Consider the following 62,028-nt stretch of genomic DNA (forward strand, 5'->3'; position numbering starts at 1 on the left):
CAATGGCCACCCAGTCCAACACTCTGCCCACTCTGTCAGGCAGTCAGGAAAGGAGGTCACATACACACATTTTCTCTCACTCCCCCTTGCTTTCCCTTTCCACAACACACATATCTCTTACAACATTGCTTCACACACTCCACTAATACACACATGCAAAAGCCACACACACACACACACACACACACACACACACACACACACACGATAAGCTGATGAATTCAGCCTGTGGTAGAGTTCTGGATCAGCGTGGAACTTATTACACTATAATGTGAGACAGACTAATGAAAACAACAGACAGTCAAAAGAAAGGGAGAAAAGAGGATTTGAGAGAATTGAGAGGCTTGACGAGTTACAAGCCGATGAGAGTCAGGAGAGGACAGGAGAAAACTGAAAACAAAGAAGAAAATAAGATGCCCATTTTTACTGAGGAAAATTTGGAGCGCTGCCTGCAGAGCAAAACCAAGTGACCCATGTCTGCAACTGTGAGGGTCCATGTACTGGTCCATGTGACTTTGACTGTACTTGTCGGCTCATTGTACTGTCAAAACTGTGTGCGCACATTTCAGTTCAAGTGTGTGTGACAATGTCCTCGACATTACAGAGTCATAACAAACCAAAATTGTATGAAAGCAGAAGAGCCTGCTGCTACAATAGCATGTGAACATGTTTTACACGATTGAAGACACACGTTGCATGCATGCAAGAATATTTCATGAGGGCAGTAGGAAGGAGCAACTATAGATCCTAATTCTTTGATGAGTGAAGTTAAGTTAAATCAAATGTTAATGCAAACTAAAAAGTATAAGTTAAATTTCAAAACATTATTTTCATTTAGCATTCCAGTTAGAACATTTATTTATGTGTGTTTGCACATTTGCAAAGAATATTAAAATGTTAGGAAGAATTTAATCAAAGACATTTATAAAATTAAAACAATGTAAATTAATTATTTGCAAGTTCAAATGCTGTACATTAGCTGTAACAGTAAGATGCACAACATCTGAAAACGGAGCTAGTTTTAATGTGATTGTGCTATATTAACTCAGTGCTGCAGTCTAATGTGTTGTAGTGGGTGTACTGTATTATATATATATATAATATATATATTATACATGCACATATATATATATAGTATGTACATATGCTTTACATAGTGGGGGGTCTGGGTGTCTTCCCCAGGGAAGTTTATATGGTGCTAAAACAGTCTCATAAGTATTTGCAAATTCTAAAACACAATTACGAACACAAAGTGATTTGTATTTGTAGTTGTACATCTATGTTGTATCTGTGCCTTTACCTTGTGACTTGTGAAATATAATGCACAAATGAACGCAGAACAGATTTGTATCTGCAAATGCGTAGCTGTGTCCGTGTGTCCATTGTAAGGGAAAGTATGTTTTTTTTTTTGATCAATTTTTTTGTTGTTGTATATATTCAAACAAACAATTGCAAACAATACACTGAGACAAAGGAACACATCCCAGAGTCAAACAAGGGAGGAAAGCTGGGAGGGAGGGAGACAAAACAACACATGCAGAAACAGACACACTAACAGACACAGACAGACACAAGACAAGGGACCAAACACATGCGCAAGTTGATGTACAGGCTGTAGCACAAGGCTCAACGATTCAGCGACGTTGCACCAAGTGTCCAGGGTCTTTCCCAGCACTCCATGAATGCGTGCTGTCAAAAGTTCCACGTACACGACATCCAAAAAGGAAAGGGTCCATGCACACATTGACAAGTCATGTGGTGGTTTCCAATGGGTTGCAATCATTTTTTTTTGCAGCTGTAAGTCCAGCAAACAGCCCGTTTTTGTGTTCCAGAAAGTTGAAAGAATCAAAACATTGACAGTATCAGGCAAAGTAACATTAATCAAGGCGGAATTTTTCGATGCAGTGTTGTTCCTGAGCTGACGAACGAGAGAGTACTCCCAAATCATCTGAAGATATGTTCCTTGTGATTTTATTTGGCAGAAAGTGCATAAAGGGCTGTTAATTATTTTCATGTGGTGCATTTGACGGGGGTGAGATTGTAGTGAATCTGCTGATGGGCTGGGTTGCGTGCTACCTCCGGGATGCTAGACCATACATTATGCCAGTCGAGATTGATACTCAGGCCTTGGCAATCACATAATCAGATCCTCTCAATAGGAATGGCAGAGCGCCAAGATATAACTAAGAACTGATAAAGCCTGGATTCCATACCACAGTTTTTAGGCTGCAAAATGAATAACTTCCGGATTAGGTGGGTTGGGCAAAGGCCACTGCACAGGGACACCATATGCCTCGAGTGCTGATCTTAATTGTAAGTAAGAGAAAAAAGAGGAATGTGGTAGGTTGAATGCATTCTGCAAATCAGATACAAAGGATACAAAGGACCAAAAATAATGTTTGAAGTTGGGAACTGAGAGACCACCATCCTCTTTCCTTCTCTGTAGAGTAGACATCTTAAGACGTGTCAGTTTGCCTTTCCAGATAAATTTAGACACTGCTGATTGTAATTTAGGCCAATAGCCAGCAGGAGGGGAGAGAGGCAGCATAAAGTTCACAAAATGAATCCTGGGTAACACATTAATTTTAACCACTGAGATACGGGCTTGAATCAACATGGGGAGACCCATCCATTTTTCCATATCTTTCAAAACATTGTTTAGAGCAGCCCACAATGACTAAATATCTGAACTGCTTAACAATTGGGATGTTAGCGGAGATGGTTGAGTTGCAGGTAGAGTCATTTAAATGTAGTTCAGACTTTGACCAATTAATTTTAAAGCCTGATAAGCTTCCATCCTCCTTAACAAAGATAGAAGGTTAGGGGAGGAAGAGACTTAAAAACACCAAAACATAGTCCGCAAATAATGATAGAGGATGCTGTGTACTACGAATGCATATTGGTGACACCATAATCGTTTGGCAAATGGCTTGAGCCAGCAGCTCTAGAGAAATGACAAATAATGCAGGACTCAAGGGCTAACCTTGGCGGTAAGCTCTAGAAACTGGAAATAATCAGAAGGAGGCGGGTCCGGTTAAGACTCAGGTTGAGGGATTAGAATATAAAACTTTAATCATACCAATGAAAGTCTTACCAAAGCCCATCACCTCTAAAGCTGACCATTAAAATGACCACTCAAGTTTGTCATTGCGTCAAGAGGGAGAAGTGACATTGGGGTCAAAACTGTCTTCTGCCACATCAACAATGTGGAGAACACGTCTAACATTATCTGCTGATAGTCTCGTTTTTTTGAATCCTGTTTGGTCAGAGTTCACTAATTTTGCCATATGAGACTCCAAACGACAGGCTAGGAGCTTCGCAAAGATTTTTATATCAGTGTTAAGCAGGCTCAGAGGTCAATAGCTAGAACAATCTGTAGGATCCTTATCCTTTTTCAGGAGTAAGGAAATTAAAGCTGTGTTAACATCCCTTGAGAATTCATCCTTTTCAATAGAGAAGTTAATCATGTCATAAAGGAATGGGCCCAAATGTTCCCAAAATGATACATAGAATCCAGGGGGAATCCCATCAAAGCCCAGTGATTTTCCTTTTTGCACACTCTGTACTGCCACTCTTAATTCCTCAATAGAAATCAATCTGTCCAAGCTTGCTGATAACCAGCTGTCACTGTAAGATTTATCCAAAGAAACCTCAGATTCATACAGATTGGAACAAAATGCCTGAAAGGATTTAATTATTTCAACAGGGTCAGTTAATGGCGGGAATATCCGCAAAAGAATCACTGGACCTTAATCTCATAGCGAGAAGGTGACGAGGTCTAGCCCCCTGAAAATAATAGCGATGTCATGCTCAGTGAAATAGAAATTCAGATTTCTGTTTCAGAACGTTGTTTATTTCTTTATTGACTCTAAATATATAACAGTGAGTCCAATCTGGTGAATTCTGCTTCAAGGTTTTTGTTCTTGAGGTCTTAGGCCTTATATTCTTGATTCTTCTACAGAGCCAACATTAATGTCTGCAAATACCTGGAATTCTGCTATAAACTGAGTGATGAAGGATTAATTTTTCAGTAAAGAAGCATTAAAATGTTAAGACAGACGGTCTAGGGTGGGGGTGCAAAGGACCCCTTTATGGTCAGACAATGCCATTGGGAGTAACACCACTTTATCAATTGCGTGAAATAATTGAAGGGATGCAAAAAGGCAATCTATTCTGGAAAAAGATTTATGTCTACCTGAGAAAAAGTGATAATCCTTACAGGTGGGATTAACTGTAAAACAAATACGTATCTATAAAACCCAAGACGCTGGCCCATGATTTCAATGCATTTGTGGCTTGCGCTTCAACTCCCGTGATCTTTGCATGCGACCGATCAATATCTGCGTCCCACACAACATTGAAGTCCGCACCAACAACAAAAGAACAATCCTTTAACTCCAGCATTTGATTGGTGAGCGTACCATAGAAACTGCCATCAAAAATATTAGATCAGATTAGATTAGATTCAACTTTATTGTCATTACACAGGTACAGGTACAAGGCAACAAAAAGCAGTTTAGGTGCAATTAGGTGCATTAGCTGACACAAGTGCAATTTTCCTAAAACTACACTCTATTGTAGAAATCACAATTCTGCCGGCATTGTCTGACCAAGAGGACAAAACTTTAAGCGGAAGATTCCGTTTGACAACAATGGCCACTCCTTTTTTTAGTTTGCTGAGGACTGTATGAACTATATTAACTGCATGATAGAATATTGGCTAAGCAGCCGGTATCAGTCTGTAGCAAATGCGTCTCCTGTAATAGTAAAATGTCAAGGAAAAGTATTTTGTTGTGTGTCATTGGGCATTTTTAAGTGGGTGTATGGAAATCCTGGAGCTTTCTTAGTGGGTACACTGTGTTTAAACCGGCCCTATAAATTTTAAATAGCCACCGGATTAAAATGAAATTTCTATTTAAAAAGGTTTTATAAATGGTTAGGGCTTGATTTTTTTCCAGGGTGGGTCATTTTGGATGGTGATGCATCTTTTTTTTTAAGACACAAACAGAAATTTATTTTTCCCAGGAAATGTGTTTCCCCACTGGGCATTTTTTTCACCCGACCCCTCAGAAAAAAAAAGCCAAAAAAAAACCCCTCACCCATAAAACAAGCAAACTGTGTAATGTCAAGGCATGAGGTTTCCCTGCTGTTTTACAAGCCGTGTTTTCTTAAACCCGGGAAAAAATAGTTGTGTTCTAATTTTTATGGGCTAAATTTTTAAATTTGGGTTTTTTAAAAGTGGCTTTAATATTTTGGCGGAAATTGGGGATCAAACACCATCCACTGAGGGTTTGGGGGAAACGTGGTTTTCGCCCCAGAGTTGACCTATGAAAGCCCCAGAGACGGGGTGCTTCCTGACATTTGCCCAACGCTGGTGGGGAATGAGAGAACACCAAGGGGAGTACATTAAATGTGAGTGTGTGTCTATTTGGCTGAATTTAAAATCAAAGTGTTTTAATTTTTATAGGAAAAAGTGTGTGAGTCAGAGATATGGTGTGGGGGTGTTTTGTGGTTTTTTTTTGCATTTCAAAAACAGCCACGGGGTTTTGGCCCTGTATGTTTAAAATGGGCCTTTTTTCTCTCGCCTTTTTGTATGTGTTGGGCACCCCGGAAAGGGGGGGTTAGTTCCCGTCCTTTCTCAAAATGAGGAACAGGGAAATGGTTCCGTGTGTTTGGTGTGTGTTGTTGGGTGTTTTTCACACAGGAGGAAAAATAAAAATGATGTCTACAAAACTCAAGGGAGAAACAAGGTTTAAAATTTTGTATGTGTGTGGGTTTTTTTTTATTAGCTGCAGGGAAGGGGAAAATTCCTTTGTGTTAAAATTAATTAAAAATAAACATTTTTTTCGACCACGGGAAAGGGGAGACACGTGTTTAAGCCTCGGGGGTAACATTTCATATATAACTGAGGGTGGACAGCATTGTTTTTCTTCGTAAACATTCCCTAAAATATTTAACAACCTTAATTAGTTGGATTATGATGAGTTAATTTAAATTAGGGGCTTAAATCCCTCTGGGTGTCACCTATGACTCCAGCCACACACAGACAGTTATTTGTCTGTGTCTGTGTGTGTGTGTATATGTCATATATACTGTATGGCGTGTTTCAGTCCAGTAGTCACACTGAAGCCCCCAACCCAACTGCTGAAACGTGTATTACGGAGTCATGGGCGTTCTAGTCCATTGCCCATGTCAGGGCTCTCTGTGAGAATATAAGGGGTGTGTCACAGTCACAAAACGATGTAAGGTCATGATACAAGGTAGAGTGGCGCAGCTGTGTGTATGTGTCTGTGTGTGCTTGTCACTTGTGCGGAAGCAATATCTGGTTCATCGCTTTGGCTGACTTTAACAACAAAAGCATCAAGGTAGAGTGGTGCTGGCGTTTGTATGTGTGTGTGTATGTTTGTGTGTGTGTGTGTTTGTGTGTATGTGCTTCAAGAGGAACAACATGCTGTATGAGTAGCTTCCACATAATGTTTGACATTTTGACTGTTACCTTCATGTGTTTCCTTCCCACAGCTAGAATATTCATATGTTAAACACACATACAAAATAGGCTGTAAATAAATCACCTGTCATGAAAACCAGCTCTATTAATTAGCATTTGTCAGATATTTAGGTCAAGGAAAGGTTTGCATTGTAAGCCTTCAGGCTGCTACAACAATACTGAACAATGTAAGGGTAAATGCCACATGGGGACTCTTCTGTCCACAATTAAGCTTCACATCTTACCCACCTGCAACAGGCTTATCCAATATTGAAATCTGCAATTGGCTGATCAAATATTCATACTTGCCACAGGGCTGTAAGCTACTCACATTAGTTAGTTGAGTGGTCTCCCAGGCTTACTGAGAGTTCTATTTCTAGAGAAACTTTTGTAATCTTTAATTATAGACAGAATCCTTTTGGCCCAACTCACTCATCACAGTGGTGGTAAAATGCATTTTCTTTTTTATACATTGCGTTTGTTTTTCATTTGAAAATGATTGTCTGTGTATTGACCTTCAAGATTTCTTGGCAATAATGAAATTGTAGAAAGTCACAGGAAACGTGGGTGGAGGGAGAGTTGAGGGTTATGTCACTGTACCTCAGCTTTATTAGGAATTATACTTAAGGGAGAAATAAGGAAGATGAGACAGTCGGAAAGGACAGAAAGGATGAAACAACTAATGAGGGGCCAGATTTGAACCCCCTTAATGAATCCATAGTGACTGGCTTCATATGCTGACTGCTTGCATGGGTCCATTACAGTTTTTGAGATTCATATCACAGAAAGCCCTTGCTATCTGATCTTATCCTAATATTAAGTCAACATGTTTTATTACCTGAATGACTACCGCCCAGTGGCTCTCACCTCTACCACCATGAAGTGATTTGAGCAGTTGGTCAAAATGTTCATCACTTCCTCCCTCACTGGTTCATTGGATCCACTTTAATTAGCTGACAGACCAAACAGATCTACAGACACCGCCATCTCCCTCACCCTCCACACTGCCCTTGCCCGCATGGACCAGAGAAATAGTTCATGAACGCACATATGGAAATGTGGTTCATGGACTATTGTTCAGCATTCCAAAACTACCCCAAACCAACACACCCCCAAAAAAGTCCCAGGCCCCAGAGACCTGGGACTCAACATGCATTTTCCCATTTTGATTGGAAACCTAAACTTCCTACAAAAAAAGACCAAAACTGGTGGATAGGTAAAACCCCATCCCCAACCCCGTATTCAACCCGAAAACCATCAGAGCTTTGTGTCAGCCCCCCCAGGGTTTGTGCTCAGCCCTCTCTTGTCCCCCCTGTTCTGCCACAAAAATTGCCCCCCAAAGCTCCCACACCCTCATTACGTTTAATGAAGACAAACTCCAAGGGAATTTTCACCCAAAGGCAAAGAGACGCCAGAGGGAAAGGGGGTACTCATGGGCAACATCTCAAAGTTTAGCCAAAATAAAGGGGCGGTTGTCGACTACAGGAGAGTGACATCTCCATCAGTGGAGAAAGTCATCAGTTTTAGGTTTCCAGGGTTTAAAGCCGTGGGGACCCGGGCCCGGGTCACCGCACAGACACCAAATGGGGCTGGGTTTCCTCCGCAGGTTGGGGGGGGTTTTAACCCTAACTTCGGAAAACCCCTGAACTTTTTCAGGGCCCATCAAAGGTTTTGATGATTTCATCACCGCCCGGTTATGGCAGGTGGGACATTTTCAACCTAAGGCTTTAAGAGAGTGATGAAAAAGGTAAACACAACACTAGGACGGAGCTGCTTAAGGAGGACCTTAACCCAGGGGTGGGAAGAAGGCCCAAAAGGGGCAACAGGACCCATATTCCAACCCCCGCCACAAACTGGTTTTGCCGGGTGGGCCCTTTGGCCCGCCCTACCCCAGCATACGGGACGCAAAACCGGCTTAGGGAAAGTTACCCACAGGTATAAGGGCTTGTTTTAAATCATCCCCTTTACACCTTTTTCACTATATTTTCCCTTTTTTTTTATTTAAAAAAGTGTTTACAATGTTCACCCTCTGATAAAATCATCTTTTGAAAATACATTTTACATTCCCGTTAAACCCTTCAGTTTATTTTATTTTCCCTTGATTAAATGGGCTTTATTTCCCGTTTTAAATTTTTTCCCCTTTTTTGAAGTTTTTTTTGTACTTTCAGGTTTGTTTTTGGACCAAAAAACTCTTCCCAAAACCCAAATGCCGGAATGAACCGGGGAAATTTGAGTCTGCTATGCCAGGGGTGGAAATATACATTTTATTCATATTACATCAGAACAAAACATAAAGAAAACACACGATTCAGGACTAGAAGGTATTACCAGGGAAACTGGTTTAGAGTTGAGCACCAAAATAAATTATAACCAAACCGGTAGGCAAAAACAAAAAATACAAACCAAATTAAATCAAATCTCATTAAACAACATTACATTTAACTGCATACAGCACACTAAGTTGCCCCAAACTTACACAAAACACCCATGCAAAATGGTCACTCTACCATTCAGTTCCGCCCCTTTAATACAGCCAGAAACACGAGATATGGCCCAATCAATGACCTAGTGGGAGCGCAATGAATGAAAACATAAGTGGGAAAAACAGTGGTTGGCTCTCCTAATCATGTCTACTTATAACAAAACTAAAACAGAAACACATTAGAATACAGAGTAAAAACTTTAAAAAACCTTTGGCAAAACATGACCAATGTAACAAATCAAGCAAGGTATGACTTGCTTGACTTAGAAGCACGTTCCCCTCCCCCAGCTGAAGACAGGCAGGTGAATGGAATCTATATTTTCAAATCTTCATGTTAAATTTATATTAAAAAAGACTAATATCTTGTTTAAAACGACATTGAGCATACCTGTGCTGTAGCTGATGTGCTTAAACAATCACTCCAAGCTTTGGACCCTCACCACCATAAAGATTCTTATGAATAACAGGTTTAACATGATTTAACTTATCTTTAATAAAATTAACTAAAACATGATTCATGGTGCTAGTTCTAGACATGAATTATTAACATTGGATTTTCAAACACATTTTCTTTTTAAATAAAACCTATTAAAAAAGTAAAAGCCTACCCAATCAAGCACCAAACGAAGGCTGGCCTCAGCTGCTCTCTCAGGTGTGTCTGACTACAGAAAGAAAGATCCAAGTGAGCTTCCCTCCCTCATGTATAGACTCTGCCTCTTTGCCTGGGTCCTTGTGCTTTACCGGCTCTTGTCTTCCCCATCACATTTATCAGATGAAGCCCAAAATACGTTACCAACTAGAAATTGCTGGCATTGGCTCGAGCTAGCTAACGTCAATGGTTGGTAGCGCTGGCTAACGACAACGCTAGCTAGAAGGATTTTGTCGTGACTTGACCTGTAACGCTAAAATTTTGCATAAATGTGAATTGGATGACTATTGGGAAAGCTCTTTAATATATTGTTAAATCACATCTTACTAAGGTGTACACGAAAAAACACCGTTAACTGTCTTGGGTGTCTTTTTGCTGCAGGCTGTCTGAAAAGTTTTATTGTAATTTGTCACACAAAACTGACTCCATACATTATATTCTTTTAAAATATGTTACAAGAATACAGTTGTTAGCAAAGGTGTTTTCTACATGCAGCAGAAATGACAAATGTCTCTTCACTATCCTGGCTCTATTCTCAACGGACTGCACTTAGCACATTTTATTCATACAAGGTGTTCAACGCTGACTCACTTTCACCGACAGCAACCAACATTTTCACTCTGCTTCCATCTTAAGACTTTTAGCTCTGACTGTACTTCTACACATTTTTATACATGACAGCTCTTTAAAGATAACTCACTGTTCCCTAACATAGCGCTACAACCAAGAAATGTATGTTTTGGCCTGCTGCTGCATGCATTAATTATGGCTTCCATGCAAAATAGATTAGATATCCAACTTCATTGAATGGCAGAGGCAGTTGAGGAGTTCATGGCTCACATGACTTTGCCTCATACTCCAATCCAACTATATGGAAAATTAAGGCAATTTATGACGTGATACCATCGTTTTAGTTGCTTGGGGATGTGGCTATTACATCTGTTATCAGAAGGTGAACAACTCAGTGCTGTTGAGAATGGACTGTGATTACTAACAGACAAATGTTGGATTAGGCAGCATTTGTGATTTTTACTCTTATAGCATGTATTTTGTATATGTCAGTGCCTTTCTGTCCATGTGACATTACATGCATACATATGCATGGAAAGCATCTGTATAATATAATGTATTATCAACCAAAGTTTCCTGCACTTTGTCCTAATTGCAATATAAAGGTACATTGCGTAAAACCTTTATTAAAACTACCTAGAACACTAAAGAAATAGGATTTTGGCCTATCCCCACTTTTTAAGACCACACACCATGAAATATAATGAATACATTCTTTAAGCATTTTGTTTGTACTGTTGTGTGACACCATTTCCAATTTAGATATAAATACTTTTTTCATTAGAAATTCCAAATAAGGTTAAATACAGATGGTAAAACATTTGGGAGTGTCTTATATCAGCTTGATGTCATGTGGCCACATTTCATCTATTTGCTAATACTATGCTAAAGACTCACTCCTGTTATTGACAGTCCGTTTACTCATGTTGTTAATGATTAAACACGTGTGATATTGGATACAGTGCTAAAAAATGATAAAAAATGTACTTTCATTTTGAATAGTTACAACATGCACATGGCACCAATTTGGTGTAATGGTCCATCACTTATCCAAGTAGTGCTGTATGTAGCAAAAATCAAAAAAATATTATTATTAAAACTACTATGTCTATTTTCACAAATGTTGAATTCTTTTTCAGTCTTTTACTGTTTCCAACAAATATTGTGCTTTATTTCAGCGAGAACAGGATCTCTGATGTGTCACTGTTTTGGTAATTCTTCTATTTCCCCACAGGACATGGTCTGACTTTGAGAATACAAGGGGCTGTCTGTTGGCTTGTCTCCTGTTGTCTCTTAGCATTTGCCACTTTTAAATGCTCGTTGTACGACAGCACTGACCTGTATTTGTTTTTTGGAATGCAAACTCAAAATCACCCTTATGATGGTGTTTCCTTTACAACCATTTGCCAGAAAAGAAGCGTTACTATGCATCATGAATAAAATATCTAGAGAAGAAGACAGGTTTTAACTGTAACATGCTTTGGGTGCACATTTGGACTGTAGATACAAAACGACCCTTGTGGCTCTTTGCTGCTGGAGATTCATGAGGAATCTGTTCATATTTAATCATATTCATGCATTTTACAGCAGAATAGACTCAAGTCCCCTCTGTAGTCAACGTATCTTTAAATACACCTCTGTTAGAATAGTAAGGCATGCGTAAATATGTCATTCCATGTGATATGGGATGACATTTTTTGTCAGTGGGTGTTTCCATAAGTGAAGACATTTAGTAGGCTTTTAATTTAAGAGTTCTTATCTGCATCTGTGGAAAGAGTGCTTTGCTTTAGAGGCTGTTATCGACCTTCTTTGCCCCTAAAGTGTTGTGCTTATTAGCAAACTGACAAACAATCCATGGCAAATGGCCTCAGTGTGCTGCAGCACATTCACTACCAGCAGGAACACTTTGAACACCTCTCACTTGTTTCACTTTTTATTCACCATATCTTCTCTCACATCTCCTTATCTTTCTTTCTTTCACACTTGTGTGCCTTTATGTGTAGGCTACATGTAAGCTTGATTATTTGGGGGCTGACACAGATCTTCTCTTTCTCTTTCTCTCTCTCAGTTCAGGTTAATTCAAAGATGCTTTTTTGGCATGAGTGTGGATGATACATAATTCTGCCAAAGCTACGTTACATTATTAACATAATTTTCACATAAAAAATAAAGAGAAACAGTCACAAAAAGACAAATATATATTTTAAACAGTGAAAACAGTGTCCCTCCTTTCTTAAGTTCTGACTATTCTGCTTTTTCCAGTTCCACTTCAGGAGTTGCTAGGTTACCACAAGCATGTGACACGTCAGTGGCAATGCCACTTTTAATTTAAGGTTCTTTGTCACATAGTTGTGCAGTGCAGTGCTGCATATGTGCTGTTTAGTGTATCTGCATTTTATGACCTGGTTTAGTTCCCTTTTCCTATGTTTTTGATTTCCCAGAGTGCCATTTTACAGTACACATGGACTGTATGCATATGCAGTTATGGGCTCTACTGCATCAACTTGATGTTGCTTTTAACAATTTCCCAATACGTCCAGTTTCTAGCTTATCTAGACTAAACCCGCTGACATGTCTCTGCACTGAGTTAGTAAATTGATATTAATTGGTTGATCTTACTCTTGGTAAGACCAGCAAGTCCTAATTTGTGCATGACAAAATAGATGGTTTGTCAGTGTTGTAAATAAGGGTTTTCTGATCCACCACCCCTGAAGTTAAAGTCTGCTTTAGACAATTGAACTACTTTGCTATGATTGGAGAAAAAACACCTTAATGTGTTAAAAATATGTTTTGATTGTATGTAGAGAATGTCACAGAAAGCGCACTATTATTTTCCTGGACAATCTTAAAAGACATCAAACAGACAACTGTTCAACATCAATTCCCTCTCTAGTTTTTCCCCCTGCAGTCAGTGTTTGAGATCTTCTATCAACATTGATATTTTTGCAAGGTAATAGCCTACACTTTGAGAGACTCACCTATAGGGTACTCTCCCCTGATTGTGACTGAGAGGCTCTCCACCAATAGCGTGACAGTAACAGGTCCAGCAGCCCCTCACAGGTTTGGCAGAATGTATAGCAAAACTACTGTTAACTGTTGTATTAGTCATTAATTACAGCAATTTAATCCGCTTCCTCATATAAAAAAAAAAAAAATCTAATTATCGTTATAATAATCCATGTGTGGAAGGAGGAAAACATATTTCCTGTTTAGCTTATCAGCCTGTTTAGGGAATGAGCTGCTGCCTCACAGGTCATAGTTCACTTGGGTCTGCAACTTCATTTATGAGACAAATAAGAGAATGGCCGGAGTAGAAGCTCAATTAGACAGCCATGCCGGTGGAAATCCATTTTGCTCTTGTTGACACATGTGATGGATAATGTGGAGAAAATCTAAAACCAGTGAACCTTTTACACTCAATGTAAAACTCATGTTTTACCGTCATGTTTCATTATTTTCTTAGCAGCTGCTTTTGGTGATTAATTCCTTTGTTGATTTAAATTTGGTAAATTGCAGCACCGACTATCTTAAAGCTGAAACTATGTCATGGTACATCTCATGGCATTGTTATTTTTATAATGTTTTTTGTGTTGTATGACTGTAAAAACTGTATTTCCGTGTGTATAAATAGATACTTGCCTTTTTCCTCCACATGTGTGCAGAATAGTGCAGAACATGCAACAGGCAAAGAGTCATTTAGTACATTACATGCTTACATATTACACAGGCTTTGTGAAATCATGTGTTCACTTGTGTCAGTGCTGTTTTGCTGCTGAATGTGCATGTGTGTGTGTGTTGGAAGGGAAGGCAGGTCCCCGGCAGGAGTGTGGATTGCCTTAAGAAACATCAGATTGTGTCACAGAGGATGTGCTCATGGCCACATTGGAGATGATAAACTTTGGACAAAAAAGGCCCGTCAGCCCTGTTTACTTCAGTTCTAGCTATGCTCATTGTGTGCTTGTGGCGTCAAGGTAGGTTCACTCACACTCACACTCATACTCACACTCACACTCACACTCACACTCACACTCACACTCACACTCACACTCACTCACTCACTCACTCACTCACTCACCTCACTTTACTCACTCACTCACTCACTCACTCACTCACTCACGTAAACCAAGGTCCACAGCCTGAAGCATCGATCCCTCTGCTTCCTCTTCCTAAGGTCCTGAATACAAACCTGGTGTTCAGTATCACTGCTTAAACCAGATTTTTGTCTTTTTTCTGGGGATTTGATAAGTAAAGTGATTACATGCTTTTAAGCCTCTGATGTTTTGTTGTTTCTTTTACATACATAGATCTAATTGTTAAGCACTGTTTAAACCTCTGTTTTTGAAAAGTGATATAAAATAAATGTATTATTATGATACTAGTATTGTTTCATTTAATCTTAAAATGATAACAGGTAACAGTCAGTTATTGATAAGATCTTTGTGTATGTGATTTATGTTTTAATGTGAGGCTCAATGTATGTATGTTTACTTTTGTGACATTCACAAGGCCTTAACAAAGTCCCATCCTCCTGGTTGACAATTATAACAGTAATTCTGTTGGAACACTGCTTAAAGTAAACACAACAGAAGGTGGGTTAGGTTCTACATAAATTCATACTGATTTGACAAATTGGACTTGATGCACTGTTTTCTACACAGGGAATTTAAACAGAGATTCGTTCACAGTCACAACACAAAGCTGAAAGAGGGATGACTGAGACAGGCGGGAGAGAATAGAGGGAGTTTCAAGTTAAGCAACAGGATTTCACCGGCACTCCTAGAGGCTTTGTCGCCTAGCGGTGCCCATAGGACTCTTGATTGAACAGCTGCCGTATCAATTCAGGGCTTTTCAGCTGTGGTTATTTGTAGCTCTGAGGTACCTTCGGCAATAACTCTCCTGACACAGATAAAGAGGAAGACACATGTTCACGTATCACACTCATGAACACAACCCTCTCACGCAGCGCTCACTGCTTCAATCCAGTGTTGTTGTTGGATGAACTGGAGCTTTACCTCCCACACATTTGTGGCTACACACATACATATTTTGAAATGCAAAATCTCAGGCCCCTGAACAATGATAGCTTCTTTTTCTATTTGATGTGAGATGACAGCAAGAAGTCCCTTTAGGGCTGTGACACATGGACATCAATTTCAGGCACTGTGGAGTTTCATGGGCAGTACTTCCTACAGCATGTTGGGACAAAGGCAAAATTAATAAGATTGGGTTATGAGGTACAAATAGAACACGAAAAGACGCTATTGGGTGCAGGTGTGATAGGATTATTCTAAATGTTTTGAAATGGTATTTAGAACAATAATTGTGTACTTTTATCGCTGTGTTGCAAAATAAAAAAAATCAATCTATTTGTTTTTTTTTTCTCAAAACTGCCTTCCAATTTCAGACCATTACACAAAACACCATTCAGCCAGTCCAGTCAGTCAGTCAGTCAGTCAGTCAGTCAGTCAGTCAGTCAGTCAGTCAGTTAATCAGTCAATCAATAGAATGATCATGGAGTCAGAATGATGAAATGATTGTTAAATAATGGACAAACAAATGGAAATTTGATCTGAATATTAGTGTAAGTAACTGATTTTCTGCAAAATTACATTGAGTCTATGCCTATAAATAATAGTTAGTAGGCATTCTTGTCTCTTCAGGTGCGAGCAATCAATTATCCCAAAACAGTCCACAGAGAATGCCCAATTATAGGGCTTTTTATTTTCACACTGCAAGTATGGCCTGACATGTCAATTTCCTCACACTTTCTGGATATATGTACACGCTGGTGCCGTGAGTCAAATGATAATCATTCTCACCTCTGTAATACTGTATCCATATCCCTTGAACTGTAATCACAGTAGATCTACAAACCTGTTAATTTTAATGATTGATAACCCCCCCTCTCTGCAACATCTCATTGTTTTCTATCTCTGCATCCCTCTCAACTTTTGTAATTGCTTGATTTTTTTCCTTTTTTTCACACCCTTTTTCACACCCTCAGCTCCCAACACCTTAGCTCTCCTACCCACCCTCCTCTTCCCTCTCTCTATCCTATTCTCCTGTGTCTCTCAACTGCACTACCAATTTTCCTTTCATTACCCTGTGTCTTTGTCCTCCTGTATCCCGTATAATCTTCTTCTTGTGTTTTTCTTCGCCTTTCCTTCCTCATTTCCATCTCATTCAGCCCCTTAGTTACTTGCCCCTTTCCCCCCTGCCTCTATCTGATATGTGTCCCTCACTCCTTTGCCCAATGACCATCGTTCCCTCGCCCTCTAATGTGAGAAATACCTACAAGGTGGACTGCTACTGTTTGTATTCGGTGCCACATGCACAGCACTACTTCACACGCTCCTGCAACCTGCAAGAGTGACACAACTGAGCTGGCCTGTGCAGCACAAAAAAATAAAAATAAAATGAACCAAAACAAAATCCAGAGTTGTTCCTGATTCCTGATTGTCATTGTGGCCCCGCCCTGTATGTAAGGAAGTCTGGGAGACAGGGATTGGGTCTCTGAGACTGAAGCAGTTCTGATCACTGTTGTCTTCTTTTGTCTTCTTTTGTGTTTTATTGCTTTGAGGATGGAGGTCTGGGGGTCTGGTAGTGTAGTTAGTCACTATTCTTCAGTTGTTGTTTTTTTTGTGGGGGGGGGGTTCTGGGTCCGACGGCCCTTGATGGGTTGGCTCAGGCTTCTTTCCTTCTTTTGTTCTTTTTAGCCAGACATCCAGACTCCCATAGTTTTGGTTTGATTAATAATTGTAAGTTATGAATAAACTTTAATTAACCTTAACTAATCCAGGGGTTTGGTGTTCAAGATGTTGTTGTCACATTTAAGTTGTGTTTGATTACAGTGGCTGTAACAATCATGCACATGTGAATAAACTGCTACATGTACGAATGGACACTTCACAACATCTTGACTGTTCTCTCTCCTGTCTATTGCTCTAAGATGTTTTAAAATCTAGTGCTGTGCCATAATTTCCTCTCACAGTATGCAGGTCTCCATGTCAGTCCATCATTTCCTCCATCTCTCTGTGGTTGCTTTCCTGCATTCTGTGTTAGTCTTGCAAAGCTCCAGACAGACACTGACACTGCTGACACTCATGCACCTACAATGTCTGGTTTGTGTGTGTTCTTGCTTTTGTCTTTTATTGGGCCTTGTTTTAATATTTGCTTATGTGCCCTTTGTTTTCTTTGAAGCAAAGTTGTGACAAAACACTTTATGACAAGTGCTTTATAAATAAATCAGACTTGATTTGACTGGCCTGTTAGGGTTTCAGAGGATGTAGGACTCAAATGCAGAGAAGGACAGTCAATATGAGCTTTGAGGATTTAATAAACAAATGATGAAGTCCATACCAACAAAAGGTGTCCTGAGAACAGAAGGAAAATTCCAAAACAAGTATAAGCAGAATCCCAAAAACAGGACATGCAACACACGGAACAGTGTTTCCTATAAAAGACAAGACCAAAAATAACACAATCACAAGACATGACAGAACACCAGGCTAACAAATTAAGACAGGAAAACAGACTACACACTAAGACAAGACAAAACATCAAAACCATAACATGGCCAGCAAATAATATAATGGGAGGAATAAAAATACTTCTGTAGCACGGGCAGGAGGATAAGGACTCTCAGACAGCATTATGCAGGTTGACTGCAGTTTAACTGGATAACTCATGACTCACATGACATCCCATGACAATGATGTACACAAGAAATGCAGAGACAGCGGTAGAACACTTGTATTTGCTTTAACTATGTTGTATGAATAAGAGAGAAAGTGCCCTTTAATGAAAATAGCTTCTTATGTAAATTGTGTTCATTTATGTGTGTGTGTTTATATTTGTGTGCACAGTGGACTACAGTAAGAAAAAGATTTTCTCATTGACTGTGAGCTTTGATGACCCGAATAAGCCACATACATTAAAAATGTGGTTTGAGAATTACATTTTTATGAGATATGCAAAAAGTAATCAAATGACAGAAGAAAAGACGATTTTCTACCTGTGAATCCTCAATCTTGGTAATTTATTTTTCATTGTTTTTCCAAAGCAGTATGAGGTTATATTAGGATTACAGCATTCCAAATATATACATATATATATATATATATATATATATATATATATATATATATATCTATATATATATATATTAGTTTCTAACTCTTGATACAGCTGTTAGGTGTGTTTGACATATGATATATTACATAACCTTATATTACATTAAAGCATCAAACTAGAAAACGTTTTCAGAATTACACATAATTCCCCAATGAAATGAGGAATTATGTGTATTCACTGTATGTGAATAATGTAAAAATAAATGTGTGATCTTATCTAATGTACAAGCGTTACGCAGAGCAGTGAACAAGTTAAGGTGGGTAGCGTGTGTCGAAGAGAAAGGAAAAGTGTTTAAGACATCAATAAATATTTTAAGAGAGAGCGGGAGCTGTGGGAGGGATGGGTGAACTGAAAGAGAGTCGGGCTGCTGAGAGACGAAGAGATAATTTAATAAGACGAGCCGAGCAAACGTGTTGGAGGAGAGACAGAAAAGCTGAAAGGATGGGAGATAAATGAATGGTGGACTAATCTGGACTAAGCGATGGAGAGAAGAACTGACATTAATTTAATAGGATGGATGAATAGACAAATGGATGCACTGTGCAATGTCAAAAGAAAAAATCCCTAAACCTGGACAGGCTTGTGACAAACAGTTTCACAGTTATTATTAAAAATGAAATGGTTTAGAAAAAGCACCGTCAGGTCAGAACACTCGTAGAAAAACATGTCCTCAAACAAGTGAATGAATGAAGACTAATGAAGTCAAGGTAAACAGAGAAATCTGAATACTAGAATAGAAAACAAATGAGCAATTAAAAATTGCGTGCAAAGACAAGCTTCTCCAGTGTCCAGGCACTGATTTCTATGAAGCAAGGGTGAAAATGAACAGGGGCCAACTCTCCAGTGTTTGCCGGTCAAGGGATGTTGCCCTGATGTCACACAAGCGGGCATTTGCACTGTCCAGAGGGACACTTGAGGGCACATAAGATGACTAAAGAGGGTTGAGGGGTGACCAGGGGGTTCCCTTGTGGTCCAACTGCACTGACCAGAAGGGCTTTAAGGACCACTTGAGCTGACCAGAAGAGCACTTTGCTCACTCAGCTCCCTCTGGTGTGAAATTAGGCCGCAAAGTAAAATGGAGAGGAGTGGTGAGAGATTTAATCTGCTCAATTTAACTAAAACGCAATGACAACACAAAAGTGCTTGGTCTGTCAGCTGCTCTGACAAAAAGTCTTTTCAAGATTGATACTCTTTCTCTGGTAGCATCAAGGTGTTACATTTAGACAAACATAAAGCATGGAAGTGTCCCAATAGAGCGGCCCTTTGTGCATGCAACTGGCTATAATGACACTGTGGACTTGTGTCTTTGGAATAGTTTGTCTTGTCTGTTGAATAGAAAGGCTCTTTTTCAATTAGTACTAGGTTGTATTTACATCATAACCTTCATAACCATAACCAGGATTCAGTTTTAGGTGCAGTTTTAGTCTCACCAAATGCTACCATTTGGCTACCTAATCTTCCGGTAGCAACTGAGCTCCATTGCTATACTGATGATGTCCACTGTATCGCAAATGCACATCACACTTTGTCTGACTGATTTAAAACTGACAGATACTAAAACCAGAGATTAAATTGGATTGAGGCTTGTCAGTGATGAGGTGAGCTCCACTTATAGATCTAAATTACTTCCTGCTGCAGCTCAGCTCCAGCTTCTGGTTGCAATGGAATAATGACTGAAACAAGAACGATCTCTTCAAAAGACACAATTGTGAATCCACTGTAGTATTAAACATACATTAAACAAACATACATTGATTTCAACTACATAGGCCTTGTTCAGTTACAGTGAGTTTGCCTGTTTTTGGTATTAGTATCTCCTAAAAAAGAAAATATACACACTGACCAGCCTGTTTACTGTGCAACAACGGTTGGTCTTATGTGGCTCCTTGAATCAATTAGAAAGTAAAACTGTTCTGAGAATAAACAGGAAGTTTCACTCAGGGGCACTGTTATATGCAGTCCCAGTGGGCAGTAATAATAACAATACATTTTCTTATTCTAAAATTGTAAAATTACATATTTAATTTTAATTCCAGGCTTTTTGAGGGCTTTGCATTATTATTACTCCTATTTGTTCACTACAACACAGCTTTACCTGTCACTTTGGTGCCAGTGGGCTGCTCCCTCTTAGTGCATTTCAGTCTTTCACTGCATCATTCTTCTGATAAGAATACTAGTGTACATTTAGAGGTTCTTAACCTGCATTACGCACGATTTGCATTAGGCTTTGATAAAGCACTTAAAACCAGTAGAAAATACTCAACCAATTTGTAAATTTGGTGAAGGGGCAATCAAATGGAGTACCTTTCATGCTTGCAAAATAATTCCTTTCCAAGTTCTTTATCCCTTTCACTGCAATTCTACTCAATGCCACAGAGAGAAAAAAAACTAAATAAACATATGGAGGAATATAACTAATGCAGATTCTTCCTAATGCAGGTGTACTGTATGGAAGCAATTAAGTAATTAACCTTCAATCATACTCTGTGACATGTATACAAATGCTTAGAAGGCCCAGTTGACAATTAGGAAAAGCTATTTAATACTTTGATTAAGGGTTCATTATTGGGACATTGATGGTAAAAGATGCATATGCATTAGTGCGGCATGTAAGAAAAAACAGAAAATAACTGTTATGTGACTAAGAATGTCAGCGGAGGACATGATCAATTTGTGTCAGCAACAACAGTCTGCTGACATGGAGAGGACTAGAAGGGTTGCAGTACATACAGTACATATTACACAGTCATCCAAATGAAATGACGAAAGGCGTTGTTGGTCCATGCACTCCAGAACGACAGCTGGAAGCAATTCCTGATCTGACGTTCCTATCAAAACGATGACATCATTTGTCTGTTGAAAAATAAATCTGCTTTGCGATGTGTTAAAATGACTACTTCATTAAGTTTCAAGACCTTCATGGTCACGGTTGCAATAATACACAATAACACATGATTAAATTGGAAAGTACTACCTAAAAACATGTACCTAGTGCAAACCACAGTATTAAAGCGGTGTTAAGTTCTGGTGTTTTGTTGTCCCATCCCTCCAACTCAACTTCTGCCTACGTAGACTTTGTGAATAGAATGAGGCCTATTAAGTTTTGTTATAATTAGGTTAATTAGGTGTGGATATATTTGCAAAACATATTACATTTATTTTGCAAATTGCTTATTCTTGACAAGCGATGTCTGCTGTCTCTTGCTCTTATTTAAATTCTTTCCTCAAAGATGGCAAGAAAAGAATGATCAGTGATGATCAGTGATGACAAAGTCACAATGTCCACGTACAAGTGCTCCCCGTCCTAACAAATCCAGATCTCTGTTTAAATCTGAGAGCTTGCTAGTAAACAGCTTGGGTCCAGGTTCAAGTCCTGTCAGCCGTTCACATTAATAAACACTGCAACAGGAAATAAACTCTCTGTAAAATATTCTATGATCTCACAATTTTATTTTGTTGCCAGCACCTTGTTATCGCCCCTGAATCAATTTCAAATCAAACTCTGATGTCTGTTTTGGTCCTTTATCCAGATAATAGACTTTTGGTATCGTGTTTGATCCAAGCTCTCCAAAATCATCATGTTTACTTCAGCTAGGTAATATTTCCAACAAAATTCATGACAGAGATTTAAGCATGCTTTCTGAGCTGTTTGTCCAAAATCCTGTGACACCTTATTTTCCCCTCTCAATTAAGAAGATGTGACACATGTCCATACAGTGCAAATTGCTGTAGCATATTTTTACGCCCTTACATTCATGGCTTGACAGTTGAAGTTATTCCTTAAATTTTATTGATAACTTCTTTGGGTTGTACAGGGCTAACCTCTAGCTACAACCCTAACCTTTTAATCCTATATGAGCCTGAGCACAGCATCAGATTTTCATGCAGCGCTTTTTTGTGGCAGTCTCGGTTAAAAAGAGTGTGTGAAAGGTCCTATGGCTTTGTAAAGCTTAGACTATAGGTCAATGTCATCCTTTTTAATAGCCTCTCAAACCCCACCTGTACAAATAAAGCCTTTGCGCAATTTTTTTTTTTTAGACAACTTGCTTTAAAAGAGGAGAAAGGAGCGAGAGGGAGGAATATGCAACAAGTGCACGGACAGACAGACAGGCAGAAAAAGAAATGGATGGGTGGATGGAAGGTTGTTAAGGAGAGGAATAGAAAGTTCTAAATGCTGCTGCTGCGGCAGGCTCTGCTGACGTGAGGAGTGTTCCCAAACACAGTTAGTAGTGACTGCAGACCCACTGCATTACCATACTCACAAACACACACACACACACACACACACACACACACACACACACGCTCAGTGCCTCAGGGAGAAAGCTGCTCGCAGGCAGAACTAAACAGAGATAGAATCCTTGTTCTGGTCCTGAAGAGGTCACTGTGTACTCCAGCACCATTTGTGTTAAGATGTGTGTGTGCGTGTGTGTGTGTGTGTGTGTGTGTGTGTGTGTGTGTGTGCGTGTGTGCGTGTGTGTGTGTGTGCACGCGTGCAGGTGTGTCTGGGTATGTGTTTGCTACAGGTTTGTGTGAGCATGCATTGAGTGTTTTTTCTCTCTCTTATTTATGTGGACTTCGTTTCATGTTTTTTACCTTCCACAGGTGTGTAAATGTGTGGAGCAATGTGTGTTTATGCACCAATGGGCTTTGTGCAATGGTGTGCACTTTTGTATGTGTGTGTGTGTGTGTGTGTGTGTGTGTCTGTGTGTGTATGTGTGTGTGTGTTTCCTTGCACAGGTCGGTCCTCTCCTATCCTCCATTCTCTCCTTTCGCTTCCTCACAGTGCTAGGTGCGTATCATTGGATCAGTAGCTGCTGCCTGCCACACTGTCCAATCGCATCAAGGGAGAGAGAGAGACACGGGGAAACGGAGATAGAGGTAGCGAGAGAGAGATGGGGGAGGGAGGAAAGAAAGGAAGAGAGGGAGATTGATCATTTGAACGTCCTGGGCCTTGCGATCCTTGGAAAAACACTTACTACATCCAAAAAAAGAATTTCGCTTCTTTTTTTCCGACTGAAGGCTTGAGGGCTGTTTTTTTTCCTTGTTTTGTTTTTTGAGTTATTGCCACCCAGGAGACGTGCCATCGCCACCACCACCAGCAGCAGCAGTAGAAGAGGAATATCTCCCAATATCCCATCCCGGGCACGTCGGATAAGCTGCAGCAGCGAAAACACGAGGCGAATATTGCGGTGGACAGGAACAAGAACATGGTCCGTGGGATTTCACACCTCTCACCCTGGCTGGGTACGTTACATCCTATATTTTGTTTGATTTTTTTTTTTTTTTTACTGCAGCGCGGATGCAGGTTGATGCTATGCATTTGAGTGTGTGTGTGTGTGAGTGTGTGTGTGTGTGTGTGTGTGTGTTTTGCCGTAGTCAGCTTCAGTGCCGATAGAGATATAGTCAGGATATTCTACATCGCAAGCAATCGTTTTTTCTTATTTCGGCTATTTATTAGGCTCTGCTTAGTGAGAATTAGAATAAGAATGCAGTGCAGCTTTTGTCTGTTCTTTTCTGTGTAAAAACATACAAGGGGACGGTGGCAGGCGGGTTTGCCTTGATAAATGGAGCGTTATTCATCAGCGTGTGTGCGCTCACCACTAGAATGTTAACTAGCACCTTGGACAGCCAACACCAATATGGGAGGAGCGATAGTACTGATCATTTTGACACTTTAATATATTTGCTGCTTAGTATGGATATGTGTGTGTGTGTGTGTGTGTGTGTGTGTGTGGTGTGTGTGTGTGTGTGTGTGCGTGAGTGTGTGTGTGTGTGTGTGTGTGATTACACGGAAATTGATGTTGCTCTTTCTGTACGTGTGTAAGTGTTAATATGCTGCCCTAAGGCCCTCAGAGAGAGATAGCAGTATCGGCTGGGGAGCAGCTGTATGTGTGTGTGTGTGTGTGTGTGTGTGTGTGTGTGTGTGTGTGTGTGAGAGAGAGAAATAGATTGAAAGAGAGGGAGAGAGAGAAAGGAGAGAGAGAGAGAGAGAGAGAGAGAGAGAGAGAGAGAGAGAGAGTATGTGAGAGATTGTGTATGTGAGAGAATGTGGAGAGCTCAAGAAAGTGTATGTGCGCATCTTTGGCAGAGAAAACCTGTTTGTGTGTGTGTGTGTGGGGTGTGTGGGGGGGGGGGGGCTATTATTGAGAGACATAGAGATGATGTGTGTGAATGCATCTGTGGGAGAGAGATTGAGAACAAAGTGTGTGCATGTGTGTTACAGGCTTCCTACCTTATGCTACATGCAGGTCAGGATCGAGCCCATGGTGTATTCAGGTTTAAATAAGCATGGGACGCGTCCCCTCTTTCAACCTCCCCCCATCTTAAACAGGTCCTGTGGTCTTTCAAAGATTGCATCATAAGGATGTGACATATGTCTGCAGCTCATACAGGATACACACACACACACACACACACACACACACACACACACACACCACACACACACACACACACACACACACACACACCGGCAGTCCTGTGTAACACAGCAGCCCTGACAGTCTGACACAGAGTTAAGCTGAGCGGACAACATATTGTTTGCCCTATCTATCGCTCTCATGTCTATTTTTAACGTCAACTGCAGCGAGGTAGCACAGCCTATTTATCTGATGTGATGTGTAAGTTTTCTGTGTGTGTGTGTGTGTGTGTGTGACATTTTATCTATTTGACACAGTAATTATTCTAATGAAGACTAATTAAATCCTTCTCTGCTTCCATTTCTTTGCCTCTCTGTCTCTTTTCCAGGAGGCAGTTTGTGCTTGTTATGGGGGTGACCGGAAGGAGAGAGTGACAGAGGAACAGTGATGCTACTGTTTACATAACGAGAGACTCACACACACACACACACACACACACACACACATACAGACGCGCACGCGCACGCACACGCACACGCACACTCACCAGCACGCACACACACAAACACACACACACACACACATGCTAAAATCGCCAATCCAGGACATACACGCTTAAACACTTCCACACATACATACACACACAGACACGCATTCAAGGGACTCGCTGACTGAGTCACCATACACTCAGAGGCACAGAATTACTGACTCACACACAGGACCAAAAACAGACACATACACAAAAAGAAAAAGGTTGTTTGCAAGAGTCAGGACGGTGTGTTGTGTGTACTATGGCCAAGCTGAGCAGCAGCTGTGTGTGAGCATTGGATACCTCTGAAGGGTCAACACAGCTGTAACCCCCCCCCCCCCCCCCACACCACACACCATCATGTCCGAGCCGAAGACCAGGAGAACTCCCTCTGCCTTGTCTTCTCTCCCATCCTTCTCCCCAATTCTATCCCTCCTCCTCTCCCTCTGCCTCTCAATTTCCCTCAATCCGGCCTCTTCATCGGCACAGCAGACTGTGCCTGTCATCTCCACGGCACAAGGCCGCATCCGTGGCATCCTGACCCCGCTGCCGTCTGACCTCCTGGGGCCAGTCATCCAGTACTTGGGAGTACCATATGCAAGGCCTCCAACAGCGGACCGGCGCTTCCAGCCGCCCGAGCCTCCTTTGCCCTGGCCAGGAATACGAAATGTGACGCAGTTTGCACCCGTGTGCCCGCAGTCGCTGGATGAGAGGAGCATGCTGGGAGATATGATGCCTTCCTGGCTCACAGCTAACCTGGATATAGCGGCAACGTACCTCACTCACCAGAGTGAGGACTGTCTCTACCTCAATATCTACGTGCCCACTGAGGAAGGTGAGTGAACCCAAAGATGTGACTCTCAGGGCCAAGTGTGAATAAATATGCATGCAGGGTTATAATTAGGATGACATGTTTAAGTTTTTTTCACATGTAAGACCAAAACAGTGGTAACAAAGTGGAACTAGCTAACTATATCACCATCATATGTCACAGCCAAAATCATTTGCAATCTTGGAGTGACTGCAAGGTGATTCTGTGGGCATTTCAGCTGTGACATGAAGATAGATTTTAGACATTAACACTAGATTAAAACATATAAGTGTCCTGTCAGGGCATAGACATACCCTTGTTAAATATATAACTAAAGTGTTTTTTTTAAGTGTGCCACACTCCCCTCCACTTGTGCATGCCTCTGGTTGAACCAACACTTAATATGCAGACACCTGCGTCTGTTGCCAAGGGGTTTACGCCTTTACTTGTGGAGGAAAGTGGGAAGGACACAGACTCACTCATGCATACATATTGGTTCATATACATGCATGTGCCCCTGCACGCACGCACACATGCCTGTACGTATGCACGCACGCACACCACACACACACACACACACCACACACACACACACACACACACACAACACACACACACCAAACACACCCCTAACACTCCAAAACCCTTTCAGTTTATTTTCACCTGCTGAGAAATGAAAGTAGGGAGATATAAAGCATAGTGAAGCAGAGGAGCCAACGCCTGTTCCTGCTTTTGTAAGTATAAACCCACAGAGTGATTAAAGGCTGAGATACATACAAATGGTGGACAGTGGTCAGACACACAAACACACACACACACACACAAACACACACACACACGTGTGCACACGCACACACACACATGCACGCACATACGCGCACGGACACACACACCCAGACACACACACACACACACACACAGTTGATATGGACATTTATTTTAACAAGAGACAGAATGGAGACAGAAGGAAGGTGGGTGGATCTGTCCTTACACTCACGCACAAAAAGTGATTGTACATAGCACTGGCATGATGTCACCTTGAACACTGGATAGAACACAGCGGCAGGCCATTTGTTCTTGCAATATCTATCTATCTATCTATCTATCTATCTATCTATCTATCTATCTATCTATCTATCTATCTATCTATCTATCTATCTATCTATCTTTGTGTTTCCCAGACATCCATGAGGAGGGGGGTCAGCGGCCGGTGATGGTCTACGTCCACGGGGGCTCTTACACAGAAGGCACTGGTAACATGATGGATGGCAGCGTGCTGGCAAGCTACGGCAACGTCATTGTCATAACCCTCAACTATCGCCTAGGAGTACTGGGTAAAATTATATATCTTCTATACCTAATATATCTCAATGAAATTTGCTGAACCATGGTAATGTGACTGTTAGTACTGGTGTAGCTGCATTTCAAAATAAATCCCTGTGTCCCCAGCCTGTTAGCATTACTAATTAATTTTCATCCTGTGGAGTTATTCAGCAATAGATATCCCCATATCTTGACAACCACTGCATATACTAATATTACTGGGTATAATGATAATATTACTGCACCTACTGTATAGTAATTTACTTTACACGTTGGGGACTAGGCAGAAGGTCTGCACGGATAATAATTGGAAATACAATTAACACATCTTTGTTGCATTTATGTAAGTTTGAGATTTAGCAATTTTTTTCATTTTCAATGAGTTACCAAAGAGTAGATGGATCAAACATTTGAAGATGAAGAGCTAAGAGGAGGTTGTGTGGAATGGAAAGAAGTTTGGTATTGATTAATTGATTAATTGAACTATATTGATTAATGTTCACATATGAGTAAGTAATGTTTTCATGTAATACCACAGTCAATGTTTTTATTTTAATCCAGTTTTATTTTAATGGTGCAATGGGTTGTCAGGTTTTTACTGGGTGACATATTTATTAGTAAAGAGCTATAAATAATTAGAGTATTGATGCAATGTAAATGGTATTTCTTTTATCTAAGGATTAACAAACCATTGTTGCTCACTTTCTTTACATTTACATTGTATTTACCATCTGGATTATTGAATCCTTCAGTGAGCTAAAGAATGTGAAAACCAAATTGTTTTCACCCAAAGTGACTTTTTTTGTGTGAAACATGTTCAGTAGGGGTGTCCCTAGTGGAAATAAGGCCCCAGAAGCCAATTTTTTTCCACTACTTGCATTGACTCAGTTCTGATCGTTTTTACCTCCATGACTCTCTGACTCATTGCTCTCTGAACAGGGCAAATCTGATTCCCTGTGGTTTTTCTAATTTTAGACAGTTATGCAAAGCAGGGGCTGAATACGTAGAATATCTTAGAATCCTGGCATTTAGTCTTTTTGCCCTGTAATTAAAAAATTGCAAAGCCAGAGAGGGCCACAGAAGGGTCAAAAAGACGCTATAAAGGCATCATTTACTGTATTACACTGAGTATAGAGTAGTTTGTGTGAGCACAGCATGCCTTCATTTTAATTAAGTTAGATGTGCAAGCTGCATATCATTATGGGTTAAATCATGCCCTCACTCTCATTAGGAGTTACCCACAATTTACTGTACATATTCATATGAAGAGACTAATTACAATGCGCCAACAGGTTAATAAAATGTGTGCATATAGTATGCTTTAATTTATCTTATTCAGCAATATTGGAAATGAATAAGTAACCCAAATGCCATTATCTCTTTATTCTACTTGATTCTGTGGATTTATGTTACAGAAAGTGACATGATAAAACATGTATTTGAATAAGACCTTTGATAAATTGTAAATAGATGCATCTCAAAATGTACTTACTATAAGAGAACAGTCAATTATTAATTATTATAGCATTTGGTTGCTTATTCTCTTAATTATTTTGTGCATTTTTGACTTTCCTACCTTTTTATGCAGTTTCAGCACACTTTATAGCTCACGTGTACACACAAAACATGTTAATACTGTATGACAGATATGATGGCCGCTTCCCCTTTAAAGCAAGAAGGTTTTTGAAAATGGAGCAGAGTAGGGTTGAATACAGGAAAAAAACTATTTTATTATTAGATCCTGTCTTTTCTGAATTTTAGAATTTTAAAGCTTTGCTTGGATATGATTTTATGTGATGAGATAAATCTGTATCTGTGTTGTGGTTGAAACTATTGAAACTATAACTATTCAGTAATTCTGACAATGGGGATAAAAACAGGCGCTACAGCTGTAATCACCATATTATGTTTTTTGTCTTTGTCATCTCCATCCTCTATGTTTACACCACCTCCAATCTGATCATCACCATCGTCATCATCATCATCATGAGTAGCAGTGTCTTCTTCTTCTTCTTCTTCTTCTTCATTTTCTTTCCTCCTCATCATTGTCATCATAAGTTGGATACATGAGGTGAGCCCGTACATGCAAAGTAGTGTACAGTTATGCATGTGACTAGTTTTTTCTAATTCACTGTAATCTGCTGGAATTTGTGCATTTTTCTACAAAAATGTAGGTAACATAATTAAATTTTATGAAAGCACGTATAGTATATATGAAGGCATTTTCAAACTGTTATTATGATCATATTAATATGATATTCAAATAATGTCCATTTTTCAAGAGAGAAATTTCGAACAAATTGCACCTGTAAGCGTTAGGATGTATTATTTTAACGCCGTTGCCTTTCTTGCTCATTATACTCTTACAGTATGTGTTCATGGCCAGCTTGAGGTTCAGAAAAATTAGCTTCTGCAGTAATGAGAAATAGTGTCGTGGAGTGGGTCATTAGGATCCTTTTGTTTACTTAACACCGTCAGCAGTAAAGGGAATAAGGGATAGCTGTGTTAGTAACTGCATGTGTGTAGTTTATGTACGTGTAGGTTGATTGTCACTACATGAATATGTATGCACCTTGTTGATTTAATCCAATTTTGAGCAATTGTAGGGGAGGCATCTTCATTTTTCTTTCATTTATTCTTTTCAAATGTATTATAAACGAGACTTATGCATAATTAATTATAACAGTGGGGATGCCATGATGTGGGTATCACCTTCCTGTGTGCTTTGTTGTGTTTGGACATTGTAAGATGACTTCCTAAAAGTCAGCCGGAAAAACCTTTTTTGATCGATTCATTATTAATACATAGTTCACTTAAAGAGCATTTTTAGCTTTGAATTCTTGTAAGTTTTTAAACTTAAGCACTATATGTTCTATATGTAATAACAACATCTTCCTCTTTCTGTCTGTAGGATTTCTCAGTACAGGTGACCAGGCAGCAAAAGGGAACTACGGCTTGCTGGATCAGATCCAGGCTCTGCGCTGGGTGAAGGAGAACATTGCAGCATTCGGAGGAGACCCAAGCAGAGTTACTGTGTTTGGATCCGGGGCCGGGGCCTCGTGTGTCAGCCTGCTCACCTTGTCTCACTACTCTGAGGGTAAGGAAGAATCATGGACAAAAACCTTGCCTTCTTTGTGTGTTTCATTAACTTATGCAGCAAAGATGTGGAAAGGTTTATGCACTTCGAAATGCAGAGAGAGTGTAGGCAGATAGACAGTTGGGCACCTATGATGGGTGGCAGGTAGGTGGATGGGTGCTGTGAAAGTTATGACACTTGTGGTTATGACATCTTCCATGGTCTCCAGTAGACCAACACAGCTTTCCGTTATCGGTATAAATGCCTGAATAAGCCTTTGAATTCTTTGAATAACACAGACAGCCTGTGAGTCATACAGATAAGCTGAGAGCTGTATTATTTTAAACTGTTAACCCTTACCTACTTGAACCTGAAGCTCTATCCATGGCCTGTCAACCTTTTGAATAATGCATGTCTCTGAATTCAGTGTTTTCTCGCTGTGGCAATGCTAGTTTTGCATCTGTTTATGCATGCACATATATTCTGTAACCCTCTTGTGTGCAATCATATGGATTCATTTATGCATGTCCATCCATACATGTAAACACATGTGTGCCTCAGTTTACATGCTTTGTACACCCATATTTGTATTTATGTGTGTTCATGTGTATCTCAGACCTATTCCACAGAGCTATCATTCAGAGTGGCAGTGCTTTAGCCAGTTGGGCTGTCAACTACCAACCCAGCAAGTATGCCCGTCAGCTTGGTGAGAGGGTGGGCTGCGGCATCGACGACAGCACTCAACTGGTCGCCTGCCTTCAGGGCCGGAGCTACCGTGAACTTGTGGAGCAGAGCATAACACCGGCAAAATATCACACAGCTTTTGCCCCGGTGATTGATGGTGATGTTATACCTGATGACCCCCAGATTCTGATGGAGCAGGGAGAGTTTCTGAACTACGACGTGATGCTGGGGGTTAATCAGGGCGAGGGCGTGAAGTTTGTAGAGGGCATTGTGGACTCAGAAGACGGTGTCACGGCTGAGGACTTTGACTTTGCAGTGTCAGACTTTGTGGACAGTTTGTATGGATACCCAGAAGGCCGAGATACATTGAGAGAGAGCATAAGGTGAGTAAGTCTGTAAATGTCTGAATTTTTTAAGGAATAGTTTGACATTTTGGGAAATACGCGTGTTTGTTTGCCTAGAGTTAGATAAGAACATTAATACCACTCTAATGTCTGTTTGTTACAAATGAAGCAACAGTCAGGAGATGGTTATCTTAGCGTAACATAAAAGCTTGAAACAGCTATCCTAGCTTTGTCCAAGGGTGGGAGTAGGAACATCCTTAAATCTTGTCGCCACTGCGACTTTTCTAGGCAACCGGCAGATACCAAGAATGCAAATTACTTCCAATGTGCATTACTTAATCATACCAAATCCTGCTAATTATAACCATTTAAACTTTAGACAGAGCCACGCTAGTTTCACCCGGTTTCCTGTGTCTATGCTAAGTTAAACTAACCCTCTGCTGGTCGTAGTTATATATTTAGTGTATGGATATGAGAGTGGTATTTATCTTCATCCATCTGTTGGCAAGAGAGAGATTAAGTGTATTTCCCGAAATGTCAAACTATTCCTTCAAATGGATGTTTGAATATGCACATGCACACTTTTGACTATCAGGTGTTTTCGTAAATTTGCATGCACAGTGTAAAGTGTAATATACGTATTAACAATAAAAGAGTTGTTAATAGATTGGTTGACAGCTAATTGGAAATGTATACACTAAAGGTTCATGTACACGGACTGGGCGGACAGGGACAATGCAGAAACTCGGCGGAAGACTCTGGTAGCTCTATTCACAGACCACCAATGGGTGGCGCCAGCAATCGCCACAGCTGACCTCCACGCTCAGTATGGATCCCCCACATACTTCTACTCCTTTTACCACCACTGCCAGAGTGATGCCACACCGCCTTGGGCTGACTCTGCTCATGGTGACGAGGTAAGCTGATGTCACCGTGTTGTTTTGCTTTACCAAGATAACATTAGTGACAGTTGTAGTAGAAGTAGTTTGTAAGTGGTGGCACAAAACATGATATCAGACATGAAGAAAAGGAGTAAAGATAAGACATTTTGGTTTGGGTATTTCAGGCAGAGGCGAAATTGAAGGTGACTTATGTCTCAAAGATTTTGCGATAAATCAAGAGCTCTTAGTTTAGATTATCTGTGAAGTACTGCCTTTATTTGTTCAAAGTGCTTAATATGTTGAATCAAGCAATCCTCTATAGCCTAAAATATTTTAAAGGTTCATGGAATTTATTTTCCTGCAGGTCTGATTTCAAAGCTGCTGTAGATATACCACTGTGATGGTAGTATTTTTATTCACTGTGATTTTATATAGTTGTGGTTGCTGTCAAGAGAATTAATGTAATCGGTTGGCTCCTACAGTATCTTAAAATGTGTGTGTGTGTGTGTGTGTTTAGGTGCCCTATGTGTTCGGTGTGCCCATGGTGGGACCTACTGATTTGTTCAACTGTAACTTCTCCAAGAACGACGTGATGCTGAGCGCTGTTGTGATGACTTACTGGACCAACTTTGCCAAGACTGGGTGAGCTATTAAAATGTACACTGATGTGAGATGTTGATTTCAGTTGGAAGATCTCTTTTTGGACTGACTATACTATACTGTAAACTATAAAGAAGATCAACCCAAAACAAAGCACAGTTCTTCTTAGACACAGAAATCTGTTTCTAATTCATCAATATTTAATCCCCACCCACATGTAGAAACAAATGAAAGCCAGCTCACTTAATCACATTTTTTTAAACGTGAAAGAAAATACACATTTGTCAGTAAGAAATCAGCTTTTTATCTTCAGCAGAGACAAGGTTCTGGCAACACAGAGTGTTGTTGCTGTAACTATGGACAGCTAACTCTCAATTTTACAGGAACAAATCACCTCCAAGCTCTAAGTAAGACAGCCACGACGCAAGCATATGGTTTCATCAAGACAAAATGCATAGTGCCTCTTTTAGAAGTTTTCTGTATGTTTAATTTGTTGGACTGATTGATAGTTAACATGAACATGGGCAGGGGCATTTCAAGGACTTGAGTAGATTCGGGGCTTAGCCCGGACCCATTTAAATTAACTGAATGCAATGCAGAACAGTGATTGGCTTGCCCAGCTTGTTAATAACCATAGTGTGTTCATTTAAGCTGTTTGTAGATTTTATTTAGATGGCACCACTATCCTATAGATTGGAAACTTCATGCCACGGGAACTTCAAACTAAATAATTAGTATTGCCATCCTAAACTTTGTGTTGATGGCATGAGTGTATTAGATTTAACTTTAATTTCTCCAAAAATTACACTATTCACAGTTTTCCTCACTTAAAGACGATTGCTAGGTGATAGCAAGAAATACGGCATGATGGTAAGACCCCGCACGACGCTGCCTTTCCTGGGGAAAATAAACTGGACAAAGTTACAGTTCTATCATGAGTTATAGCACAATGGAATAAGGCAACTTATGATTATGGGGGTTTACATAGGCTATTGTCCGGTTTCATATTTGTCAGGCAACGTTTTAAAATACATTCGGGACTACACTCAAAACATTTGGGGCTGAAGCCCTGGAAAAATCTGCTGACACTTCCTCTGAACACGGGCATGGAGTGTAGTTATCTGACAGGGTTCACAAAGAAAGAGGACAATTAAAGACAAGGAACAAAAATAAGGTTTTGCTTAACAAATGTATTTCCTACAAATGATGTTCATATTGCATTGGAAAATGCCTTGGCGCCAATTTGTAGGACTTGTGAGCAGTAGACAGATTAGCCTAAAGCCATTTCTCTGTCAAGATAAGTAACATTTTAATAGCATGGAAGAAGAAAATGATTTTTCAGAAATATAAGGTTTGGAATGGAAGTTTTAACTAAGAGAACAGTTAGCAAAGCATTAGAGGAGAACAACAGAGTTTTAGTTCAACAAAAATAACAAGCTCACAGGCAAAGGATATGTTACTATTAAGGATATGTCTTTGACGTATGACAAAAAGACAGTACTTTAGATACAATTATGAAAGCAGCACTGCAGACAAATTTTGGCAGAGGGTGTACACAGGTTCTCTGTCATGTCAAACCCTAATCCTTGACAAGGCTTCTCTTCTCTTCTCTTCTCTTCTCTTCTCTTCTCTTCTCTTCTCTTCTTTCTCTTCTCTTCTCTTCTCTTCTCTTCTCTCTTTCTGCACCCTCATTCATCCATTAATGGGCAAAACTGATGAGACAGAGAGTTTATTCAATACGTTAAATCAAAATTAAGATTATCTGCCAGTGGCTAAAAGAGCTTCTAGAGATCCTATTTATAAAATTGAAAGTGAAATGATCTGCCAGTACCAACAACAGTCCACACTGATAAGACTACTTTTTATCTCTCCACTCTGACATGATATACAAGATAAAAGTAATTGTTGAGGATGGACACTCTTTCTGCAGTGCTGAAAGTGAGTAATTACCAGTAATTAATCCAATCGAGGCTCACTCCACTGAGACCTCTTCAGATTTACAGAGACATCTGCAGTCTAGACCTTGATCAAAATCACCATAGAGCCTCGCACAACATACAGAATTAGGACAGTGTTCTTACTTATTTGTCTTTAATGCGGGTGCATTAAGGCAATCAAATTGTATCAAGTTGTTGTTACCACCACAGCAAGCTGCAAGCTGCAGAGCAAAATCACCAAGGAGAGTTGTCAAGATTTCAGTGTGCACTTTAATTATCAATGGGGAACTTTCTCTGAAGTAAGATTTCAACCAGTTGAGAGTGCCTCAAATGACTCACTTAACAGGGAGGACATGATGCTCCCTGATGTATATTTTGTAAGCCTCTGTGTGGGCATATAAATCGTCAGCCTGTGTGTTTGTGTGCCGGTAGGTCTTTACGCTAGCTGCCTGTTTGTGCTGTTCATAAGGTGCTGATTGACAAGTGAGCACATAGCGTGTAACTGGCAAGACTGTGAAGATGTGCTACTCTTTCATTTACGTCATTTTTGCTGCTGACACAAACAAGTCTGTAAATTGTCAAATAAGTGCCTGTCTGTATGTGTCAGAGAGGGGATTTTTCATTATCTCTTCACTATACAACACACACATTCATCTTTAATAAAGATATCTGTCAGTTTATAGAGTGGCAAATATCCACATATAGTTCCAACTGCAGGAGAACTGTGCATTAAGGTCAATATTTTGTAAAAGGCATTTATAGTAAAGTGGACAAGAATTAATGATCTGCAACTGAATCCCCTTTGAGCTATGCTCACAGAGAAATACAACTTGTATTGCTTTGTGCAAATATTTTTTGCCACTGGTTTGTCTTATGTTACTTTGATATTGATTTAGAAGATGTAGGCCAGCGCTGGTGTGAAATATTGGATAGCATGAGAGCTCCAAAGGAAGGGAGCCAGCTGAGAAAAATTCTTCAGCAGCTCTGTTGGGAGTCTCTGACATTTGAACAACTGAAAAGCAGGAAATATTGGTATTTATGGTAGAACATTGAATCATTGCACTAAAATTCCAATTTTAAAATATGACCATTGAATGTAATTACGTGGGTGGAAACTTTGTATTCTCTGTTGCATTTAATTGTGGTTTATTTAATCCTATGCCAATCATAAAGTGGTCTAGCTGTTGAACTATTATTTTGGTGATTAGATTTAGATTTTTACATGGTGTCTCATAATCTGACAGATAATTTACTATTACTGAGTTATGTAATTGTTTTTGTTATATTGTTTTGTTCTTTTTGTGTGTGATTACAGCTATTTGTAGAACAACAGGTACAGAGGGGATACAAGCAATGTCTCGCTTAACACAATGATAAATTATTTCTTTTTTCACCAATAAATTATGAAAACATAAAAACAAAAAAACCTTACATAACTACCAACCCATCGAGATGTAATTAAATAACTCATTGTGTTTCATACTTTCCAGTGACCCAAACCAGCCGGTTCCTCAAGATACCAAGTTCATCCACACTAAACCTAACCGTTTTGAAGAAGTGGCCTGGTCTAAGTACACCCCTAAAGAGCAGCTGTACCTCCACATTGGCCTGAAGCCGCGTGTCAGAGACCACTACCGTGCCACCAAAATCTCCTTCTGGCTCCAGCTGGTCCCTCACTTGCATCATGTCAACGAGCTCCTCCAATCTGTGTCCTCCTTCACCCATAGTCCCTCTCCACAGGATGACACTCCTTATTCTTACACCAAGCGTCTAGCCAAAGGTTGGCCGCCTAGTAGCACACGACACCCAGGTTCACAAGCAGGTACTCCACAGCCACCAGAGTCTGCTTTAGGCCAAGGTGGAGGGGAAGACGGGGTCCGTGTCCCCAATGAGGACTACTCAACTGAACTCTCAGTGACGATTGCGGTGGGAGCGTCACTGTTATTTCTTAACATCCTTGCGTTTGCGGCTTTGCTGTACAAGAAAGACAAGAGGCGTCTGGAGCATCGCCGGCCACGTCCACTTCCTCCCCCGAGACGAGACATCACACCTGCAGATGTTGCGGCCCACCTACAGGGTGAGGGACTGATGTCTTTACAGGTAAGTTATGTGCTTTTTTTATATTCACTGTGTGTGCCACAACTGAGGCCAATGTGTGGAGTGTATGTGTGCTTCTGTGGTCACATCATTTAAAAGTAATATTAAAGCTAATTAACGCTTACTGTTAATAATCACTCGTATTATTATAAGTTTAAGAAATGTCAAACCAGTTGAGGTTGTGGGTTGTACTGAATGAACTCCTTTCTTGCCAGTGAAGAAGCTGCCAGTTGAGCACTTGTACACTGCAAAACAACCTGTCATCAGCTAACATTATCAGCTTGAGTTTGTGTGTGTTTGTGTGTGTATCTGTGAGTATGTTTTGATGCGTGTGCATGTGTGTGCTAAGTCCAATTGCCTGAATTGCTTTGAATTTCCTTCAATTCATCCATCGACTATTTGGCTTCCTTTTAAGCTCAGTGGCTCTGAAATCTCACCCAGTCAGTGCTAAATGTCAAATCTCTTATGAAGCTGACAAATACTGTTAATTGGCAAATCGGCTACAGTAATGCAGCTTAACATTGTTGCTGCTTTTGTAATGGTGTTTTATTATTTGAAATATCATTGTGGGGTTATTTTAGCTTTTTGGGCACCACCAGTAGACCTGACGTGACAAGGAAAAATTTAAGTCTTGTTGTATTAGCATAGGTTATTGGTATGCACTGTATGCTTGTGTTAAACATAATTCTTCTGACTAGGAAAAATATGCTGGCCTTGCAGAGGCTAGACATCACCTAGAAATTATTCAAAATGAGTCAGGAGTGGTTTAGATGATGATGACAAATAGAAGTGATACAGTTTGATTTGTTTGACTGCCAGATGCTTGATCTGAAACAAATCTAACTGGAGTAACCCTCAACTTACTATGAGAATTTAGACTCTTAATAGATAATTTTACACATGTTAATGAGTCACGGTAGTAATGTTTGAGAAATTAAGGTTTACGGAGAGTAAATGTTTGGGGATGCATGGCTCTGCTTGATTGACAGATGTCTAAGCTAATGACACTTACACAGATAGTCATTGCCAGTTTTTACCCTTTATAGTTTTACATACATTTTCAGACAACCCAAATCAAAATTATGTCTACGTTACATGTAAAGTATATGTACCGTAGGGCTTAAGTATTACAAACATGATTTTTTTGGTGCATTACATATTGTGAATATATGATCATTATACATTATTTTGAGTAAATTACTCAAAATAATGTATAAGGTATATACAAATGAGCAGTTGTTTTACATGTGAAGTGTTTTGACTGATGAAATGTTTAACAGTTTTCATTGAACCTCAGTTTTTTCTATAGCACACATGATAATGTATACATTTTCCACATCATGATATATATTGACATTAAAGATGTCAATAACATTGTGATATTGATTTTGGCAATGTAGCCAAGCCATAATAACATTGGAATAAATTAAAGAGGAACTAATTAGTTTATTTATTGAAAATGAATCAGCAACTATTTTGATTGTTTAAGTAATTTGAAGTAATTTTATGGTTCCACGTTCTGTGAGAATTTGCTTCTTTTTGTATGGTTTTATATCACTGTACATTGAAGATCTTTGCGGTTTGGACTGTTGGTTGGACATTAGGGATTTCTAATAGGCATTTTTCACTATTTTTTAAATTGTGTGTGTTATAGAAAATATAAAGGAATTAAACAAACCTTTTGGTAACTTAATCAATAATGCAAATAATATTATTAGTGGCATCCATAGATTTGATTATTTTAGTTTCTTTCCTTTTCTGTCTGTGTGTGTCCCTTTGCTTTAACTCTTTATCTGACCAATTACTTATCCACCATGCGACCTTTTAGGTAAAGCAACTAGAGTGTGATGCAGCATCAGCAGACGAGAGGAACAACACTCACCACCATCACACTCTGGATACGCTAGACGCCCTGGACGGCATGGACACCCAGGACATCTACAGCACACTGGACACTGTGCGCCTCACTTGCCCGCCTGACTACACCCTCACCCTGCGCCGCTCGCCTGACGACGTCCCCCTCATGACCTCTCTGACCCCAGGATCACTGCCTGTGACTCCTGGATCACATCCTGTTACCCCGGCAACGCCGATGACCCCCATGACGCCTGGATCAGTGGTGGGGATGAGGATGGGGCATCCGCACCAGGGATACACACACCATAGCCCATATAGTAATACACACTTGCCACACACACACATCTCCACGCACACACACTCCACCACGCGTGTATAACCGCAGCAAGATACTTGCACACCCAGGGACATAATTACGACACCAACACACTAACTAACCACACACCACCACACACACACACACACCACACACCACACACACACACACACACACACAACACACACACACACACACACACACACACACACACACACAACACACACACACACACCACACACAACAAAAGACTTAATACCTCTACTAATTACCCTGCAGATTGTTACAGATGGGTGACAGAAAGACATTTTCAGTAACGGGATGAAAAGACAGACAGCTGTGTGTTGCACGTCGGGGAATTGAAGACAAACTGGATCCCGGGAGATGCAGTTCTATGCATCATTCGCTCATAACCTTGAACAAGACGAACCAAGACATCAACCCTGCTTTGGATATTAAAATGTCTGCTTTTTCTACACCTGAGGAGGAAGAGGAGGAGCGCTGTGGAAAAAGGGTCAGTTAAGGATCAGTTTACATCTCCTACTGTACCTGTGCTGCACAGTAAGGCAGTGCTGAGACTGAGCAGATGCAGAACTGAGCTAAGAAGTTCTACACACACACAGACTGCTGGTGTCAACTTGAACAACCTGTGAAATGTGAATGTAGCATTTTTTTTTCTTTCATTAAAAGATCAAGGGCCCTATCTGCCAAGGATCAAACTAAGCTGAGGAGAATATAACAACATTTCAGCAAGAGATGGATGTAAAGACAGGCAGAGAGGAAGAGGGTATAAAAAAAAACATTAGCTGAAGGAAAAGATGGTCAGATGGTGTGAAAGAGATTGAGATTTTACTGCGAGGGATTTAACAGTTGTGAGAGCGAGAAAGACAAAGTGAGATAGAGTGATATGGAAAACACAGGAAAGTGTGCCAAGAGAAAGAAATTAGCTTCAGAAGATGGAAGGGCCTCTGAAGTGTTGTCAGACTTATTGAAGAATCACTTTAACCAGCTATGTGTTAAACTCTTGTAAATAGACTGGAAAGATACAGATGATATATTATGATTTATAGCATTTACCTGCTCTTGCATTCAAACATGACTTATTTAACCACATTATTGCTTTCATTTCAGATATTACTATATTATTGTATAGGTGTCCTGAAGCAAGGCTGGTTGTCTTTCTATCTCACCCACTGTATTATGTACACAGTACCTTTATGTAAAGGATATATTTGCTATGCACAGTCATTCAATAATTCTTAACTGTGTAAACATCTCGAAACCTGAATAGTAGTTGTTTGACCATTGGATGATGAGCTAGTACTGTGTAAATAATGCAAAATTGGTTTGATGATTGAGTACCAGCCAAAAACCATGACTCTTAACCCTCTAATCCTAATCCTTTCCCGTTCTCCTTTCCCCCCTTGTTCCTTACATATCTCTTAAAGGTCTAATAAACCCAACCTTAATTAATGTGTTTGCAGACAGACAGGTGGTGATGATTCAGGGGCGTCCCACGACAGAGCGTGTCCCAAAAATACCAAGAATGCTTTCTTGTATTTGTCTGTACATTTCACTTCTTACCAGGGGCCCCAGTATTTCTTGAGCCCCTAGAGCCCCCCTGCTTGAACTGCCTAATGCTGACTGAAACCTTATTTAACTAACAATTGTTGACGCTTCAAATCTCAGTGTCACCCATAGTCTGTAGAAAAATGTGGATCTGTCACCCTCATTTTAATTAAAGCTTGGAGTTCTGTTTACTATCTGCCACCATGTTGTCAATTGTTCAGAGCCAAATTTGATTAATTAGGCAGAGCCTGGGCGGAGCTGAGGAGGGATAATCAGCGGCTTGATGTGAAAGTTCACACTGATGGCAAACGCACCTCCAAACAATGCTTTTTAAGCACTAATATCCACTTAATGCAGTCATATTTTTTTCAAATGGCCACCAAGACATTAATTATAAAAAAAACTCACCAACATCTTGTGGCAATAATATATGATTTTATTTCAGAGAAAAATTCCTGCTGACTTCACAGTGAGTGCTTGAGGGCAGTGGTAGTTACTGCTATCACAACGCGATTGGCAGGTTTCATGAAATCAGTTTTTACAAATTCATTTGACAAAAGATGCGGCAGACATAGCTGTCATTAATAAATTACAAATGGTCAAACTCTGTCTATTTATCTGGTTTATAATGTAAAGATAAAAACCCTATACAGTATATTATCTAAACAGCAAACCCCAAACTCCCAACCCTTGATCCTAACAAGTAACTTAACAAAAGGCCATAAATTGGATATTGTAACTTTCCTGTTTTATCCTCTTTCCCTTCTCCTCCTTTTCTCCATACCCTAAACTGTCCCATTACCCCACTACCCCAGTCCTGCCCCCCCAGCCTCATCTGTGTGACTACATGCAGCTTTCTCACAATGAGGCCTATTTAACCTCCTATCATCCTAAGTAACTTCTTCATGAGAGATTTTAGTTAATTGTCAACAGAATACGTGAAAAATGAAAGCCGAACAATTTGTGGATGACAAGCAAAGAACTTTTACAAAACGATATAAAATAACATTTAATGGATGTTTGATTGACTGAATATTTTTTTCATATGGGTTTATTGACTCAGCGGATGCCTGGATTGTGTCAAGCATAAAACATTTCTGCTGCATTTTTGAAAAATAAAAATACCAGTATTTTACAATTTATGAGCATGTTAAATGTCTTGTATGTCTTAATTCAGAATATTATGGAGGAGTTCATAGAAATGTAGAAGGGATGTAGGGATTTAAGGGATTGCATCCTCTGTTTTCAGAATATAAAGTGATTCCTTCACCACGTCATTTGCCAATTGATGCACAGTACACATGAATTAGCACTGATATTGTTACAGACAATAATATACTTTGTTCTTTCATTTGTTTTAAATTGATAATTGGGTTTTGGTTATTGAAATGTTACACTTCCAACCAAGTTGTCTACTTTATATTGATCCTCAAAGAAATAGTTTGACATTTTTGGAGATACATTTATTTGCTTTCTTGCTTGGCGAGTGTCGGTAAGCTAAATCTCACAAAAGTGTCATGAGTTGTATCAATCTTTTCATCTAACGCTCAACAAGAAAGTAAATAAGCTTATTGCTCAAAATGTTAAAATAGGAGTTAAAATTTAAAGTAAAAATAATATATAGGTATTATATTTAGCTGTGCTCTATAGTGCATATGTTGTACAATGACTGAATCCTTACTGCAGCAAAATAAGGAGATATTAGCGTAAATCATTGCAGACCAGCAGCCCCTGCCAGCTGGCCAAGGAGACCCTTTGAGTTGTGAAATAACCAAATTCATGGCTGACTTCCAGACCAGATTGATGTCTCCTACAGTGTCCCCCCACTCTAATCCCATTAACTAGATATAACGGCAGTTAATTTGATTTATGGCTGGCAACACAAAAAAGCATGAGTTCAAGTCACGACCACGTGTTTTTTTGTTTGATGTCAATGTCTGCAGAAAGGGACCTGAGGAGCCAGGTTTAAGTTACTCAGAACTGAAAAATTACTCAGTAACATTGTCTTAATTTGACATTTACAGAACCACTGCTTACACGGTAGACTACATTTTACTGAATCAAAAGTCACTTGGATATAGAAACACATTTTCCCATGGATTAATTAAATATCTTAGGTTTTCTTGAATGGTGGCAACTTCATTGAGGTTATTTCAGCTGAATATGTTTAACTTTTTACACAATAGATGTGAGGAAGTGTATGTAAATGCAACACAGAAATGATGTGTGTACCAAAATGTGTCCAGATGGTTGGGATTGAAACATGTTCGAAAAGACTTGACTACTATTTTAAAATTGAACATAAAGCATCTGGAGACAATTTCAAGGTAACATTTCATTGTTATCGAACATTGCAGAGTTCGATAACTGTTAAATATTAAGCATTTATTGTTTAAGTGTGCTAATGCAATACCTGTCAGATATATAAATTCATCACTGAAGTGTACTTATGCAGTTCTTTTTTTTTAATCCAAACGCTAATCTTTAATTGAGAGTTTACTGTGCTTCATGTGATATACTGCAAACAAAGCCAGTGAGTACACGCTAATTTTTTCAATGACCATTGTTACAACTTACCTTTCTCGTACTACAGCCCATATGTCGCTTAGTGGAGATGAAATTAGCTTGAAGCAGTAACTGAGCAGGCAGTCAGGTCACTTTCTGAATGGGATGTTTTACCCACTTGACTTAACAAAGACTGAACATAGGCATTGTTTAAACAAGAGCATGTTTGTGGCTCTGTAAGGCTGCATTTAGGCACAGTGGTGTGTTGAGTTAGGCTAAATTCTCAGCATGCTAACATGCTTACAATGACAACGCTAAATTGGATATTCTTTTTATAAAGGAGCGTGTCCATGTTCACAGGCGTTCCCAAGCTTAAAATCCTCTTAATATGACACATTAAGGAAACCTTTCAAATGGTTTTATGTTCTTAGCAATGTTTTTCCCTAGGGTCAATGTGTAGAAATCACCCACCTACAGCTTCTAGCCTACTGATGTTAAACTCCTCAAAACGTTTTCAAATTTGCAGGCAAGACAATTCCCTAGGCTTTTGACATTTATATTACCTCATTGGCTGAGCATATTCTTACCATTCAAACTGCATATGAAAGGTCCATCTCCCTTCATTCTTTTGTATTTTGAACTGCGAGCGTAGCTCTTACCAATTAGACCCACATGCCCTGGAAACTTAGGGATGATCTGGTATAGTGGTGCTAGAAAAGTCAAGAGGTTACCATTACCTTTCATCTGTAAGGACCATGAAAAAAATGACCATTTCTAGAGCCACGCTGCTAGTGTTGCTAAAATACAAAATGATTCTACATACAGTGGTATACTTCCAGTACAGAATATGATCAAATACTGTCTGATTTTAGTTACACACACAATATACTTCTGGCTTCTGATTTGAGTGAATTATCCCTGCTTGTGTTGCACCCCATGGTCTAAAAGGCCGTGACAATGTCAATTCCTCCTTTTTCTTTCTTCAAGAAAATATTGAAAGAGGAGTAGAAGTGGAGGATGCCTATGACTGCCTATGACTGATAATAGGACATGGAGAGGGAAGGAGTGAATGAGATAATGTAAAGGAGAGTAAATAAAAAGACTGCATGGTAGGAGGAAAAGAGAGGAGCGAAACAGATAAGGGGAACTCATTAAGGAATGGAACACAGCCTGTCTGGTTGTTTACTGGCTGGCAGGCTCCTTGTATTTAATCATTCCTGCCAAGATGCACACAAACACACCACACACACACACACACACACACACACACACCAGCACGCATGCACACATGCATGAACATGCAAATGCATACTTCCTCACACTTTTGCATGTCTGCCCATACTCACACACTGTGCACATGCATGCATGCCTGACTCACAAAATATGCATATACACACACAGACACCACCACACACACCACACACACACACCACACAACACACACACACACACACACACACACCACACACACACACCACACAACACACACACTACTGCACGCCTCATTGCAACTGGAGTGTCACTGAATCATTTTCTCTGTAGCCTTCATCACTCTCACCATTACACTATCCTCCTCTTATCTCTTCACGGTTCCTTTCGTCTCCCTCACAGCTTCCTCTCCTCAGTTTTTTTTGGTGTATATATCTTTCTTCCTCTTACTCCCTGCTCCTCTCCTGTTGGTCTTCTCACTATCACAATCTTTCACCCCATTCCCTCCCCATCCCCTCCTCTCCACTGTCTGGATGGGTTCCCTCTTATCTAACAACCTTGAGATGATCTTCAAAGTGTTATTGCAGCCGAGCATGTGAGGTCACACCGTCTCCAGTCTCCCTTCTCCTCTTTTCTCATCTACCTGTGCCTCTCATTCCACTCCTCTCATCTCCACTTCACTTCTCTCATTTTTTTGCTCTTCTTCCATCTACTCTGTCCTCCTCCACACTTTCTCTCTCTCTCTGCATCCTTTCCCTTTGTTTCATCTCACACTCCATTTCTCTCCTTTTCTCTTAACATCTATACCTTACGTGGTGTCTCCTCTCCTCTCCTCTCCTCTCCTCTCAATTTTCCTCAAGCCTATTTCTCTCTTTCCCATCCCCCTCATTCTCCCACTGCTGTCTCCCCCTCTTTTTCCCCAACTGATTTTCTTCCCTCCTTGCTCTTTTCATCCCCATTTTCTTCACCCTCTCCTGATCTAAAAAGCTGTGAAAAGAGTTGATACAAGGTTCCTTTATCGTGTGTGTGTACATGCCTGTTTTCGCACGTGTCTAGGTTTTCGAGTGTGGGTGTATTATTGTGGGGATGTTACACGCCTAACTGTCTTCCAAGCAGCCTAGAGCCTGTTTTTACTCTCTAATTAATTAAGCGTGGGATGCTTTAGTCTGTTTATTGCTTGTCTGTCTGGCTTGCATTATGTCTGTTGACCATCTCTCACCTCTCCATTGATGTTTATACGTCTGCTACATCTGTCCCCTGTCTACCTCCCCTTTTATCTTTCTCGCAGTCTCTGTTTGTATGCTCTGTCAGACATTTTTCTGTTGGAGAATTCCTATATAATTCAGTTTGCTGTGATGCCCACTGCTTTTCACAAAGGAGCAAAAACAACAGCAGTAACACACTTGGTCCAGCTGAGGTCAGCACTGTTCCTGATAAATTAACCGCAGGAATGGATGCCTTATTGACAAAATCTAGGGCAAACCTTCACCCTAATGTGCTGTTTTTTTCACAGGGGTGAAAAAAATATATTATTTTTATTTGAACTGCTTTCATTACAGCTTGCTTACTCTTACAGGAGAATCATACCACACATAGTGGGCCAGTTGTGCGTTTGAGTGAGCCGTGAGAATTGAACAGAATGGCACAATGTGTTACATGTTTTGTGAAGCAGTCTCATCTGCTGGTAAAACTAGTGAAATAGAATACTATGATAGGAAGACTACTAAAAAAATTAATCAACGTTAAAACATACAATTATAGGAGACAGGAGAATCAAAGACATTATCATTTTTAGCATATACTGTTCTGTACAGAAGGTTAAGAATATTGTCCATGTTTCATGTTTACAGACTCTCTGCTGAGGTATCAAATATTTCTACTGTCATTTGCTATTCTTTTTTTCTTAAGGAGGGATGGAGGAGAGTTTGTGTACCATTCCCAGGCTGCCCAGCTGCTAGACAGGATTGTTTGATTGTACGTGTGTGTGTGTGTGTGTTGTGTGTGTGTGTGTGTGTATACCATTCACATGGAGCATCCCTGTCTGCTCTGTGTGCACTGCCCTTAGGTTGAGAGAGATGAAAATACCAGGAAAATACAGTGTGTGTGTGTGTGTGTGTGTGTGTGTGTGTGTGTGTGTGTGTGTGTGTGGTGTGTGGTGTGTGTTGTTGTTGTTGGCCTGTGATATCGCTCAGACAGGAAGGAAGTTTGGCTTTCAGCACTGACTATACTCACTGCAAAAACATACCCAACACACACATGCAACTTGCACGCGCACACACACACACACACACACACACACACACACACACACACACACACACACGCACACACACACACACACACACACACACAAACAGGCTGTAAACTGTGACTCTATGAATATAGAATCCGATCATCTCACACCCTGCAGTCCACAGCCTGCAGTTTTTTTCCTTTGCATGCAGAAAATAACCAGAGTTAATTTGTTTACTTTCTGCTAGTTAAATTCCTCACATTCTCATGCTGCTGCTTTAAGCCATGATGTCACCCCAGTATAGCTTAGAAAGCAACCTAATTGGTTTTGCAATGTGACCTCCTGTGTCACACTGAAGACCTGTGCTCTAAGTTTGGCTGCTTGTGTTTGTTTAAGAATGCAGCGCTCTCTGTATTCCCACTGGGTCTCATTTATTGATTTTTCAGTGTGTTTGCTATATTGAAATGAGCAGAATTACTGGGTGTAGAAAATTAATGCAGAGAACACCTCATTGTTTTTGCTCATTGCCACGTTTTGCTGCCTCAGCCATGAGATTTGTGACTACCTCTATTCAAGGTTCCTGCATATTTTATCTGCTGTGTTCTTTCTTGTCATCTCAGCTACATTGGTGGTGTTTGGGTTACGCTTAGCTGGTACGTTACGTCTTGTTCACTAAGATTTTTCAAAATAGTTCAGTTTCAACTACTTTTTTTCCAAGATTGCTTTTCTGATTTAGGGATACATAAATTAGCTTCAATTGACTTTACTGACCACCATACCTTGGTACTTATTTGTTCCTCCATAGAACAGTAACCACACTTAACTGAGGTGTCATGAAACACATTCACAGCCCACAGTAAAATGTGTAGGTTGTTATATTGACTTAACAGCCAGTTGTTGTCTAGGTAGCTACTACCAGCATTTTCTATGTGATTGTTTACCAAATTGAAGCTAAAACCATAAAATCAACGTCTGTAGGCTTAGTGTAATTGCTTTTCTGTTCCTTTCTTCCACAATTAGATGCAGCTACAGAGCACCTGTAGCATTGTGCTCATACCCTGACATACTGTACTTCACAGAGAAATGCTTGCCAACTCTTGCCTGTGTGTCCTTACTAGAAAAACAAAATGTTTCAATATTATTTTGATATTAACAGCGTAAACTGACTTAAAGCATTGCTTTGTGTGATTTTCTTTTAGTTTGATGAAATTCTATATTCTTGAATTGAATTGAATTGAAGCTTTGATGCCTTCATGGAAATGAAGGCACTATCTAGCTCACACTTGGAAGATTTCTTTAATTTCATAGTACGCGTGTTACATTGCTTTTATATTTGCCATCACATAGCTTGCCTTCAGCAAAATAGTATTTTTACTACCAGGAACTAAACGTTGTTAACAAACGTTGTCTTTCTCTTGCAGTACTTATATTTACATCTTACTCACTGGAGCTGTTTTTGTAACCTAACAGCATTCGCTCATTATCCATCCAGGATGTGGAGCTGCTCTGGCCTCATTGGTTTCACTGACAGGTCTCTTTTAGACAAATGGCTCCACTTATTCAGTCTGGTCATGTAGAGACAGATGAGACAAACAGAATCACTTAGCTGGCCAGCCAGGTACCATACTGTCTGAGTGCTGATTCACTCGACAGATGCACAGCCACAGCCCACAGAGACTCATGTATTCCTAATTTTATCTAGCCTGCGACAGATCTGCACATAGCCATCTATGTTGTTGTGCATGGTATGTGCATGGAGCTGTGTGCACACAATTCTTTTGTTTTTTTGTGCATATGCCTGTGCACGCTTGTGTGTGTTTCTCTGTTTGATTGTGTATTTGTGTGTGTTATGTAAAGTACACCCAGCTGTCTCTCTGAGCTGTGACGTAACTCAGGTTGGTAGGCTCACAGCTGGGAGGTATAGATAACTACACTACCGGGATGTGTGTGTACAATTTATCTAAATATTCTCTGCATTCTTGATTTGTTCTTAGATAGCTGACTATAACTGAAGCGGATTCTCATTTGACCTTGTGATGGTGCAAAGTTTTCTCAGGGAAACTGGCCAAATAGCCCTCAGCTGCTAGAGGCCTTGAGTATACCTGACAGTGTTCACATCTTTAGCTGTCTGATCACAGGAATGTCCAAAAAATGCCCGAGAACCAAAGCAAAGGGACTTCATAGTATCCAGCTATAAACTATATAGCATTTCCAAGGAGCAGAACACCAAGCGCTTCACAATTAAAATAAGCAAGGCTACAAAAATGATTAGCTCTTTTATAGAGAAATTGGAGATGGTCTTGAAGAAGCCTTGACTTTTTTGTATTTGGAGGGTTCCTGATTGAACAGACTAAAGTATACAGAGTATGTTGCAATCATGATAACAACCAATTCTTACTCTTAATAATACAAATAAACCTTTCCAATCCCACTCCCACTGGTACCACAGGTAGTACAAACTCATGCTGTGCTCCCAAACATTTCAAACCCCCATAGGTTAGTTTTAAATCCTACTGGAAATCACAGCATATCAGAATATTGAATTTTGGTGGTGGAAGTGTGTACAGAGTGACGCACAAGACATCCAGAATATTTACATTGTCACATGGTGGTGCCGCCATAAAAACATTGAATCTAGGATTTTAATATTTCATTCTGTGCAAACATCCCTTAACTTAGCCAATGTAAAGGAAATTAATCTGGATAGTGAGGGGTTAAATGTGTACTGTTGCTTCCTTTCATACCTCGTATCTTCACACCGTATCTTTAGCTGAGGTATATTATCCACTTCAAAAAAAGGCCTTTTTATGTTTGCATAATCTGAGGAAGTTTCAATTTAGGTCAAGTTGGTTAGAAAAAGGAAAAAAGGTTTAGACTAATAAAATACAGCCAGTGTTTCATGATACATTTTTTGTATGGCAGCTCAACCTTGCTTGCTTTTTTGTGGCAGCTCCAAAAAGCTTTTTTTGAGATTTTCAGAAATTGTAAAACACCATATCAGTATGCTGTTCACTTCTCAGACTTTAATATCTCATTTCTTGGTGGCTGCAGGAAATGCGAAAATGTTTTTCCAACAGCTTCAGCCCCTGTTAGTGAATACAGCTTTGTTGATCCTGTTAGGAGCAATTTCGTGTTCTGCTCTTCAGTTTTGATGGTTATGCTGATATGACTTCCTACCACAGTGTACATGCTCGGCACCAGAATACTAATAATCTGAACAAACAGGGTGAATCTGCGGTTTCTCAATTAGAGAGAAGGTGACACTTGTCTCCAGTGTAGCTCCGCTCTGTGATTTCAGCTGATGAGCCAAGTGTGTGGTGCGTGTGGAAGAGTTATTCGAGTACACCAACGCTTATCTGTCCCTTTGTGTGTGTGTGTGTGTGTGTGTGTGCGTTTCAGGGTGAAAAAGCTTTTATTGTATTTACTCTATTGGCATTTAGGTCAGACAGAGGAGAGATAAAGATACAAAGTAAGCCATGCAGAACAGAAAGAAAAGAGGCGGAGAAGTGAAAATGGCAGATAACGACTGTGTTTGTTCCACTAGGTACAGTTTGCAAGTGTGTGTGTGTGTGTGTGTGTGTTTATTAGAGCTGTTTCAGGGAGTAACTGTATCTTTACAATAGTCAGGGGTCAAACTCATATTCTTCTTTGATGTTAGGGTACCCTCCACCCCCTCCTTCACCTCCTATCACCTTTGCCGCAGCACAGGAGCACAGCAATCTCTCATCTGCCATCTTGCTGCCTTTCCTTGCTCACTGTGACTGTTTTCTTTCTTCTCCATTCTCTGTCTGGCTTGCCTGCTTTATTGCCTCCCCCTCCTCTCTCTTTAACCAGGCAGCTTCACAGAAGCAATATTTTCAGCTTCGACTGTGCATCTGTCCAGGTTTGCTGATAAAGGAATGTCGGTCTGTTTCTGCGTGTCCCTGCCTTTCTGTCTTTCTTTCTGAGTATTGAATGGAGCTAATAGCTACTTATGTACAACTTGTAGAAAACAGATCTCTGACAGATTTGCTGTCTGCCCAACAACAAACCCACTTGTTTTTCTCAGAAGACGCATTTAGTTTCACCTTGCACAGCAGAGGTCATTACCCCATGGCCAATTGTTTTACAAATTCAAAGACTCAAATTTACTTCAAACAACTTCCCTGCTGCTTTCTTTTTTCATCTCTCTCCCTCTCTCTCTCTCTCTCTCTCTCTCTCTCACACACACACACACACACACACACACACACACACACACACACACACACACACACACACACACACACACACACACACACACACACACAAACACACGCACGGACCCATGCTGCCAAGCCTGATGGATTCCCACTTAAAGTTCTTTCTAAGCAGATAGATACAGTACAGGTGTGTCAAGGCGTCAAGAAAGTGTGTTTGTAAGAGTGTAACTCTTGGTGCATGTATGTGTATGTGTACATGTATGTGTATGTGTGTGTGTGTGTGTGTGTTTGTGTTTGTGTGTGTGTGTGTGTGTGTGTTACAGGCAGTCTAGGGGGGTGTTTTACTAGAGGCTGTGTTTTAGTTTTAGCGCTGACATTAGTGACTCTCAAAGTACAAACCACTACCTCTGTTCCCAATAAATCCCTTACTATGTTTCTGTGTGTGCAGCTTGTGCGTCCCTGCATACATGAGGCGTTTTGCAACCGTGTACATGTGTGTGATTTGCATGAAAGAATGTCTTGCAGCGTGTTTTGCTTTAGTGTTACCAGTGATACTTTCTATCTAAAGTAATACAAAAACATGTGTAATGTGATTTTTGGTGTGTGTATGTGTGCATGCAATAGAATAGCCATGAGTCTGGGAATGTAGCTCTTCCTTCAGCCAAAGAACTTTATTGGTATTCTACATCTTTCACAGAGACAGTTTTCTATTTTGTATGTAACTCTGCATTCAGACTCATGGGTGGTTTGATATCCTCTGGCTGGAGAAACACTTAGACAAACAACACTCTGCAGGGAACGTTTGTCTCTTACTGGAATCAATGGTCTGCTTAGAATAACCATCTGTCATCTGAGTTTCATCCTCGCCGTTGCAATATTTAAATCCAAGTTGCAATCTGCTCTGTCAGGACAAATGGAACTGCAATATTATAGCTCAAATAAAAATTGCTCACACACACATTAAAGTAGATCAAAATTAAACACTTTGTTACGTAGTATGCACTTCTGCAGACGGGCTTCTCTTCCTCCTCTATAAGCTGCACTCAGCACCACAGGTATACATTATAGAAGGGATCAATAACTTTTAGTTGTATTAAAGATAAAGTAATGTAGAGTTATGTCTGCAAACATTATTACTGTAACATCATACCACAGAATCTCTTGCTTAGAAAAAGGCCTGCCAAAAATTATTTTCTATAAATATAATTATTTCCGCTCTCATGGGAACTCTCTGACTGGATTCAGGGTGACTGTAACCCTGGCCGGGTTTATTCTACATCAACATTTCTTTCAGATAGCCTCCTCCTCCATCCAGTCCTTCAGGAACATAGAAAACCTGTAATAGCCATTTTTGAAACTGCAATTTTATGGAATTAGAATTTGCAAAACAGTAGTGCGCGAGTAACGAAGATCACACAACCTTACAGGTTGTATCCCTCTGCTACATCTAGTTCACTGTGGAATTGCAGCTAGATAACCACCCTTTGGGGGCAGGCAGGTAGTTCGGTTTAGGGTGTTTGGTTCTGCTGGCTTTTACCGTGACGGACCTTTTGCTTCAGAAAACACTGTGTACACCTGTAGGGAAACAAAATCACTTTTGAAATACATCAAATAAATATTTGTATGAGATTGATTTAATAATTTTTATTTCATCATTTGTAATGCAACATACATTTTTACCTTCTTAACTCTTTGTTTGTGGCTGCTGTTCCATCTGTTGGCTTTTCAAAAACAAAGTACGTTTAATACAAGTAACGTTTTTGGAGGTGCACCAGATAAAAAGTATAGAGTTTGGACTCAAACATCATAGATTTTTACCTGTTGTCCACTGAAATGTGAATTACCTAAGATGTGATGGACCACCTCTATGTCTATTGCTGTGGATCGGAGGTGGAGAAGGTTGGCCCTCAACCACAAGATTGGTGGGTAGATCCTGGCCTCCTCCAGTTACATGTGTAAGTGTCCTTGAGCAAGACATTGAACCCCAAGTTGCTCCCTGGACGTTATGTGACAGTCCACTGCTCCTAATGCTTAGAATGGGTTAAACAGAGACACGCAGCAGTAGGCTACTGTACGATTGTACGTCACACATAAAAAAGTTTGTTCTTCTTCAGTGAACAGCTGTTTCAGGTCAAGGTTCAGATATAAGAGTGAAACGAGACGCTAAAGGAAAGGCTGACTGCGGAAATGAACTCCTCTGTTCTGTTTCCTTGACCTTTTGTCTATCAATCTACTCTCCACCTGATTGATTCCATGTCTCTGCAGTGCAGTGTATATGCAAGTGTGTGAATGTGTGGCTGGGTGTGTCTGCACCACAGGCCATGTCTGTTGAGGTGGGCCTCCTGCAAAACTGATGGGTGGTACCATAATTCACCTATGTTTTGTTGAGTGAATTTAGTGTGACAAGTATGCATTGGATCATATTTGGCTTTAGACAGTAGTCCCTCATGAGACATTTTTTCTTTAATTATTTTCACACATATTAAAATGCATGACACCTTTAAACTTCATCACAAATTAAAGAAAGCAAACATGGAGGAGAATTAATTACGTTTGAATTGAATATCAATATCAATTCCTGGACGCACCCTGCGCCCGGGTGTTAATGTCAACTGGATACTTGGCTCAGTCTCTCCCTGCAGCTCAGGCATCAATCCAAAACAATGTGGTGTCCAAAATACACATAAATCTTTGCTGAGATTTTATCCACCAACACTAGGTGTGTCCAGTATTGTCCATTGTGAGACGCAAACAGTAACATATGATCTAATTTTTATGTATTTATTTTTTTAGCAATAGTATTATTTGGAATGTATGCTCAATCAGCTTGTAACATTTAATCAATAATTATATTTGATAACACAAACATCTGTCAAGTTCAGATTTGAAAGAAATTCTGTGATTGTGAACTTGCCCCCACCCCTCCTCCACGCAGTTGCTTGTATCCAAGGAGGACACCGAGGATTTAAAAAACAGGATGGAGAGAGTTGTGTGAAACTGATATTCATAATTAAACTAATTTGGCAATGGCTTGAATGTAAGCGAGATTCATTTATATTAAAAACGTTATGCACTAAAGCTTTAATTAGTGGAATATAGTTGGTGGGCTTTAACTAGATTAATCATTTTTCATTGTACTTAATCCAACAGATCAGGTTGAAGAGAAAAAGAAAAGACTATTTTTCTCTCAACTGCATGCAAAGACACTACCAAACCAAATATGACATAAACCAGGCCACACCGCAGAAAGCAAACATACTGGACTAAGCAGTACAGTTGATTTGTGGGGCTATGTGTGTGTGTGTGTGTGTGTGTGTGTGTGTGTGTGTGTGTGTGTGTGTGTGTGTTTGTGTGCATCTCTGTGTGCAGAAATTGCTTCAAGATTTAAAGATGTGTAAAGAGTCTCTTTGTACACAAAAGTGGTTGCATGTTTGTATGCATTTGCCCTGACACACACACACACACACACACACACACACGCATACACACACACACACAAAAACACATCTGTATGTGTGTGTGTGTGTGTGTGTGCATGTAGTACCTGGCTCCTTCAGTCTGACAGTGTGTCAGTAATAATTATTCTGTAGGTGCTCACACAGAGGTCAACAGGGGTGTTTAAAGTAATACCTGTGCGTCTGTGTGTGTGTGTGTGTTAGAATGGGGGGTGATGGAGTTGGCTGTGGTTGTTCAGTGTTACTTAATTATAACTTTCTCTTGAGTGTGTGCTTCAACATCACTTACCTTTGTGTTTGTATGTGAGTTTGTATAATGTGTTGTGTGTGTGTGTGTGCGTGCTCCCAGGCCAGGGAATGTACCATTGGTACTTGGGGATCGGTGATCAGTGTTATTGCTACCAGCAGCTTTGGACAAACAGCCGAAACACTGGATCTATTCATACTGAGCAAGAGCTGCATGCGTAAATGAGGTGTGATTTCACATATTAACATGCAGCATTCCTGCATATGCAATAATGCAGACACTGGACACACATCAAGACCACTAAAGCAATTTATTTTAACAGCTTTTGGATTAGGGGGATTTTTGGAATTGGGCTGTTGTCTGTTATTAAACTAATTTTGGTTGTCCTCACCGAAAGTTTGCCTACTTTATGCTCTCCTTTTTGTTTTGCTCTCTTTTCGCCCCACAGCCCCAACATCAGACCTCATGTCTGTTTCAGGACTTGAGCAGCATAGATCTGATTTTATTTTTAACCGTCTACGCAGGCACAAAGTGGTTTCTTCCACTTCAAAAAACCAAAAGATTATCAGATCTGTGTCACATCTTAACTTTGAGTTAATCCAGGCGAAACAGAAGTGCTTCTTTTATCAGCTGATCCTTTCCTGGAGGCAAATGAAAGCTGGTCAGGACGCTGAACAGGTTGAGTGACTGATGTTTTACATCACCACGGCCAAAGTCAAGTGTTTTTACACATCCTCTCCTTGGTGGTCGTGATATTAACATGGATTTAGACAGAGAGAAGCCCATACATTTCCAAATATTTTACCATCCTGGGACCTTGATGCAAGTGTGTGTGTGTGTGTGTGTGTGTGTGTGTGTGTGTGTGTGTGTGTGTGTGTGTGTGTTTGTGTGTGTCAGTAGGATTGATGATCCACTGGTTTTCTTTCATGCAAAGAGCAGCTTAAACTAACTCTACAGCTGGAAATCTCCACTCTTCACTTGTTGATAAATGTTTCATGTGTATTTAATGTTTATTTAATCAACGAGAAGCTGTCAATGTATTTTGGTTCACCATTTGTCTTTCTTTTTCCCACTCCTCTGTGTTTATTCACCAAAACAACTACATAATTCATATATACTATTGGTGTTCATCGTAGCAACCTTTGAGGGTTTCTGAAACCAACTGTTTTGTGGCACTACAAAGGGAAAACGTTTTTTTCATGACTGTGACAAAAAACAGGATATTTTTGCAACAGCTTTTTGAAAGAACCAGTCCTCAATCTGCTCTAAAAGTAATCCCAGAGTTTTTAATGGTGTGGTCATTAATCTGCTGCTTGTTTGTCAGAGTGGACGTTCCTATCAGAGGCATTAGTGAGATCTAAACATGCTCTCGCCACAGGGAGTTTTCCACTGCTTTCTGAAAAGGTCACTCTGAGAACAGATTGGAGGGAAGTGTGCTCTTTATCAGAGGGGCAGGAGACTGTGACTCAGTGGACGCAAAACTTTGATGATCTCATAAAACCGAGAGCAAAATCTGTTAAAGATTACTCAGATGTATAAGGTTTAATTAATCTCTTTGGGTCACGTCTGAGAGTTGGCACAAACACATTGCTAAGGCCAAGGGTCCAAAATACACTGGCCACCTATAGTGAATGAGTGCACGCTTACCATTAGCGACAAATGTATCTAATTTTTAAATTCCATAGTATTTAGAGTGTCTCTTCAGAGATCAGAAGAAACATGTTTTTGCATGTGTCTTAAATGCAGGCAATGGACGTGGTATTAAGAGTATGTGATCCTTTCCCAAACATTTTAGCTTGAGTGTGTACTTGCTAGTGATCAGAATGATGCAAAAATGGAGCAATGGATCCTCTTTTTTTCTACAAATTATGTCATTTAAAAAAAAGAAATCCTGGTGGTTCTTTTATAAGGTGACAAGTTAATTTGTGATTCGACAAAAAAATAATCATCGGAAACAAGTCTGATCCAGATCCTGTAGTCCTCCAACAAAACAGCTTCTCTCCGTCTATTTACGTTTTTGCGGTCAAGCCTGTGCTACCAGCTTGCCGCCCCATAAAGAGAGAGGGCATCTGTGGGAAATCCTGGAGATTTCCTGTTTGTGGCGTTTCCTTTGCATTACCAACACATCAGCAGCCCGGGCGTCTGTCTTGTGAAATCCATTCAGCGGGGGCTTGATGTGTGTCTTACATGTGTACATTCTAATTGTATGTATTTGTGTGCTTGTGGATGTGTGAGCGTTTGTGTGTATTTTATGGAGGTTTCCGGGTTTACTCAGCCTTTCATTTAGTGTTTGGTCTATTTCTCTCCTGTTGTAAAATCTATACAGTAACTGGATACACATGTTCTCGCAACTTTCAATAGGGAAAGAGAGAATAGGAGAGAGGGTGGCACCCAGCCCCAGCACAACCTTTACGTAATCTAGACCAATCTAATTACAGCCAAAGAAAAAGAAAAGTACACTAATCATTGGACATCTACACCAAAAAGGTAAACCCCAATGATCATCCGGGCAGAACAACCCTTCCTGCACCACAGCTGGCTGTCTATAGACATTTCAATCAGGAGAGACTTCATTTTAAGAGTGAAATAAGTTTGGAAACAAAAAAAAAAGGTTGGCGGTTAGACTCCATCGCAATAAGGGGTATAGAAGCCGTGGATATAGGAATATCCCCCTGATGGAGTCTAGACACTGGTGGAGGCGATGAAGGGAAAAAGGAAGCCTGAAGATCTGGATGGATGTGATGTGAAGCGGGGCTTTAGACGGAGGAACCCTGGGTGCTGGGAATGATGAGAACTGGAGATGAATGGGGTGGAGGAGGGTCACATTGATTTGGCCTGAAATGACAACTGACAGCAGTAGAGTGTAGAACAAAATTAAAGTTTGAATGCAACAACTTTTTGAAATTTTTGAACTTTTTGCAACAACCAGATATTGTGGAAAAATCTGGTTGGTTTAACTGAAAAAGTAAATACCCACATTCAGCTGATGACAATGCAGCACAACGATAAGGTTGGGAGAGAGAGAAATGTGAAGCATGGAAGTGTTCCTGAATGAACTTAAGTTGAGTTTCATACAAACCAATTTTTTTCCAAAATAAATCAAGCAATTTAAGTCTTGGACCAAAACTAAATTCCATTTTTTTTAGGGGAAAATTGACATTGTAATAGAAGTAGCAAAATATCAAACCATGTCACAGCCTGAGAGAAAGTATTCAAGTCTATCAAAATCTGACCACTCTCTGTTTTTTTTTTTTAAATGTTTCTTAAATGTCTCCTTCCATTATGATTACATTTAACTGTTGAATAATACCTGATCTTATATCATTTATGTCAGTCAGTGGCTCCTACAGTACATAAAGAAATTCTTGAATAGCATATGGTTATAAAGTAAGATTCTAAATCATCCGTTTGTAACAATTTGTTTTCCAACTAGTATCACAACTTACAATTCTAAAAAACAGTTGTTCTCTTTCTCTCATTCTGAATTGTTGTACTGTAAATCTTATACAACATGATACATATAGGCAAAGATAGATACAAAATAGATTAATCTTAAATAGATTAAGATTAAAGTCAAATATAACCTGGGAGTGACATTTTTTGCCTTTCTAAATCTCCTCCTTTTTTCTTAATCTCTTCATCTCTGTCACCCTTAATCTACCCTATTTTTCTACATTTCTTCATCTCCTTCTTACTAGATTAGAGGAGCATCACATTGTCCTTTAATGATGTGAAAAGGAGAAAGGGGTGAAAGGATGAAAGAGGGAAGGGGTTCCATTCCTTTGGGATTGGGCTGCTTTATGTTAAAGCACACACACGCATGCACGCACACATGGGCACGGGCGCACACACACACACACACACACACACACACACACACAACACACACAACACACACACACACACACACACACACACACACACACACACACACACACACACCACACACACACACCACACACACACACACACACATAGAGACAGGTCAGCTAGTATGCATGTTGTCAGAAGTCATGAACAGAGCATCAGATGTGACATGATTATTACTGGATAAGGATAATCCTGCGTATGTGTGAGTGCATGCTAATATAAGTGTGTGTGTGTGTGTGCGTGAGCTAAACCATGTGTAAATGTCCAAAACCCTCTGGAAGATAGCGCTATAATCCCTCCAAAGAATTACATCAACCTTACTTTTCATCCTTCTTTTCAAGCTCCTCATCCTTTCAACTCTCTGTTATGCTGTCTTTCTCCACTAAACCTCTTTTCGTGTCTTCCTTCTTGTTCTTGGTCATTCTCCAGCATGTCGTAAATCTACTTCCTTTCCCTCTCCATGGCTTGCCATCATCAGGCGATCTCAGGATTGCTGGACTCTGCCTGCAAAGTCCCCTGTCACATTTGAGGATTTCAAACCGTATATCACCAGAATACCACAAAGCAACAGAAGCCCCTCCAAAATGGTTCCAAGACACTCATGTGACCTCTGACTTTGGATATATCTATGTATTACAGTAATGAATCTATGCTATTTGTCTCTGTTCTTCTCTTTTTGGTTGGTTGTCCGATTGTTGTCTAAAGCACCCTGCCTAGATGTCGGTTATTATCTTTAACCCAAAAGAGTATATTAATGTTTAACGTTACTCAAATTGAATTGAATTTTTTTCTCTACAGCAGTGATTCACTGTTGCCGTGCCAGTTGTGCATGCTCAGCTGTCCCTTGGAATTTTTGCTAAAATAAAAACATCCAACCAAATGTTTGAACTCACTTAAACAGGATTTAATGGCAAGATTTGCAGTGTTTCTTCTCCCAGTTAGGCCAAGCACACTGAATTAGCTGGTTCACGTTCATGAAAACATTTATCTGTGCCTTCAGCTGTGGAATGTTGTTCTTTTGTCAAAAATGTGCCTCAGCACCAAAACACAATTTGAACTACTGGTTTGGATGGTTTGGTTTAGGTATGGTTTGCACTTTCTCATCAACACCTCATAATCTCTATATTTACTTTGTGGGTCTGTTTGCTTCCTGTTTTGGGGAATTGGTCACACAGAGACTGTTCGGTGTAAATTATTGTTTGTGTGGATGTGTGTGTGTGTTTGTTGTCACACCATAATGCTGAAATTCTCTCTTCAGTACAGCAAGTCAAATACAAAGCCTGCCCTCCACCAAAACACACACACACACACACACACACACACACACACACACACTGAGAAAACTCAGATTGGCCAGATAGTCTATCAGTTCAACCTACAGACATCTCAGGATGTCTCAGTCGGAAACCCGACTGAAAGGTATCAAAACTGTTGCTTAGTGACAAGAAATGGTTGAGTTGTTGAAAGACTACGTTTTCAATGATTTTACTTAAAAACGGAAGGTTTGATATTGGCCTATAGTTGCTCATTAGTGACTTGTCTAGGTTGTTCTTTTTTAAAAGTGGCTTGATTACTGCAGTTTTCAGGGCCTGTGGAAAGATACCTGAAAGAAGAGATGTGTTCACAATCTGTAGAAGATCAGAAGCCAAACAATTGGAAACATTTTTGAAAAGTCCCGTTGGTAAAATATCAAGGCAACAGGTCGAGGTTTTCAGATGTTGAATAATGTCCTCCAGGTTTGTATGGTTGATCGTGTGAAATTCTGTCATATTGGAACTATTTTTGCTTGAACACTGTGACAACACATATCCTGAACTTGATATGGAGGCACTGACTGTTTGTCTAATCTTCTGAATTTTGTCTTTGAAGAAGGAGGCAAAGTCATTGCAGGCCTTGGTAGATAAAAGTTCAGATGCTACTGGAGGGTTTGTTAACCTATCAACAGTAGCAAACAAAGCACGTGAATTATTATTGTTTCTAGAGATAATATCAGAGAAGAAGGACCTTCTTGCATTCCTCAGTTCAAAATTATAAATGCGAAGTCTCTCTTTATAGGTGTTATAATGGACCAGGAGATTTGTTTTTCGCCACCTTCGTTCAGCTTTCCTACACTCTCTTTTTTCTGTTCTCACCAGTAGGACATTTCTCCATGGAGATCTTTTCTTACCAGAGACAACTTTGACCTTAGTGGGAGCAATGGCATCAATAACATTTGTAATTTTACAGTTGAAATTGTCTACAAGCTCACTGACTGATAGCCCAGAGAGGGCGGGTGTGGAGGAGAAAAGCTGAATAAATGTTTCACTGGTGTTTTCAGTGATATACCGTTTTCTGATTATCTTTGTTTGGACACTTTTGGGCACAGAGATAGTGCCGTTAAAGAAAACACAGGAATGATCAGAGAGAGCAACGTCAGTCACCACAACCTTGGAAATGTTCAGACCCTTTGAGACAATCAAGTCCAGAGTGTGTCCCTTATTGTGAGTGGGCTCCGTCACATGCTGAGTCAGTCCATAGTTCTCAAAAACACAACACAGTTCTTTGGTCCCCCTGTCCTGGGGGCTGTCAACATGAATGTTAAAATCACCCGCAATGATTACACAATCAAAGTTAATACAGATTATAGACAGCAGTTCAGTGAAGTCATCAATGAAGGTTGCACAATATTACAACCTCAACTTTACCACAAATTTGACCAATATCCAGAGTTTTCCACAACTTCAACCAATCACAGCATTCCCACTTGCCTTTGCTTCAGTATGTGACGCTGAGAGTCACTGACCAAGTGGGAGTAAGAACGGGTTGATTTTAATCTGCTGCTGTTTCAATCCTGTCAGGCTCTCTGCAGCGGGTGTGGTCGCTCGTTATTGTACGTGGAATGATAAGTCAAAGTCCAATAAGTAGGCTACTTTATCAAACCGCATGAATGTGTGTCCCAGCCCAGGCCAGGATAGGAAATTATCTAACAATGTAAAGATCAAAAAGCCACTGACAGATATGTTCACATTTGATTAATTCAATAAATTATTATTTTTTGTCTTAAATCCACCAGCCATTTTCATATTATACCAACATTTGCAACATCCTGAGCCCTTTTGGTAAGGTCACTAAGACAACTCAGCTCAGATTAGTTTAATTCTGCCAGAAACAAGTTTCCATTTTATTTTTACCAAAAGAGAAATATGGGGCTGATGTCCGGACATTTTTAGACAGGTATTCAACATAGTGTTGCGCTCTCTACGCACAAAAAAGTGACAGAAATAGTTGCAGAAAGAATTTTAAAAAAGAGATCTTGAGAGAGAAGTTTAATCTCTGCTTACTTTCTCATTACCGCAAAGCTGGCCAATTGTGGCATGACGTATGTCCGAGTATTGTTTTTGGAAAGTTACATAAATTCAACGTCAGAAAGATGACCATCTGACTTGTACTTGATACTGGTCTTATTAGAGCCTACAGCTATGCTAGCAGCTCTGTTAGGTGGTACTCAACATGGTAACATCAGCAGGCTAACAGTGACAATAGTAACATTCTGATGTTTAGCAGGTATATTTTTCTTACCATATTCAAGTACAGCTGACACTGATGGGAATGTCATAATGCATCAGATTTTTTTTAAATGCA

At 40.0% G+C, this 62,028-nt stretch overlaps 1 protein-coding gene and 1 long non-coding RNA gene across 2 annotated transcripts; one reads left to right on the top strand and one right to left on the bottom strand.

Moving 5' to 3' along the window:
• Positions 1-9,222: 9,222 nt before the first annotated feature.
• LOC116697711 (uncharacterized) lies at positions 9,223-9,632 on the bottom strand. Its single transcript, XR_004334034.1, has 3 exons — positions 9,578-9,632; positions 9,358-9,422; positions 9,223-9,282 (listed from the first exon to the last, which is right to left on the bottom strand). It is a non-coding gene; the product is annotated as an uncharacterized LOC116697711 (long non-coding RNA).
• Positions 9,633-23,105: 13,473 nt separating this feature from the next.
• Positions 23,106-41,847, top strand: LOC116697680 (neuroligin-4, X-linked). Its single transcript, XM_032529053.1, has 9 exons — positions 23,106-23,568; positions 25,072-26,047; positions 27,205-27,357; positions 30,258-30,443; positions 31,039-31,489; positions 32,154-32,367; positions 32,849-32,973; positions 36,359-36,968; positions 38,794-41,847. Exons 2-9 carry the CDS (start codon positions 25,573-25,575, stop codon positions 39,199-39,201), a joined length of 2,622 nt encoding a protein of 873 aa, XP_032384944.1. The 5' UTR covers positions 23,106-23,568; positions 25,072-25,572; the 3' UTR covers positions 39,202-41,847.
• Positions 41,848-62,028: the final 20,181 nt, after the last annotated feature.

Source organism: Etheostoma spectabile, chromosome 11 (assembly GCF_008692095.1).
Source record: "Etheostoma spectabile isolate EspeVRDwgs_2016 chromosome 11, UIUC_Espe_1.0, whole genome shotgun sequence".
In the NCBI taxonomy this organism is placed as follows: Eukaryota; Metazoa; Chordata; class Actinopteri; order Perciformes; family Percidae; genus Etheostoma; species Etheostoma spectabile.

Excerpts from the sequence above, each read along its gene's own strand:
- LOC116697680 (XM_032529053.1), top strand. The coding sequence starts at position 25,573 with ATGTCCGAGCCGAAGACCAGGAGAACTCCCTCTGCCTTGTCTTCTCTC. Across the intron at positions 30,444-31,038 it reads CTTGTCTCACTACTCTGAGG|ACCTATTCCACAGAGCTATC; the intron begins GTAAGGAAGAAT and ends TGTGTATCTCAG. Across the intron at positions 32,368-32,848 it reads ACTCTGCTCATGGTGACGAG|GTGCCCTATGTGTTCGGTGT; the intron begins GTAAGCTGATGT and ends GTGTGTGTTTAG.